This window comes from Mesoplodon mirus (assembly GCF_964341445.2).
Source record: "Mesoplodon mirus genome assembly, chromosome: 2".
NCBI lineage: Eukaryota > Metazoa > Chordata > Mammalia > Artiodactyla > Ziphiidae > Mesoplodon > Mesoplodon mirus.
This window is the reverse complement of record NC_138977.1, coordinates 220,242,946-220,315,034: the sequence shown is the minus strand read 5'-3', so window position 1 is coordinate 220,315,034 and position 72,089 is coordinate 220,242,946. Positions and strand designations below refer to the sequence as shown.

At 40.2% G+C, this 72,089-nt stretch overlaps 1 protein-coding gene across 3 annotated transcripts; it reads right to left on the bottom strand.

Annotated features, from left to right (window-relative positions):
* Positions 1-14,735: 14,735 nt before the first annotated feature.
* WDR11 (WD repeat domain 11) lies at positions 14,736-70,837 on the bottom strand. Of its 3 annotated transcripts, none has more exons than XM_082635959.1 (29): positions 70,519-70,837; positions 69,413-69,524; positions 63,008-63,161; positions 61,868-62,041; positions 59,556-59,742; positions 56,901-57,066; positions 56,361-56,475; positions 55,309-55,504; positions 54,881-54,984; positions 51,228-51,404; positions 47,903-47,987; positions 42,067-42,173; positions 39,629-39,704; positions 35,071-35,179; positions 32,359-32,480; positions 31,515-31,662; positions 27,423-27,529; positions 26,882-26,996; positions 26,330-26,501; positions 23,901-24,009; positions 22,913-22,975; positions 21,726-21,791; positions 20,535-20,712; positions 19,826-19,921; positions 19,117-19,282; positions 18,502-18,599; positions 17,926-18,071; positions 17,077-17,156; positions 14,736-15,680 (listed from the first exon to the last, which is right to left on the bottom strand). In XM_082635959.1, exons 1-29 carry the CDS (start codon positions 70,602-70,604, stop codon positions 15,523-15,525), a joined length of 3,672 nt encoding a protein of 1,223 aa, XP_082492085.1. In that variant the 5' UTR covers positions 70,605-70,837; the 3' UTR covers positions 14,736-15,522. The 3 variants fall into 3 exon arrangements, with proteins under 3 accessions (XP_082492085.1, XP_082492086.1, XP_082492087.1); XM_082635960.1 differs by having other exon boundaries at positions 54,881-54,981; XM_082635961.1 differs by lacking the exons at positions 63,008-63,161; positions 69,413-69,524 and having other exon boundaries at positions 70,519-70,608.
* Between the last annotated feature and the right edge of the window lie 1,252 nt (positions 70,838-72,089).

The window sequence follows — 72,089 nt, the reverse complement described above, 5'->3', positions numbered from 1 at the left end:
TGAGACAGAACTGTCTGGGACTCTACCCTCAGAGCCCAAGTGCATCCAGGAGGGGCCCTCGGTAGCTCAGGGAGACCATGGTGCTGCAAAGAGTTGGGTATCTTTTAGCTTTCTCTGCCTATTAACATAGTGAAGCTAATAAATGAAGTGTGACGCTGATGCTTTCTTATTTTTATGATCACGGAAGTCACAAACTATTGGCACAAGAGCTGATTCTGGCCCAGAGATGTATTTTCTTTGGCATGAACTGGCTTTTAAAAAATTTGAGCCAACATTTAAATATCTGGATATTTCATGTAGTTATTTCGACTTGCAGCTCCTTTTGAAAGATCAAAAGATCTGACACTTGGTGCCCCAATGGCACTGTTTCTGTGCCAACAGGCAGCTGGTGCTGAGTAGTGGCTACTGCTTTCTTTCCTGAGCCTGTAGCCATGGGACCCCCTTGCGCAGGGTGGGCTTCAGCACTGCACCCCAACGGTCTTACTGGCACTTGTGACTGACTTTCTGATTTGTTCTGGAGCCTGTGGATCCCAGTCATCTGTAAAAGAAAAAGTTCGGGTCCACCTAATCTACCAAAATCAAGCAGCACAAATCGAGTTGCTCGCAGCTCTTTGTGCAGCACCAGAAATACGGGTACAATTCATTCTGTCCCAGGAAGCAGCCAAACAATACTAACCAACTAGTCAAAAATACAGCAACACTGTATGTTTTCATTTTTAAAATGTCATAACCACAAACACATCTAGAGAAAAAAAGCTGTTGACCTGGACGTTATTGGTCATTTCCAAGTTCCCTGTTGTACACTGTGTTTGTTCCTTTGCTCACTGGTGCAAGGTAAGCGTTATCAAAAGCAATGGAAGATTTGACAGTGACTTGCTTTCTCTGGCTGAACTGGGGGGAGAGTGCCTTCTGTGGCATTTACAGTGCACAGTGCAGCCCTTAGACCATGCAGGTGAGAAACCAGGGCTGCTGAGTCTTACCTTTTTCTTTCTTTCTTTTTTTTTTTTTTTTTTGCGGTACGCGGGCCTCTCACTGCTGTGGCCTCTCCCGTTGCGGAGCACAGGCTCCGGACTCGCAGGCTCAGCGGCCATGGCACGCAGGCTCAGCGGCCATGTCTCACAGGCCCAGCCGCTCCACGGCATGTGGGATCTTCCCGGACCGGGGCACGAACCCGTGTCCCCTGCATCGGCAGGCAGACTCTCAACCACTGCACCACCAGGGAAGCCCTTACCTTTTTCTTCAAGAAGTGGCCAAAATGTTTTTCCCTGGGTTTATACATGGTGACAGAGAGGCTGAGAACCAAAGTGAAGCTTTCAGTAGACAAAGAGAATTGAGGGACCCTGAAAGCCTTGGTATACTCTAAAAATAAGAGTAAACCAGATAGACCAGCCCTCACAAGGGTCAAAACCCAGTTTGAATCATGTCATTTCCCAACTGGATTAAGGTAACCTGAGATTGCTAGTGCACCTAGCTTAGCTGCCTGCAAAAACCTAACTAAGTCCTCTCTTGAGGAAGACAGCCTCATCCAGAGCTTCAAATTATATCTAAATTTTTTAATATAGAATATCTGATAATAAAAAGTATCAGGCATATTCAAAGGTGTGTCAGTAAGTCTGAAAACTGGCTTCTCCATAGAAATAGCAGAGGCTGGGAGACAATGGAATATCTTCAAAGTGCTTAAATAATTGCCAACCTAGACTATCCACTGAAAATAACCTTAAAACATGGAGATCAGAGATGACCGTTTAAGCTGGTCATGGGTACATAGGGGTTAATTACATTATTTTCTCTACTTTTATATGTTTAAAATTTCATAAAAGAAATGAAAACAAAATAGAGTTAAGATGAGCAAAAGCTGAGAGAAGTCATTACCAGTAGACATGTACTAAGGAAAATACTGAACAGTGTTCTTCAGGCAGACGGAAACTGACCCCAGATGGCAGCTTGGTGATGCAGGAAAGACAGAGGAGCAATGGAAATGGATAATAATGTGGGCAAGTCTAAGTGGGGATTGACTGCATAAAATAATAATTATTGTGTCTGGAGGGCAGTTGAGATACACGTGGAATTAAAATACATAATAACAATAGTACATAAGACAGAAGAGGGATAAACGAAATGAGAAAGTTCTAAGGTCCTTTTCACTATGTCGAAACTGGTAAAAGTCCCCATTTATGTTAGACTTTAATAATAAATCAAAGATGAATGTTGTAATCCCCTAGATAATTATGAAATAAATAGAAAAGAATATATAGGCAACAAGATAATAGTGGGGAAATGGAATATTTAAAAATCCTAATCTAAAAGAAGACCAGGCAAGAGGGGGAAAGACATAAAATAGATCGGAAAATTTGAAAGTAAATAATAAAGATAGCAGATTTAAACAGAAGCACATTCAGTAACACCATTATATGTAAATGGTCTAAGACTCCAAATGAAAGGCAGAGTGAATAAAAAACAAAACCCAACTATATGGTACTTAGAAGGGATAGGCTTTCTATATAAAGACACAGAAGGCTAAACATAACACAATACAAGCACATGGGAAAAGAACAATGCAATTGTGCTAATATCAAACACTAGACAGTGAGACAAGAAGCAAAGAGCACACGAACCAGTGGTATATGGACCTGATGGCGTTGTCATCGCAGTAACCTCACCTTCTAGTAAAGACATGGCCTGTGAAGGTCCTGGGCCCTGATTCACCATGAAGACGCAGGTTCATGGAAACTTGGAGGTGCCTGGCACTGTAGAAAAGCCAGAGATGCTGGCAGGGTAGGGGTGGGGTGGGGTGGGAGGGAGGCTGGTCCTGCTTTCCCAGGGCCAGCCCAGCGTGGGAGGCTGGCCAATGAAGGGTGCTTTACTATGTAGAGTGATAGGATGTGTGGGCCTCAGAGATGGGGCCCCTGCTCTGGGTTGTGTGGGAATGGGAGGCCTCGGAGGGGAGAGAATGCTCAGCCTTGAGGACGTGTAGATGCTCTCCAGGCAGATGAGACAGGAAAGGCGTCCCGGACAGCAAGGGCAAAGCTGTAACGATGTCGCGTGATCAGAAACCACAAGTGTTTCGGGTTGATTGCATTGTGGGGTGCAAAGAGCAGATGCAGAGCGAGAAGGGTGGCCTGGGCCTGGGTGATGGAGGGCCTTTCACGCCATTTAAAAGTGAACTTGAGCCTAGGGGGATCAGTGACAGTTACACTGATTTATGGGGAAAACTGGAGGGGCAAAGTGGTTTTTTAAAACCACTTTCTCTTTTTGAAAGAGAAAGCTCCGGTAGCAGAGAAGGAAGGGAGGGACATCTTCATTGTTGTAGCTCAACAAACTACAATCGGCTGAAAGCAAGCAGAATACAGGGAGAACCTGTGATCAAACAGGTTTGGGAACCTTGAATACCATGTCCTTTGCTTGGAGGGACACAACTTGTATCTGACATATGAACAGCCCTGAGAAGGTCTGCAGTACAGAAATTTGTTTAACTATATTTATTTTGGCAGTTCCCAAACTTTTTTGACTAAGATGTTTAAAAAATATTTACTAATATTTTGCAGGACATTACAGTTCTGAGGAACACATATTGGGATAAACTGACTAAAGGTATTCTTGGCTCCAGAAGCCTGGAAAGTTAAAACCACAGAGAATCCCCGACTCTGGAATCTTCCCCAAGCCAGAATCATGGGTCCGGATGGCTTTGACTCCCAAGTGGGACTTCCCTGGGCTGTGGGTTCTGGAATTGCTGTTGTCCATGGTTCTCCCTGATCAGCAGAGGGCAGTGGAAAGAAATGCCAGCAAAGCATCATGAGGGCTGCTGACAAGAGGCAGTTGGGACCAGAAAGCAGGGAGCCTGGTTATGTCGGTCTGGTTGACAATGAAATTTCTAGGTCCAGAAGTGCAACTGCAAACCATTCCTTTCTTTTTGGAAGAGTGGGTTCTTCCCTGACAAAGCAGATTCAGTAAAACAAATGCAGGCTGAAGGCCTCCTCCAGCTCAGCTGGAAGAGAATGGGGGAACGGAGTCAGAATTCTTACGGCTCTGGGTGAAGAAGGAGGATGTCAGCCCTACGACTTGAGGTCCCTGAGGAATTCCGTGTCCTCCTTTTTGCTCAGCGCAGGTGTCTTAGTTTGCCAGGACTGTCGTAACAAAGGACCACAAACCTGGTGGCTTGAAACAACAGAAATTTGTTCTCTTGAGGTTCTGGAAGCCAGATGTCTGAAATCAGTGTTGGTAAGGCCATGCTTTTTCTTCAGGTTCCAGGGAAGAATCCTCCCTTCTGTTCCCCAGCTTCTGTGCTTCCAGAGAGCCTCAGCGCCCATGGCTGGCAGCTACGTCACTCCGATCCCCGCCTCTGTCTTCACACGACCCTCTTCCCTGTGTGTCCTTTCCTCTTCCTAGAAAGACACCGTCATTGTTTGATGACTTCATCTCAAGGTCTTGACTAATTGTATCTGCAGAGACCCTATTTTCAAATAAGGTCACATTCGGAGGTTCCAGGTGGACATGAATTTCGGGGGGGACAACATTCAAGCCCCTACAGGGAGGCCAGCCATTCCCAGCAGCCTCCAGCAGGTGTTCCAGCACCCTCACCCTTGGCAGAGGCTGACATGTATGTCCGTGGGGCTCTCTCCGGGTGGATTTGGGTTTGATCATGGCCTGAAGGTCTGGGAGCTCAGAGGCTGGGCTGCAGCCCTGAAACTCACCAGGCATCACTGTTACTCTGTGAAAAGCCAGAGCCCCTCACCCCTCAGAAAGCAACCCCATGCGTATTCCTAGCCCAGCAGGCTGAGGCATGAATGGCTGGAATCTTGGGGGAATCCAGTTTGGCCCAAAAACTTGAGTGGGCAGGGTCTAGTAGCGATGGAACTTGAATGTTTTCCTTTGTCTTTTTGCTCTTTTAATCTGCCCCTGTGTCCTTGAAGTTGTGAGCTAGTCCTGTTTCTAGAAGTGGTTGGAGACTCCATAATTCACCTTGGGGATGGACTCTCTTTGTTGTTGGACAAAGTGGGTCCAGAGGTCCTGGAGAGCATTGCCAGGATACTGTTCCTTCACCAGGCCCTGAGGATTGGAAGCAGATAAGGGGAGAGGCTCCCCACCATTGGCAGCTACAAATTTACATGGGGTCCCAGGAGAGGAGAAGGCAATGAGATCACAACCCTCTCACTGGGGTTCAGAGCTAGAAGAGCCTAAATGTGGGCAGCAAATGAGAACAAGGCACCTGAGAGGCCGTGAATCAGAAGGGGGTTGTTTGGATTGGGGACCTGGGCTTTGGGCATAAGAACTGACTGTGGGCAGGGCAGCATCCGTTGTCCAGCTCTTTCCTGGCCTGGTGCTCCTGGTGCCCTGGCTATGCCTTGGGGAGCTGGCTGCCTGGGTGTGAGTCTGAGTCAGGAGTCCAGGTGCCTGGTGCCCAGGCTGGATTCACAGACCTGAAGGTGCTGGGCAGAGAATCCCAGGAAGAGACAGGGCAGGTAGGGGCCCCAAGTCATCACAATTTAGAAAAAAGTCACGTCAAAGATTCATCCCAGGTGCCAAACGGTGTTGTATGAGCTTTACGTCACTTATTTTATCCCCTCAACAACCCTGAATCATTAAGTATAATGTGTGAATCCCATTTGGCAGGTGACTAAACTGAGGCTCAGAGAGGCATAGCTTGAAGCCTGTTGCATACAGCTCGTGAGCGATGGAGCTGGGATTCTGACCAGGCGGTTTGGTTCAGAGTCCAGGTTCTCGCCCACTACACTGCACGGCTGCTGCCATGTGAGGGGCCTCTGGAGTCATCTTGCTGTCACCTAAAGCCCATTCTGGTGGTGGGACCTAAGAGTAATACAAGGGACAGCCTGGAAAGTAGTGAGTGCCCTGTCACGGGAGGTGTGGGAGCAGAGGCAGGATGCGGCTTGGAAGGGACTGTGGCAAGTCTGGCTTCCCACCCTGGGGACCTGAGAAACAAAATGGAAAGAAAGCTGTGGCGGCATGAATTATTCAGAAACTCGAAAGGGCTAAGAAATCGCAATAAAGGTGTTGTGTTCTCGGGGTCATTTTTCTTCGGTTTGTTTTTCGGTTTAAGTATTTTTGTTTTTTTCCTCCCCATGAAACTTCTAGACCTGGAGGAAATTGTTTGATGATCTAAATCCCAGCTTCATGTATATAAAAGAGTTAGTTTCTCTCTGGGAAAAGACGTTAAATCCTTTTGCTTCCACTGAGGTCAGATCAGAGCACAGCAGATCTGTTCAGGGAGAGCCCCGAGGCTTGTTCTGGGAAGGAGCCATCTCCGTGGTTCAGGGGCTAGCTTACTGCCAGGCTCAGACCCCTGGGTCACCCATGGTCCCTTGGTGCCGAGTGTCCCAGAAATCCTGTTAAGAGTGTGGAGTCATGGCTTTGTCCTCTTAGAGTGACATCCTACACCCAGCAGGTCCCTGTACCTGTCAGGTGACTGTGCTGACTCCAGCCCTCCATGGGAGGCTCACAGACAGCAGGGGGATAAGGGAAGGAGGGAGGGGAGAGGGAGAGCGAAGAGGGAAGGCGGGCGCTCCTCTTCAAGCGTGTTTAGCTATGGTTGGTTGAAACACAGTTACACAGGATTCTTTATTACAGGACTTTTCAGAGCCTTTAAAGTGTCCATGTGCATTGTGAATCTCCACAAGGTGACTTTAGAATGTCTTGTTTTCCCAAATTATTTGATCCCCCGCCCTTTTTAATAGACTTTATTTTTTGGAGCTCCCCACCTCAGCCGCTCTCTTTCCTGAGGAATAACCCGTGGGACGAGCAAGCTTCCTTGGCATTTTCTTTTGGAAGAAATAACCTTAAACCATCATCTCTGTATTAGAACCTTTTCTTTCCACAAATAGTTATGGAGTCCCTACGGTAAGGACACCAGGTAGAGGCTCTGGGGAGATCTCAGCAAAGGACTCATCTCTCCCGCGGTTTACCGAGTTCAATTTGGGACCCAGAGCTGGGCTTTTCATGGGTCTTTGCTCAAGGATGGGGCACAGCACCCCTTCCCCCCTTCCCCAGGGGCCAACTGTGCAGCTCTGGGCCAGACCCAGTGAAGGGAGGCCCTTTGAAGCCCCCCTCCCTCCTCCCTTGCCTGCTTCTCGGACTCCAAGGCCGCTCCAACACGTCCTGGTAGGAAGCTGTTGCAGGGGTCAGGGCTGAGGGGTGCTGCAAGCCTGACCGGGTGATGAGACATCTCTCTGGCTGTGGACGTGGCCCAGCAATAACTGCCCCAGTGCAGCGGGGGAGGGGCTGCAGGGCTGCGGGGAAGGCGAGAAGGCGCTGCGGGCGGCACCGGATCTGAAGGCTGGGACCGTGGCTCTCATCACAGACAAGTGCGTGTTATGGGGGAACCCTCACTCCCTGCCCCTCGCTGGGGGCAGTGGAACGAGCATCTTGGTTCCTCTCCCAGCTCCTTCCTGCTGACTCGTGAGGCTGGTGAGAACCTGTCATTCCCAGGGCACACTGGCCGAGTAACTACTGCTCACTAAAAAACAAGAGACCGGGCGCGCGGTCCTCGTCCTGCCTTCCCTGGCTTCCATTAACGGAGGGAACGAGGAGGCTTTCCCAGGGACACCCGGAGGCTCATTAATCAGAACGTTAAGGATGTTCTGATCCCCACTTGACTCTTTGCGGGGAGAACGCAGAGGGGTGGAGGTGAGTCTTCTCAGAACCCCCAGCCACACGTGCAGCTTCCCTCTGGGGCAGAGAGGCCCCCAGACGCCTGCCGACAACTGTCTCCTCGCAGACAGCGCCAGGCCCGAAATGAGAGCCAATATTCGACGATGTTCCTCGTGCCAAGCTCTGTCCCAGAGACTTTTCAGCTCAACGAGGGAAGCACTGTCATTGAGCCCATTGTACAGATGAGGAAACTGAGGCATGGGGATGCTAGATTAGCTGGTCAGGGATCAAACAACTAGCAAACGCAGAGCCAAGAGGGAGTCAGAGCCGGGGGCGGCGGGGGCCGAGTGAATCGCTGTCCCAGGGAGGAGCAGCTCCAGGGGCTCAAAGGGCTGCTGAGAGGGACCGGGGGCAGAGCCAGCACACCAAGGTGGCAGGTGACAGCACTCAGGGGTCACCCCGTCTACCCTGCCCCCCAGCTTCCTCCACCCCCTACAGTAGAGAGCGGATACTGGCTTTTCCTATTGGCTCAGGTTGCCTCAGGTTGCCTCTTAGTATCTACAGATTTCAGAAAAGAAAAAACAATGAACATCATTTTCCTCTCAAAAGTGCTTCTTTCTGTATTCATCAACTACAGCAGAGGATGTTGTTAGACTGACACTCCAGTTAGTAAGGTTTCAGAGAATTGCATTTAAATACGACATCACGTGCACTTGCTAAAGGAAATGAGATAAGATGAGAAAAAGATGCATGAGGAGGCTTGTCCTGTTGCACGTGCCAGGGAAAAATGGAAACTCGTGGAACATGATTACCCAACACTTGTCGGTAACCTTTCTACAACGCTGTGGAGAATGTAGGGGCTGCCCGAGGGCGCAGTCAGGTGGCAAGGCCTAAGGTGGTGCCTTAGGGGTGAGGACAGGCCTGGTGCCAGGCTGGTCTCAGAAGGCTGCCAGAGCCCTCCAGAGGCCCTGCCTGTAAGAGTGGATCAGGGTGGCCCTTCTGATGGTGAGGTGACCTTTGAGCAGAGGTCTCAGGGAGGGAAAAGTGAGGCCCGTGAACAGCCTGGGAAGAGAGCTCCGGGCAAAGGGCACGGCAAGTGCAAAGGTGTTGAAGCGGACGGACTGGCATGTTCAAGGTCAGAGACGTGGACAGAGGCAAGTGGGCAGGGCCAGGTCACGCAGGGCCTTCCTTATAGACAGGCGTGCTAAGGGGTTGGCTTCTACTCCAAGTGTGATGGGAGCCGCTGTGATGAGAATCTTGTATCTAAAGCATCACTCTGGCTGCTCTGTGAATGGACAGCAGGACTAACAGTGGAAGCGGGGAGACGGCTAAGATGCCACTCCCACCTCCAGACCTGGACCGCCCTTTCAGGCGCAGTGGGCTGGGCCCACCCCAGCGGCCCGACAGACCCGCAGCCTCACTGCCCAGCAGGTCAGAAGCTCCTGCCTTTTCCTTCTCACCCACCATCCGCGATGCGGCTCTGAGAACGCAGCTCCCCCGCTCCCTGGAGCAGCTGATGGGAGCCACTGGCCGGTTCTCTGGTGAGCAGAGTGCGCAGGGCCGGGCCCCAGCTGGGCCCTCCATGGGCATCCGAGCAGCTGGTCCACACGCTCCTCCCACCCAGCCCCAGGGGACTATCCAACACTGCTGAAAAATGGAACCATTTGCTGGTGTTGGTTCTAGGTCAGTTTCCACGACCACACCTTTCTCTGCGCGGTTCAGCCACCTGGACCGGCTGGGCTCATTCCTGCCCATCCTTCAGGGCCACGCTGACACTTCCTCCCCACGAGGCCCCCGTGAGTCACCTGCTCCCTGTCCTTTCTGAACCCACTGCGCCTGCTGTGCGCCTTTCCCGGTCTGTCTTCCACGGTTCGCCGTGTGTCCTTTCATGGCCACTCCCGGTGGATTCTGTTCAGTCCTTCCGCTGTCGGGGGTGCACGTCCCCTCGCGCCCAGGGTTGCTCTTCACTTCTCTACTCCATCCCAGCCTCACCCAGTTGTAGGGAAGTGCCTCCCACAGAAGGTGGTGGCTCAGTCCACGCTCGGAGCTTGGTGGTTCCCACGGTTAAGGACAGGGCAGGGAGTGGGTGGGGAGGCAGCGGAGGGCTGGGGTGGAGGAAGGTGATGTGAGTCCCAGGCAGGAGGAGACTTGCTGCATAAGGGGGGGACGGTCAGGGAGGAACTGCTGGACGTGGACGGAGCAGGTTTCTGCAGATGCCTCACAGAGAGGTGGTCCAGCCTGGCTCCAGATCAAGTTCTTTCTGCTCAGAACAAGTTCTTCCACAATGCCAGAGCGGGTGACGGACGTTAGGGATGCCGAGAGCCACTTTCCGTCTTCCTTTTCTCTCCCTTCCTCCAGGCCTTGTTCTAATCCTGCTGGTCTGTGTCTCACAAGCAAGATTCCCCATCCTGAACAAAAGCTGACAATCTCATCCATCTTCCCATGAGCAGCGACGCAGACAGAACACACATGTTCCTGAATAACTTCTAAGGACTCGGGCATCCTCTAGACTGATGAGCCCTCCCATCTGTCATCTGTCATCTTTCTCTCAACCACCCTGGGAGGCAGGCAATATTATCCCCCTCTTACAAAGGAGGCTCAGGTGACAGCTTGCCCAAGGTCAGGCAGCTAGATGGCAGGGACATGCCATCCCGAGGCCACGCTTTCCTCTTCGTTCCACACCTTGGGCACTGGTGTTCAGAACCACTGCTGAGCAGGTTGGGAAAGGCAAAAAGCAAAACCCAAGGCTTGGCTGACAGTTACTCTGTTAGCCAGTGTGGCTCCAGCAGACCCTCTGCAATGTGCAATGGCACTGCCAAGAGCACAGACTTAAATCAGACTCTTAAGATCCCTTGAACTAACTAATGCTAGACTCTTGTTAAAACACTAGCCTCTAGGACAGCTTTCCAGCTGCTTCATGGGACACGGTCTATTTTTCTTGTCCTACTCTTGACAGATATTAGCAACTTAAGACATGCAAGGGCCTATTGTTCAATTACATTCCCGATGCGCACTCGAGACCACTGGGAAGTGAACTTAAACCACAGAACTAAATTTTGTTGTTGGACAGATGGTTCTTAAGAAAACAATCCGGGGCTTCCCTGGCGGCACAGTGGTTGGGAGTCCGCCTGCCGATGCAGGGTACACGGGTTCGTGCCCCAGTCCGGGATGATCCCACATGCTGCGGAGCGGCTGGGCCCGTGAGCCATGGCCGCTGAGCCTGCGCATCCGGAGCCTGTGCTCCGCAACGGGAGAGGCCACAACAGTGAGAGGCCCGCGTACCGCAAAAAAAAAAAAAACAAGAAAAAAAGAAAACGATCCGAATCATTTCCCCCCAAATCAGCCTTTAAGAAATCTCGTTTTGCAAAAAAAAAAAAAAAAATAAATCTCGTTTCTCAGGCTTTCCACCTTCCCTCACTCCCTCCCACAATATATCTGTGCCAACTTACGGTTTGCCAGTTTCCTCCTCAGTTGAGCTTTTCCATTTGATTAGGCTGCAGGCTTATCCATCCTCCCTTTTTGATAACTGTTTCACTTCCTGGCTCATCCATATGGGATTACAGGAAGCCCAAGTCATCAGATGCTGAGACTTCCCCCACCCAGGGTTTCTGTCCAGAAACATCTGTACCCTGTGAACTCACGTCGGCAACAGCAACGCCTACCACGGGCTTAGGGTGTAACGATTTTTCATCTTCCACTTTGCCTGAAGCATGAAAGCTCTAGATGGTAGAATGTCAAAATATTGGAATAAAATGGGTCTTATTACAGCAGAACGTGTTAGGAGGTGTCTGGAGTAAGACTGAGATTTGCTTAAAATTGCTGATAATGAAACAGCTCTTGGATATAAATTTTCTATCATCTGCTGATGTTATCTATCATCGATTGATGACGTATATATACCATCTATTTATCTCAGAACTGTCAGAAATAAGACTAAGGTCAGCCTGGGTGATACATGTTGTACGTAGTTTCCTAGACCTACTGCCATGGGAATTGGGGCCCATAAAGAAGCCGGATGCGATGACGGTTATGACAACATCTTTCTGAAAAGAGCTAAGTTCTAGTGTACCTAGTCAGAGAAGGATCACTGATATGTACCCAGAAAGACAACTGGACATCTGAAATTTCATCTCAAGTTGGCATGATGGACCTAGAGTAGGAGTGGGTAAACTTTTTCCTGTAAAGGGCCAGACAGTAAATATTTTAGGTTTTTTAGGACATAGAGTATCTGTTGCAAATACTCAAATCTCTTGAATTGAAAGCAGCCTCAGACACTGAACAAATGGTCATGGTTGTTCCAGTAAAACTTTGTTTACAGAACAGGCAGGTCTGCAGGCCGCACTCTGCAGCCCTTCATCTGGAGGAAGTCACGGAACAGGGGCCCCTTCCCGTGCAGCCTACCCACCTGCCCCCGCTCCCTGCCAGCCCGCACCGCTGCCCCACACCAGCCCACCGACTTCAGTTTCAAGAAGACAGTCAACGCGAGAGAAAACTGACCCAAGCAACGTTTTTAAGGCGGTGGCTGAGGAATGTCTTTTTATCTAATCTTCAAGTCTTAACTAATGTGTTCAATCTTTCTGAAGCCGTACATCACAGGGTTTTTAACCGCCTTCTTGCCTAACTGCACTTGGCTTTGCTAAAAATAAATATGGAAGATGGAAAAGCTAAATATCAACCCAAATCACCTACGGAACCTAGAATGTCTTTCCTTCTCTTGTACTTAGGACAGTTACTTTCACCTTGACTAAGTCATATTTCTCAATGTCACTGAAAAAAATAAGGAGGGTCGGTGGTGTTTAGTTGGCCTTTTTAGGTTTGACAGCCAAATGCTGAGGCAAAATGCCTGCAGGGCCTCATCTGAGAGCCGCAGTCACTGAAAATCTGAGTGGGAGAGAAGTGGGGTCTTCATGGCAGTATTCTGCGTGGGCCCGGCATGGCTGATGGAGCAAACACATGCACAGAGCCTTTAAGGACAAGAAAGGCAAGTGGGGCAATCTGCCCATCCAATTGGATTCCAGCAGTTCTCAGGAGAACTGCATTCCTAAAGCCCAGCGCCTTCGCTTTTCTTCTTTTAACACACCAGCACCTTCAAGTATAACCAATTAGAAACCCCTTTACATTTTAATTGAGAGACTTCTTTCATCCACAAGTTGTTCTGAGTCAGTCAAATCAGTTACAAGATGGGAACAGCAGCTTCTCTTCTTCTCAGTTAGAACCCTACTGGCTCAGAGAATATTCTCACTTGTCTGTCATTTCTGCCTTGCAGAATTCTTTTATTCTAGCATGACTACAAGTTCGTACCTGAACACTTTACTTCAATCATGAAGTGCTGCCGAGGAGAATGAAACACTATGGGTGATCACGAGCTGAGGATTCACTGAAACCTAATACTGTCTTCATGCAAGATGAAATCTCCGGGCAACAAATAGTGGAGAGAGGAACTGTTTTCATATCGAGGTGAGGTCTAGTCTGTAGAGAATTTCTGATTAGTTGCATCTGGGAGGGACATGAAGCTTGTACTGATGCTGCTCTGCTATCTATTTTAGAAGAACAAAAGGTTCTGCTCCCACCTCCAAAGCGATGGAAATACCTAAAGCAGGAGCGCGGACAGGCCGAGAGCATGCCACCAACCGCAGAACAATTACTAACCGAACCGGAAAAAGGTAACAGTGAGCGACCGGAACTGGCTCTGCGAGAGCGGCCAGAGGAGTGGTCTCACACGGGGCCTCCCTTGCGCAGAAGCCCCTGCCCACCAGACCAGGTTTCTCCCCTCCACCCAGGCTCCCTTCATTGCCAAGGGGAGGGCCAAGGGCCTGACAAGCACACCTGTGGGGACTTGCACAGGGAGACACCTGCTGACCTGAAGTCACGGTCACTCTCCTTCCCAATTCCCGCTGCTTGCATCACCCTGGGAAGCCTCCTTTGCTAATGCACTGATAACACAATGTGCTCAAAGACCTTCCGTGGAAAGGCAAGCTGAGGTTCAGAAAGACTGACTGTGAATGTGATTCACCTGCCCTTGAATTCGAATGCTCACCAGAGGGGCGTGGAGCACAGTTTCAGCTTTGGGCCCACAAGGTCATGGGGAAAGGGAAGTCCGGGTTCCGTTCAGAATGGGACTTTCAGTTGCATCTTGACACAGACGGGCTTCCATCCTAACCAGCCGGTCTGTGACATGTTCCAGGCTCTCGGGCCTCTCTGCTCAGCAGCTGCTGCCGAGCTGCGCCTGGTCCTCTCCTCTATTCCCACGATCAGGCAACAGCTCACTGCCTATTTGCTGGCCTCCAATCCAAAGCACATTTAATTTTCAAGATGCCCTATGCTGGAATTTCTTTTTTTTCCTCTCTGCTTACTAAGGCCAGCATTCTTTTCTCCTTTAGCTGGTTGACGGTTGAATTAATAAAGTCTATCCTGACAATCATTTAACTAATAAAGAATATAAAGAGAGCTGGGTTTGCCCATGGCCTTCAAAAATTCTATGTAACCTACCTAGGCAAAGAAAGGGCAAGAAGGTTAGCCAATCACAGGACCAATGAATGGGTCCTGGGTTTCTTCTAGGACATTTAGCCAAAGCAATGGCCTGGGAACAAGCATTCCGGGACAGGCTCTTCCTCTCCATGCATCTCAGTTCCTTGTCCGATGGGGCAGACTGGTTGATATCTAAGGGTAGAGACTACGATTTTTTTTGTTTGTTTGTTTGTGGTACGCGGGCCTCTCACTGTTGTGGCCTCTCCCGTTGCGGAGCACAGGATCCGGACGTACAGGCTCAGCGGCCATGGCTCACGGGCCCAGCCGCTCCGTGGCATGTGGGATCATCCCGGACCGGGGCACGAACCCGTGTCCCCTGCATCGGCAGGCGGACTCCAAACCACTGCGCCACCAGGGAAGCCCCGAGACTACGATTTTATCTAAAAACACCTCCTCGTGGGTGTTACGATACGTGCCACCGTGGACGTCCAGGAGGAGAAGACAGGAAGGCCATTTCCTCACCTCTGAGAGCCACAAGCCGAGCCCTGCCCACCCAGGAACTCAGAGGCAGCTCTATGCTGGGGCCCGAGTCCCCGCAGCCCAGGTTCTCCGGGTTCCGCAAAGCGGCTTGGTGCGCAGCAGCTCAGAGTACACAAAGGCCTGGCTGGGATGAAGTCGCTTTTTATTTATCATTTCTGTAAATTACACACATTTAAATTTTTAGCAATAATTTATAACAGTCACATCTTATATAGTACAGTCATTGGAAGAAAACAAAGAATATTAAAGAACAGCGCCTTCAGAGAGGAGGTTACTGTAACGCATCACCGGAGTTAAAATCCAAAATATACAAGACTCCACATACTGGAACAAAACATAAAGCTTACAATTTCTCTATGAGCCTATGAACCTGAAATTACAAAATTTAGCAACTGCCTAAATCAGGAAATCAACAGTTCTGTTTTCAAGGTAAGAAAACAAGGAATGCTATGGTAAGTCACCTTTACTGTTTAAATGTTTCTGCTCTGTTTGTACCTGGAATGACTGTATATAAACACAGGCAAAGCACAGATTTCAGAATAGGTCTCACAAACTCCTTTTACTATAGATTTAAACCTAGTCAATGAGAAAAGCAATTCAGTTGCTTGGATCTTAAGTTTAAAAAAAATTAAAAGTGTTTCCAGGGACTCTTAAAACTGTCTCCAAAAGTATAAAACGTTATACTTTCAAAATCTGAAGCGTTCCCATCTTCCTCTGAGATAAATACAGGTCCTAGAACCTGCTCCTGACAGCATAAACGTTCACATACTGCTGTGCACGTGTAGAGAAACAGCCCACAAGGACCCCGGCAGGGACGGCATCCTCATGAGCCTGGGCTGTGACCGTCCTCAGCCAGACCAACGCCCCGGCCGACTGCTCGCGAGGCCGCGTGCCCTGGTACATGCTGACCTGTCACTCTTCAGTCAGTTCTTGCTTGGGGAACTCCAGCTCATTCAATAAATCTTTGCCAGCTGCTCCAGCTTTTGAAGCAAAAAAAAACGCTCCCTGTTTAAAACCGAGGTTCTTCAAACTGCGGGCATAATCCGCATATACAGCAGAGATGAGTTTCTGTAAACCACAGTTAAGGAAAAGAAGGGCAAAAAGGGCTCCACCAGCCTCCCACAGGCCGGAAACAATGACCAGCTCTGCTGGAGTGTCCACAGGAGGGCAGCACGGGAGAAGCACAGGTACCTCTTCCCTGGGGGAGGGCAACTCCCGGCGGGGGGAGGCGATGTTTCAGTGTGTAATGTCCCTGCACTTGCACCAGCTGAGCCCAGAGCTTGTCCTTCTACAAGACCCAACTAACATCCTCCCAGGTTCTCCAAGGTCTAAATGCACTTAACGACTGGAGAAAGAAGGATGAGAAAAGTGAAACTCACGTGCATACGCTTATGCCGTTTGAAAGTCGGAGAGGCTGGTGGTTTAAGGGGCAGGTGAGCTTCACCGAGAGGCTCTATTTACAAAGCCTGCCCCAAGGCAAGAGCTCCAGATGGCTGGGTGCTGGGATTTTAGACAGCCCTGTTCCACTGCGTTCTGATATCCAACATGGCTCCTTCAAACTAGAGCCAACTTCCCCAGTGCCTAGATATCTGACACTGAGTTCAGTTTAATTTTCTATAAAAAATATACAGAAAATCAAAACCATGACATGTAGAAATGAGGCCACAATGTAACAATTCAAGAAAAAGTGCAATGATATAACAACAAGGCCTCTGCAAAAACAAGGACCTGGGAGTTGGATTCTCAAGCTCATTCTTTTCAAAGAAACACATGTGACTCACGTGACGTGTAGAACTGAAATGCTCCTGGTCATACATGGACCACAGTGACCTGCCTGCATGACACGGCTCTCTGAAGTGCTGCTGTGTCTTGTTCCACGTTAGACTGTCCCTATGGATAACAGCAAGTCTTTTTTTTTTTTTTTTGCGGTACGCGGGCCTCTCACTGCCGTGGCCTCTCCCGTTGAGGAGCACAGGCTCCGGATGCGCAGGCTCAGCGGCCATGGCTCACGGGACCAGCCGCTCCGCGGCATGTGGGATCCTCCCGGACCGGGGCACGAACCCGTGTCCCCTGCGTCGGCAGGCGGACTCTCAACCACTGCGCCACCAGGGAAGCCCCACAGCAAGTCTTTTTATTCTAGTCCAGTATGCATTTATTCCAGTGGCAGCCTCCTCCACCTGTCCTAGTCTTCCTCTATCTTCTTTTTAAGTTCAAACAAAACATTGCAAAATTCGGGCTCCCTCCCCTTTACAGCCCTTCCTGACCTCACAGCTGATGCCGGCGGTGCAACAGCCTTCCGTCCGACTCCGTCCCTCTCGTTTCTCCCTCTTTCCTGGCTCTGGAAGGTCAGAATACAGATCTTTCTCGATGGAATAGTTCTTCCCCGGCAGCACAACCGAGAGAGATTCTAAAACCCGCTCACGGCATCTGCCTCCCCCTCAGCACACATGTCCCGGCAAAGGATATCTGTGTCCTCGCTGACTTCAATCACACCGTACTTGAGACAAGCTTCCACAAACAAGGCCGCTCTGTCAAAGTACCTCATGCTGCTCAACAGAACACGAGTTAGGTGCTGTAATTTATGGTATCTGAGAGGAGAGCCGTCCCAGGGCATGTTTCTATGTGAAGACTTGTACACACTCTCCCCGGAAGCCCGAGTGCTGCGTGAGTCGCACCAGCACCGTTCTCAGCCCCGGCTTAGAGGAAAGGAAGGGAGAATTCTCACGCCCCAACCCCTGGCTCTTTTTTATTAATACTTAAAAAAAATTGTGAAATCGTTGAATTCCACAGAAATCTACAGAGATAGGACAAGGATCCACGTACCCATTGCCCAGATTTAACAAGTAAGCTTTTGCAGTATCTGCCTCAACCTACCTCCCTTAGTTTTTAAATAAATAAAATGTCCTATAACAAGTGATGAGTATTAATTACCCTTCAAGGTTCTCAGAGGGACACCTCCAACTCGCCACACTTTCTTCACCCTTCCTACTGCCTTCTAGCCTTCATCTCAGTTGCTCTACTCAAAGATGAATTGTCCCCAATTCTCTGAAGACTTTTTTAATACTCTTTTTAAACAGGTACCTGTTAGGTGTGCCTAGCATATTGGTAGGAAAATAACACAGTTCCTAGACCAAATGAAGAATTAATAAACATAGACTGTTCCATCCCTTCAGGTTTCTTTTTAAATAAACCTATAATGTATGCTTCTCCCTTCACTCCCGACACCGAGGACTACCATCCACCCGGCAGAGCCTCACGACAGCGTAAGGTGGTTAATCCCGGGTGGTCCTGACCAGCCGCGGACACTGGGTGTACCTGTGAAGCGTCTCAGCCACGCTGGAAAAGCAGCCCAGGGAGAGGAGGACCAGGAGGGCCTTTGACTTCTGGTTCACTTGAGGGGAGCAAAGGTGGTCAACCCACCGCTTTAAAACATCAGCGCACTCTTCTGAATTTAAACGGACCTGGGAAAGATGCCCACGTTAAAAATAAAGACATCCTGCACTATAGAAGGAAAAAGTAATTTAATCGAAACGGGATCTGTACCTATGAAACAAAGCTCAGCTCTGCTTTATTACACACCCCCGATGCTGCAGCATCATGACCAGCAGTGACGGGGACCCACACCTTCGGGACCGACAGGCCTGGCAACACCTCTGGGCTCACACCCCAGTAGGGAGAGGAGGCAGCTGCTTTCACTTAATTGCTACGAATGCAACCTCCAATTTGCAATAAGAAATGTCATTTATACTCAAAGAATAAGAGGATGAAAGTTGCAAGAAAATATTTGCAAAGCCGCTTTGCAGCCACAAAAAGGCTTCTAAATCTTGAGTCAGAAGTTCAAGACTGAACTTTCTATCCCAAATGTTCAAGGCACCTACTAGAATCACCTACTTTGGCAAGCCACGCTGCCCGGTTCCACTCGCCGTAGGTCTGCAGGTAGCGGCAGGCATCTGCAGCTTTGTCTATCAGGCAGAGCAACTGAACACCCTCTGGAAGACAAAACAGCAGACCCACAAGTGACACTGGAGCTGTCTCTCTGACGAGTCACTAAAGGGTAAAATCCCCATTTGACTTCATCTGGTCTTGGACATTTTATACCTACCTATTGGAGACATTACTGACTTAAATTTTAAAATAAAATATTAAAATAGGGCTTTACCATGTTACCACTCAAATGAACAGGGCTGGAAGTACACACACAGTCCAGAAAACAAACAAGTAAAGCCTACCTCACTCACTGGTTTTCAGCATTTAGGGTGTCCAGGTTTACCCAATTTATGCCTATTGTCTTGGCAATTATTAATAGCGCCCCATTTACTCTTTAAAAAGCACTCTGGTCTAGAATGATTAAATTATATGGTCATCTTATAAACTGCTAGCAATGATCTTTCTACTTTTCTCCAGTGTATATAAAAAAGAAAGAAATATCCCTAATAACCAATTACTTTCCAGGAGTGGGTCTGATTTTCCAGAGTATTGACGAATATACCCCAAAACATGCCTTACCTGCCAATTTCCCATTGGCAATCATATTAGTTGCCACGAGCTTAATGGTGCTCTGGGAGGGGCCTGACGAGGTGACAGTTGTGACCAAGCAGGCTTTCAGTGAATCACAGTAATAATGCTGGTTATCTGCACTTGTTTCCAATAGCAACTGCACAGCTCTGTCTGTCTAGTAAGAGAAACAGTTCTTCTAATTACGAGGCCATTTTCCTCCAACATAACCTTTTAAAATTCATAATTTGGAACACTGAAGTTTTCAGCTTAAAGAGGACTTTTCTCAAAAATGTTCGTGAACACTTTGTTTACGTATATACAAGTTGAACAAAAGTACAACACTGCTTCTTTAGGACAAATGTAAAACCACATTCTGGTTTATACAGGTGCTTACGTAAGCTTTGCGCCAATCAATTCAAAGACACAAAACCAAAACAAAACAAAACTAGTTAGGCCTCATGTGACATTATGGAAGCCAAAATTACAAGCTGGTTAACCATATATATATCTTTGCTTTCTCAGAATGTTTGTTGGTCTTATTTCGAAAGAAAGCATAAATTTATACTTATACTTTTATACTTTTAGGGAAACACTATAGTGTGTGTGTGTGTGTGTGTGTGTGTGTGTGCGTGTGTGTGTGTGGTATAAGTAATGCTGTAAATTACTAATCAACTAGGAACTCAGCGAAACATGAAAAGAGTTATAAAAACTGACATACTTGACCCAAGAGAAGTAGCTGGTCTGTACATTTCCTGGTATGATCATAAGTTGACCGTTTCACTTCCTGGAGATTCACCCTTTCCAGCTGAAATTTCTAGAGTAGAAAAAAAAAAGAGAGAGAAAATTGAGGCTGGATTTTAAAACTTTTGAATTATTTAAATTATACTTAAAGTCATTTTAGTCAACATTACTTTGACTTCTGAGGTTATTAATCAGCTTCACAGAAATCTAACATTTAATAAGAATCTAAGAAGAAAAAATGTTGAAATGTATTATAATCTGTGTGCAAGTTTGCCTGCTTACAGAAACTGGCACTTCAGTAGAGCTGGAAGAAAAATCCCTATGTGTAATTTAGTACTCTACTGGAGGTTAAAAAAATTATGAAACTACCTTTATATATACAGAACAGCAAATTCAAACCAAGTAAATTAATTATTTGTTATTTATAGAAAATTAAAATGAACCAGGTTAAAAATTTTAAGACCAAAAAAAATTAGAAGACTGTTAATAATAAAATTTTAATGTCTATTTAAAAACTCTGTAAGCATTTATGAGCTTTTCAAGTACTGAGTCAATCCTTTTTTATGTGAATGTGCCAAGGGACTCATTTCTATTACGTGGACCTTTACTTAGTGCAAAAGTTTCCCAAGGTTAAGATACTTACAAAGACAGAGCTTTAAAGGTCTTTAATATATGAAACATAATACCTGAAAATAGGCATTTTCACAGAGCACATCATAACATATGTCTAGTGGGTTGTTCACTTTGTCCTGAGGAGCAGTTTCTTTAGCAGCTGGTGTGCTTGCTGACTTTTCCTGGGACAAGCTGTGCAGGTAGTGGGCAGCGACAGTCCAGAAGTGCAGCTCCGATTCATCGCCGTAAAGCCTGGCAAGGGTGAAACCAAAGTTTCCACTGAACTCACACAGCAGAGTGGGGCCTGGATGGGGGCTTCCCACAGTAGCTTCAAGTGCTGGGAGCATGGTGCTGGCATGTGAAAGACCACGTGCTGGGCTGGGTGGAAGAGGTGAAGCTGCAAGTCCTCCAGCCCTGTTACTGGGTGTCGAACAGCACAGGGCTCTGGCTGCATGAGGCCCCTTCAGACCCAAATCCCCCTTTGTTCTGTGTTAAGAGGAACACCATGGTTCTGAAGCCTGGGCCATTATTTACCTGGTTTGCCATTAGCATACCTTTCAATCTGGACCAACTAAGGAAGAAGTTCCTCTGGAATAACTGACTAGATAAGGTGTGGAAATAATATGCTATTTATTCTCTGGGGAGTGGAGGGAAATGTCTTTTTTTTTTTTTTTTTTTTGCGGTATGTGGGCCTCTCACTGTTGTGGCCTCTCCCATTGCGGAGCACAGGCTCCGGACGTGCAGGCTCAGCGGCCATGGCTCACGGGCCCAGCCGCTCCGCGGCATGTGGATTCTTCCCGGACCGGGGCACGAACCCGTGTCCCCTGCATCGGCAGGCGGACTCTCAACCACTGCGCCACCAGGGAAGCCTCAGAAATGTCTTTTTTTATAAGAGACAACTCTACTGTACAGTAAGAATGTATAGGTTATTACTTCTAAATATAATTTACTGGTATATTTAATACCAATATTGGTATACCAATATATATAGGTATATTTATGCACTTTGTAGCTGATATTTTAAAAAGCTGTCTGTAGGAGGGAGTCTTTTCAATAGAGAAGGCCTAGACCTCATGTTTAAAATGTAGGGTTTTTTTTTTCCTATTTGTAGTACTACTTTCAAAATTAATTGTAAGCCAACTATAAAGGATGAACTGATATATTTTCTAAAATCCAAGAGTTTGGTCTTAACTAACAACCTTAATAAAAGAAATGAGTTAACCTGAAATTCCCCATCTTACACAAAACATTTCAAACAGAGTTACCTTGAAACAAGCAGGCATCTCTGCAAGAGAGTAAATTCCGGATCGAGCAAGAGATTCTTTATGTCACTGCGGACAGGAATCCAGACAAAGGCAAGACAACATTTTTGAATCCAACAATAAAGGAGATAAATCAGTATACTCTTAAAATGAAAAATCCTACCCAAAGGGTATGTTTAGAACTTACAAAAGAAGTCACTTTGCTGTGACCCTGAAACTGCAAAAGCTTACAGGGCTTAGAGTGTATCTAGGTTTGGAGAAGCAGTACCCATCAACCACCACAGCTTAAGGCTCTAATTGTGATTTACCTTCTTGCTTCTTGAAGCAGTTCAACTCATGTTTTTAAAACTATGAACAGCTGTCTAACTATAGGAACAAGAATGTCATTGTTGATAAAATGATTTTGCTGATAATCATCAGGAACAGTACATACTTTAGAGACGCATTCAGAATTTATTCTTGAACGTATTCAAAAGTTAAAATATTTAAGGAAGAAAGGCTAGTGTTTTTATAAATTGCTATTTCTAAAATAGCCAAATATAGAATATTTATAAATCAGGAAGAAGGGAAGATAGTCTTTAAATCTATTCTTTTCCATTTAAACATAAAGGCTAACCTTGGAAGAGAGAAAACAATAATTATTTCGAATTTGACATCAATAAAATATTCTATTACGTTAATTTATTAAGTATTAAAATACATGTGGCAGAGTCTAGATTGCAAAAACATGTTATGTTTTACCAAGAACTCCTTGTGGACCCATATTTTTCTACTTCCTTTCCAATATGATTCCCAGTACATATTTTTAAATGCTCTTGGCTCTAGGGAGCATATTAATTTCTTAGCCAGAACAGTGCACACACAGCTCCTGACACAGAGAGCTCACTTTAGGAGAGGGAAGCGGACACACAAGAATCGCCCTGTGTACACCCTCTAACATGAGGCTTCGTAGGGGACTTGTGCTGGAGGCAGGCTGAGCTACAAGACGTCCACCGCACAGCAATCTGAACCTTACTTCCACAAGACAAAGATTCTAAAGGGAAACACACCTCTGTGAACAGAATGGTCTCTCCGTGGGCCACTAAACATTTTCTAAAACAAAGCTTATTTTAATTTTAAAAAAGCCTAAATCATTATGTTTTTCTTTTTCATATTCTTATCTTCTAATAAAACATAGTTAGAGTGCTTACTTAGACAATGAGTTCAACTGCTCTTGAAGGAGATTCTTTATTTCTTCATTTTCTGGATAATCACTGTACCAAGAAAAGATTTTAAATGAGTTCATTTTCTCTTCACTTACAACAATTTATTTCTTCACCAGAAAAAAAGTTGTATTAATATAGAAATAACTTCTTTGTAGTCCTTGGTTAAAAACCTGGTTGTAGACCAAAATAGCAACAGTCTACTCAGGAACCTACCAATCATCTTTAATGTCTGCTTTTATGTTATTTAGTCAAAACCAAGAAATGAGTACAGAAAGTCTCCTTGGCTTTCAAGAAACCAGAAAATTTATCAGTGAGCTCTAAAAACTACCAGATTTAGATTCATGTTAATAAGGAACTTAGCAATGACTAAAGGAATCTGCTCGTTCTGCTCTGCAAAATGACCATTCATTTATTTAAGTAGATACTTCTTGGAGAAAAGACACCCCATCATATTATTATCTTTTTAATTCCCCTAACCCGTGCCTACCTGTGCATTCCACATGGCATAAGTCCTGTAACGCCTGTGGTAGTTTAACTAATAACCACTAATAATGTGAATTTTTGTTTGCAATGAGGCAGACTCTAAAACATAAAATACCTCTGAAGTAGGCCCCCTCATGCTGCTTCTAAAAAGAATTAATCTTGTCCCCAAATTCCTCTTGGCTTCAACTGGCCCTCTTCACACTCGGTGTGCCATGCCCCACGTTCAGACAGTAAGACTACCACAAAGCCACCTGAAAGCAGCATGTGTACTCACAGCTGTCCACAGGCTCACGCTTCCCCGAAGTCTCCAGAAGGGTGAAGACAAGAGGCAGATCAGTGACTCTTTTAGAGTGTCTGCCATTACTGCCTCAGCTCGGTTTTAAGGTTCCAATCCCTATAAGCCCTGGAGACAGGCCACCGCTGATTTTCATGGGTGTCCTTCAATCTTAAATCAATTAGGAAAGGAAAACAAAAATGCAAAAAAACTTACATATGAGAAATGTCTAAAGAATACCGTCCATTCCAAGGCTGATGTAATAAGAAAGCTTTCAAGGCGAGGGCGGCCCTTGGAACAAGGAGATATGGGCACCACACAGGTTCTAGACAAAAAACAGTTTTTGCTTTTAAAAAGTAAAATTTTATACTACTATAAAGCTTCAGCTATAGACAGTTTACAGAGAAGTCAGCAGAGAATGGTGTGTAAGTCTGGTGGCAACTCAGAGAGTAATTCAATGTAATCACTACTTGCGACACAGGGGCTAAGAGTTGGGGAGAAAGCGAGACTGAAGAGTCTCTGACACCATAGTGATACTATTTAAAGTGCTTGGAAACAGCATCATACTAAATGTTATTAAAGTCTCATACTCTTGAATTCCTTTTAGATGCTGCTGAAAAGAATTTTAAGATTGTTTTATGCCATTTTATGCCCCTGATAATAGGCAGTGTGGGCAAGAAAGATTCTCCAACTCAAAAACAGGGATTCCAATTTTCTACATTTGTCTGATACCTCCCCCTTTGTGGGGGCGGGGGGAGGTATCAGACAAATGTAAATAAAGGCCAGGTGGAAGAAGAAGACGATCTAAGCTATTCTAAGAAAACGTATTTGAATCAATATATTATGATTTTTCTACTTGTCATCAAGGAGAATTGAAGAAAATACATTAAATATTATATCACTGCATATGACCTCATATGATTTTATTTTTATCTGACATCAGTAAGTCCAAAATACATTTCTAATTCCTCAGAATAGGAATATATTATATCAAGCAGATTGATATTTTTCCAAGCTCAAATCAGCACATATCTGGCAGCAAACACAGACATCTTTTTCCTAACTCCATATTTACACTCTCACCAGTTTTTATTCTTTAACATTTATTGAGTGCTATTCTGAGTTTAAAGTTCAATATGTGGAAATATGCACAATTTTATTGACCTTTCCCCATTATTATTTTAAAATTGTTCGCTCTCTGGCTGAGGTCACACCAACAGAGATTGGATAGGAATAATTTTTTTTTTTTTAAGTATTAGGAACACTTTAAAAGAAAAATGTAATCTAAAATCTGGCTGCAGGTCAGCCGTTCGGGTATGTGCTAATGATGGGCTCTAATTCTGTAGTCAGTTTAATTTAAAAATAAGTCCCCGGGCTATGGAGATTTTTAGATACAAATTTTAAGTTAAAGGTCAAAGAAAAGCTTCTCAAACATTTAGATTATATTTGCACACTTCTTTACCTAGAATTAGTAACTAAAAGAAAAATCATCCTTGAAATTCCCTCCATTTCCTTAATAACTTTATGTTTAAAATAGTGTCTATGCTTGTCCTTCCCCAGGAGAAAGTCCTGCTACGTCTGCAGAGCCAGCAGGTGTCTCAAGGACACATATGGGAATGCAATGCTCCATTTCTGCCTCAGCAGATGGCAGACACGGTTACGGAATAAGAAGTGGTGGTTTCCAAACACAGTGGCAGGGTGGGGCAGTGACAAACACAAAAGCACACCTAACGTAAGGTAGCCCAGCCAACATGAACAACAGCTTGGTAGTGCCTCAAGCACAAACATAACACGAAGGGGCAGGTTTTCAAAACACTATTGCCTCCGAATGTGCCGAAGACTGACTCTACAGAGGTATAGACAGTTCCCAGAGCTGACAGTTTCTAAGATGAAACTCAATAAATGACTAAACAATTCTCGAATGAAATTTTTTTTTACAGATCAGATAGCTTAGAGTGTACACCAAATATATGCTTGGAGAAAACTTAATGAAGGAAGTCTGATTTTCAAGTAGATTGATGGGTGCGTTCACAAACTTCTCATCCTCCTTTTACAGTCACAGCTATTTTTGCTAAAATATTTTTCATTCTGGAAAAAAAAATCTCGAAGCATAAACCATAAAAAACCATACAAAAAAGGGTAAGGTAGTGCAATCATCTAATTTTGTTTTGACTGGTCCTTTAACAAATCATAAAATGGGCATCAAAATTCATGATACTTAGGACACTTTCCAAAGTGATTTCTCCATGATGCATGGTTGAGAAAGATATAAGGCTCACTATTAAAAAGCCAGCAGCACCTTATCACTAGATTTATGTCCTCTGATGAGTTCTCCTAAAGTCTGCGGAAGCCATTTTTATAAATGTAAACATCTTTGCTCTTTTGACAGAGCGCTCAGAAAAGGGTCAAGGAAGGGGCGCTTGGTAAACCAGAGTCAGGGAATGACTGACGTCTGCAGTTACAAAGAGTCTAGCATCTCAGCAATAAAAACACTCAAGCTTTAAGTTAATATATAATATTTTCTTAAACTCAGATTCCTAGAAAGCAAGACTGAGATGAAACAGAAGCATCTCTCTCCCCTGAAGAGAGCAGCTGGTGCAAAATAAAGACAGGTTTCCAAGCATCCTTTCCCTAGAACTCCATACCGGTTAACTCCTGTTCATCCATCCTAAAACACGTGGACTTCATGGACATCTCCAGGATCCTGATACACCCATCATCTGAAGCCAGAATCACTTTATCTGATGTACACCAGTCCACGTCCAGTATCCGAAAGGTTACATTTCTTCCACTTCTTAAACTGCTCACCATCTGAACCTTCAAGAGTGAATTTGATTGTCAGTTTCACAAAGAAAAGGAAGATGCTTATCATTCCAGATTAAACAGTCAAGGAAAGACAGCGCCTGTGGCAAAGGTCCAGTTTACGTTCAAAACTGAACAGTCTTTGGCAGTCTACCTTCCACATGCAGACTGCATTTTAAAGGTCCCAAAGATAGTGATAACATTAAAAATCTATTGAGCTATCACCTTTAAAACAGAAATACTGTGAAAGAAAAATTTTAAAGGAAGAAAACTTTTAATAAGCTTGACAAACCCATTACATAGTTTTCATTTCTAAATCAGAAAGAAGAAAAAAATACATAGTTCCTGTGGCCAGCAGCTTCATTTGCAGTGTACCCACGTGGAGTTGGGCCTACCTCTTTAGTATCCCATACTTCAGCTCCATCATTGTACATTGCTATTAATTTTTGGTTTCCTTTACCAGGGGCAAAACGAATCTTCCTCACCCAACTTCGGTGTGTAGGTATTCCTCTGAGGACAAACAAACAAAAACCAAAACACCAATATGAAGTAGAGTAATATCTCATCATCAAGAGATATGTCCAATGTCTCTTTCTATTTCTGTTTTTGACAAGGTCTAGTGATGTGACAGGAGAATCTCTGCTTTCTGGGACAGGGGCCACGTATAACAGAAAGTGTCTGCTCTTTAACAATGGCTGGAATAGTGTCCCAGGACTTCTGCATGAGCCACCTGCAGATAAGCATCTTCTATGAATGTTCCGGAGTTTGGCTCAAGGCCCTTCCTCCCAAGTTCAGTGACAAGAGACCCAAGGGTCCAAGCTCCACATGACCATATTTGGTGACCCTGCTTATTACCAAGTCACAAGCCTCCAATGGAATCATACCAAGAGATTTTTTTCTTAAACCAAATAACACGATTGCATTTTTGACTCATACCTGGATACTCTGCCTTTCAAATCCCAAAAATTTAAATTTCCATCCACATCTCCAAGAACTAATGTATCACCTTTCCAAGCGATGCAGGTAATACTACCCATACTTCCCTAGAAAACAACAGCAACAAATGCACATCAATTTCACCACTTACAAGCAGTCATAAGAGAGAAATATTTTCATTTAATAACTGTGATAAAATAATAAAGATATTTTAATAAAACCTAATTAAAAATGGTTTTGCTTTAGTAAGAACATCATCAAACACTAACAGAGTTCAGACACTACGAGAGCTACCTAGCATTTCGATTTCAACTAAGAAGAACCAGGAGATTTCAATTAGATAGACATTGTTATCTGAACTAGATTTATAGAAAAGGGATGTCTTTTGAGGAAGAACTACTTCAGAGAAAAGAAAATTAAAAGAAGAAAAAAGAGAAGGAAAGGACACCCTTTCAAGAGAGCTCCTGTCTCCAAGTTACCCCTCGCTGCAAAAGGATAAATAAATCTATTCTGGGGGAAACTTAAAGCTGTTTCACAGCTAATTGTTCAGCAATTTCTCTATTGAAAGAGAGGATCCATCACTATGTAGTACACCTGAAACTAACATAATATTGTATGCCAACTATATTTCAATTAAAAAAAGAGAAAGAAAAAGGGGATCCAGAGCTTCACTGATACCTTCTGGAATAAGGAAGGTGAAGAGATACTGTGTATTAAAGGCATCTGCACAATTTGAATTCACAGAAGGCTCTGCAGAGAAGTTACACAGGGAAACACAAATATAAGAATGAAACACTACTGTAATAAATCCAAGTGGGGAGAAAGGAGCTTCAAGATCTAACACATGCACAGAGGTCATGTGATGGAGAGCCGAGGAGCCTGGGCTCTGGGGTCAGCTGCCTGGGCTTGAATCCAAGCTTTATCATTTAATTTGCTGTGTGATTTGGGGCATGTTTACTAATCTTTCTGTGTCTAGAACTTATCATCAATAAAGTAAGGTAAGCTCACAGAACCTGAGGAGTTCCTGTTAGTGCTAATAAATTTCTACAGGTAAAGGCTTTATGACAATGCCTGCCACAGAGTAAACAGTCAATACATGTTAGCTATTAAACAATATTATTGCTCAATTACTTTTCTACTTATTCTCTACTTATAGTAAAAGAAATCTTGTTTAATTTATAGAACAATGTAAAAATTCACGTGTTTAGTTCTCATGGCATCGATAGTAAGAAGTAGGAAAGTTCCAAGGGTTTGCCAAATTGGCTATTAATAGACTTGCACACACACCAAATACTGCATAAATCATAGTGTTAGTCAAGAAACAAAAGAAAAAATTGGATTGAGTATTTTAATGAATTCAATTAATAAAAGACTTAGAAAGCTATGTTAAACAGAATTCTGTATAGTATAAAGATCTTATTTCTATTCTCCTGACCATATTAACAGAATGTTTAAGAATTTGCCTTTAAATTTACTTTTTCAGTCTTAAATTTTTTTACATTTTATAATCTTATTTTCTAACTTCTAAAAATTAGAATATTAAAGTTTAAATTTGCCCAGAAATCAGTGTTACCAGCTTAGAATTACAAGTGATGTATTAATACAACTGCACAATTAAACAACCCAGACCTTTCTACCTAAGACCTTGTTGATGGGATATAAGCCATATGGAAAGTCTAAGGTGCTTTCAGAGAATGTGGCACAAACTCGCTTTGTGACTCCAAATAATCCCAAGAGAACCAGTGTAAGATTTAAAACTCTATGATAGAGTATTATTAGTTGACATTGGTATGTTGCCTACCTGTAAAATATGATGTTCAAAAGATCAGAAGTAAGGCTGGCAGCAAAGCAAAGATATTCATTCTCTCCTGCTATTCTGGTTTTCTGAATAAAGGCAGTCAGTCAACTATAAACTCTCCATGAGAACATAATTTAAAATATGTCAAGCTTTCTTCTTCTTTTCCAATTTTATATACTGTATAGTTCTGGGGCCAAAACTCAGGGGAAGTTTCAAATCAAAACAAATGTTTAACACTTTACATTTGGGAGGAGGGTAAGATAAATATTGGATAAAAATAAACAAACAAAACCTCTGCCTAAATTCTACATATTAGTCACTGAAAAATATTTTGATTACTGCAAATAAAAATAATGAACCAAAACCAATTTCTCATGTTTTATACAGTAGATGCTTAATTCTCTTTCCCTAAAAATAATCTGCTCTAAAATATGCACTAATTTCACTAATAAGGCTGGATCCTTATTAGGATGGTCATTCCTTGAGGAAGCTGCTTCTAGCTGTGGAATAAAATGATCTGGCAGGCAGAATAGAGACTTGCTATAGCCTGACTTCAGATCTCCATAAAACAGTGTAGAATCTTAAAAGCTGTGTGGTGCAACAATCCTGAAAGAAGCAGTTACAAAAAGAAAAATTCATGTGTCTAATGTTCAAAAATTTTAAACTTTTTTTTAGGGTGAGGGGGAACTAGAATCTCAAAAATTATTGGATTATTTCTATTCTAATCTCAAATGTGACGTGATTAGAAAACAAAGAGACTGAGCTATTTTCAAGTGCCGCTATCGGAGTTCAGATGGGTCCTTCTCTGGAGTCTAGAGGAGGAGGTCTGAATATTACTAAGAAAGCAAACTGATTTTCCAGAGGACAGCTCATTACACTGCAAGTCTTATGTCCACACCCTTTAACCGTAGCTTTTCTTGCTACACACTTAAAGTTACTGCTCCTACTTATAACTACCAAATATCAATTTTTCACATTTGCATTATTTTCACACTAGTGAAAACTTCTGGCAATATTAGAGAGTTTAAAATAGACATTACTAAGTCTCAGATATGACTTGTTCTATATAACAGTACAAATATAATTACAGTTTGAAAAGCACTTTCACATGCTAGTTTCAATCTTTATTAATGAAGGTTTTTTGAATGCCCTCAATTCTTCTAAAGTTGTTAATAAGGAAGATGTGGTAGCCAGCCCCTAAGAGGCCCACCCCCCTACCTGATTCTGCCTTTGGTATTCCCGTCCTTTGGTAGTCACCTCTCACAATGAACTGTGACCCAACGGCATACTGTGAAAATGTGACTTCTGAAAACGAGGTCCTAAAAGACACTGCAGCTTTCTTTTGCTCTCTCTTTGATCACTCGCTCTGGAGGAAGCGAGCTGCCACGTCTGAGGACACTCAGGCAGCCCTATGGAGAGGTTCGTGTGAGGAAGAACCAAGGCCTCTCATCACGGCCAGCATTAATAGCCATGCGAGCGAGCCATGTGGGAAGGGGATCCCCTGCCCCAGCCAACATCCTCACTGCAACCTCATGAGACTCTGAACCATCTGTAAAATATGGGGGTTGGCATTCGCCTACAACATTCCATTTTTAGATGGCAATTTTAAATCAATATATATATATGTAAAAAACCATCTCATCCTCCACTTAACGGTTATAGTATTATTCGGTAACAAAAACATTTTCTTCATCCATCCATTAAAAACAACATGTGAGATACATGTTGACACAAATTATTAACTACAAAACCTAGAGAACTCCACAAGCCCACAGGAGGATATATATGTTAGTAAATATTAATAAATATTTTTATACCTACAACCTGATTACTATTACCCAAAAATAATACTAGGTTTTACTAGTAGGTTTACTAGTTTACTAGTCAAATCCTTCAGGGTAATGCTTGAAATGGAAAGAAGAGGAACTAGAGTCAGACAGACAGACGTGGGTTTAAAATGCTGCTCTGCCACGTCACTAGGCTGGGCAACCTGGGGAAAGTTACTCACTCTCCCTCAGTCTTGTCATAGATACAATGTAAATAATTCCTCATGGATTATTATACTGATAAAAATGAGTAACACACGGCTAAGTATTTAATCGAAACAGTTATAATGCTGTTCTCTAGCAGTACGGAACAAGTTTAATCAGTGATAATGGCTCCTTAGTAAAGTTTATTTACATTACACTTTTCTGAGATAGTTTTCAAACTCAACTATGGCTTCACTGGATATAGAACCAATAAGGACTCTGATAAGAAATCTTGATGAAGATTTAATCACAGGTTGGACTCACGTCTGGTGGAATCCGAGCGCTATCTTTCACTGAGTTTCCTTCAACAGTGAGATGATAAACTTGGCCATCATTATCGGTAAACACAAAATGCTCCCGGGCAGAGATGTTCTGACTGAGTTCAGATTTACTCTCAGCCTCCTGCAACAAGCTTTGGGATAGAGGAAAATAAGATAAAGATATTTCTTTTCCCTAGAGTGACATAATTAATTAACTCACCCCAAATACAGATGCATTAACAGGGGGTCAAAACCATTTTTAAAAAAAACAAAGGCTGAAACTAATCTTTGCCTAGTAATAACAGGAAAACACAAATTACTCCGAATGCCACGAGTGAACGTTTACCCTGCACAGAAAAACGTGGTGATCTCGACCTCACACAAGAAAAATAGCCTTTTCGCTGTTTCTGCTGCAGGACAGAGGCCTTACCTCGACTCATCATTCTCTCTGAAGTTTTTTATTTGTAAATTTAGTGGGATGGGGGCGGGGTGGTACGTAAGTTAGAATCCCTAACACATTTCCTTTGGTGAACATAAATGACAATATGATCCATCTGGATATTCATGCTACGTTCACTTGAATTTCAGAAGCTGAAGTTTATGGAGCAGAAGGGCACTGAGAAAGATCATATTCACTAACAGGTGCTGATGTGTAGATGTCGCTGCACCGGTTACTGCTGCAAACTGCACCAAGCGTGCAGTACTAAAACTGACTCTATGGTAACAGGAGCATGTACTGAAACACCAGCGTATGTTCAAAAGCAGACTAGAGGTGCCTTGGGATGGCACTTGTCAACTTCCCAACCATGACTTGGCTATTACAAACGACAGGGGCGGAAACACGGTACCTGATCACAGATGACTCAACACTCAGCTCTGTATCTGAGACCACGGTCTGGCGGGCCATGGCCTCTCGGGTAGCCAGCTGTTTCTTTCTTAAGCTCTTCAAGTTGTGAGAAGGTGACCACTCCTGCGAAGCAAAGACAGACATGCCCACAAGTGATCAGTTTCTCTGTCAAAGAACCCTTCCAGAAGAGCTGGGCATACCCGCCATTGCCCAGCGTCACTTATTATTACTACACGTGGATTCACAATTTGTTCTTAGGTTTTACTTTTTTCAGAAAGGTTGAATGAATGCATCTTCATTACAGCTATGGTGGAATACTTTAATGATCTACCTCTATTTCCTTCTACCTCTAATCTTCAATTACAACTTAAGGAAAAAGAGCTTAATGGCCAACTCCAACAGGTTTTAGACTTTTGATGCTTTCATTTTTTACAGAATGAAAATAATACATTTAATGATGGTATCTCCCACTCCTTACCTCCCCACCTCCCCCTTAGGTACACAAGGTAAGATGATCACACTCCTCCAATCATGGACCATTATCATCTGTAGGTCCACCCCAAACCTCTCCTTTTATTTATTTACTCCTGCTTATTCTAATGCATTTAATCTAATATCCTCTCATATGTATAAATTCTTAACATGTAGTTATTTTACATGCACATATTTGTGATCTGCATTAACAGTAGTGTGTTATATATCTCCTCCTGTTTCTAACTCCTTTTACTCAGTGCAATGTATTCAAGTCCCACCTCTGTTGTTTCTGCATGTTATATAACACTCCATAGGTACCTCTGCCAATTTTTAGCCTAGTTTTTTTTTTTTAATTTTTTTTTATTTTTTGCTTTATAACAAATTTAATCAGTTATACATATACATATGTTCCCATATCCCCTCCCTTTTGCGTCTCCCTCCCACCCTCCCTATCCCACCCCTCCAGGCGGTCACAAAGCACCGAGCTGATCTCCCTGTGCTATGCGGCTGCTTCCCACTAGCTATCTACCTTACGTTTGGTAGTGTATATATGTCCATGCCGCTCTTTCACTTTGTCACAGCTTACCCTTCCCCCTCCCCATATCCTCAAGTCCATTCTCTAGTAGGTCTGTGTCTGTATTCCTGTCTTACCCCTATGTTCTTCATGACATTTTTTTCCCTTAAATTCCATATATATGTGTCAGCATAGAGTATTTGTCTTTCTCTTTCTGACTTACTTCACTCTGTATGACAGACTCTAGGTCCATCCACCTCATTACAAATAGCTCAATTTCATTTCTTTTTATGGCTGAGTAATATTCCATTGTATATATGTGCCACATCTTCTTTACCCATTCATCCGATGATGGACACTTAGGTTGTTTCCATCTCCGGGCTATTGTAAATAGGGCTGCTATGAACTAGCCTAGTTTTTAGTTTAGTTTAGTTTCTCAACAAAAGATACCCAGATTGTCTCTATACTCTCCTCACAGCAAATTACAATGCAATCAATATCCTCACACAAGTTCCTGTATGACCAGAAGCTGATCAGCTGGAATACAGAGGATGTCTGTGTTTGCCTAAGTGCTGCCAGTTTGCTCTGCAGAATGGCTTCACTGGTCTAGATACCTATCAGCAGTGCCAAGGAATTCCTATAGCCCATATTACACCCACATGGGATGCTACATGGCTTTACACTTTTTGTGTCTAAAAGGTATATCATGGTTATTTTACTTTGCACATCTCAAAACCGATGAGTTTGAACATTTCTTCACATGCTTGTTGGCCTTTTAGGTTTCCCTGCCATTCATTAACTGCTCACATGCTTGTTCGTCCTTCCACTGGGGCTCCTGTCGCTTCACTGCAGGAGTTCCCACAATACTAATCCCTTAGAGGGATTAGTTAGCCCGTTGTCCATCTTAGACACTGGAAAATTTCTTTTTTCAACTTGTCTGCTATATTTAACCTTGACAATGGTCTGATTCATTGAATAGAAAGCACCAATCTTGATATAATCAAATTCATTCAATTTTTTTGCCTTTTGGTTTGAGCTTCAGATATCCTCTTTTGCCCCCAGAATAGAAAAATATTCTTCTGTATTTGCATTAATTTTATAGCTTTACTTTTTTTTACATTTAGGTCATTAATCCTGTGGAGCCCACCTCTGAATATGGCATTATGCAGAGATCCAGTATTTTTCTCCATAAAGTAAGACAGTTTCCCCAATACTGTCTACTAAACAGTCTGTTCCTCCTCTTGGGTTTGTGAGCTACTTTACTGTACATTCAGTTCCCAAACATTCATGGGTCTGTTAATGAGCTCTTTATTATACTGATCCATTTCTCCTTCTTGGGCCAATATAACATTGCTTTTATTTCTATGGTTTAATAATACGTACTGTATGGGGTAGGATGGGTCCGACCCCCACCCATACTGCCTACATTACTCCTCCTTTTTCAAGGTTGACTATGACCTTTATTTTTCCATAAATATTTTAGAATATGTTTATCATGTTCCTCAAAATATCTAAATTAAATTTTAATTGGAATTTAATATAATATTAGCTTAACCCATCCAAGAAAATAAGAGTTGTCTCCATTTGTTTAGATCATCTTCTCTGAATACACATTTTTAACAAGAAAATACACAGGAGTAATGATTTCAATTCAAGCTAAAGAAAAATATTTACCACATACATACATACCTAAATAAACTGTTTACTTCTTAAACTGTAACTTACCAAAGCAGTTATCACAGGGAAGTTTTTGGACATTTTTCTAAGAATGGTACAGGTCCTAACATCCCATAACTCCAGGGGTTTATCTTTGAATACAACTGCCAAATACTGCCTGAAATAAACAAAATTACTAAATAAACCTCTTTTTTGCAAAAATTTTCACAAGCAGTGCAAATAAAAAGTTCAGTAAATCAGAAAACTCAGATGACACATTCTAAACAAAGAGAATTTAAACTAACCTTTAGCCCTCATGATTAACAGTCCTAAGAAGGTAAAGCTCTAAAATGACCTGTGAGAGCCACATAGCCATAAGGAGGCAAGGAGCCCAGCTCAGAATGATGAGTTCACATCCTGGGGCCACATATTACAATAACCCTCCTGAGGCTCAATTTTCTCATCAACACATGAAAATACCACTACTTACATCAATGGATTGATTGCTACGCAGGTTACGGTAAAAATTAAATGAAAAAGTAAGTAAGGTTTCTATCATGCCGACAGTGAGGAAATGTGACAGAGGAGGAAGATCCCTGTAGCACAGTGTTATCAGAGGACTCCCACTTGATAATTATGTGACCTCAGACAAACCATGTGACCTTTTGAGTTTTATTCTGCTTAGCTTTAACATGGCAACACCTGTCTTACATACCTCACTAAATACTGTAAGGATAAAAAAAAAAAAACGACCAGCACACATGAAAGACTTTTATAAACCGTGATGGATTATACAAATGCAATATGTTACATTTTTTATTATATCTAATATAAAAACAAGTAAAGGCATGTATGTAAATAACTAATATAAAAGAGAATCTGGTAAATGCTATAAAGATTCACTATGAAAGTTGAGATTAATTTTGACAATAGGAAAATGGCATTCTAGGCAGAGTTACAAGTGTGATAAATGGCAAAAGACAGGAAAGGACACAGGGTGTCTGGGGGAACATGCTGTGTGAAATGCAGAGTATGTGAGAGCAATCCTCATGAGAAAGAAGCTAAAATGTGAATTTTGGATTCACATTATAAAATCCCTAAGACACCCTAAAATGCAATGCTAGCATGTGTAGAGATTCATCCTGCAGAGAACAGCAGATCACTGAGTTTTGAAGCAGTGGCGATAATGTGATCAGTTGTTTAAGATGTATTAATTTAGCAGGCTTGTGTAGAGTCAAGACTGACTGGAAATAGAAGAGACTGGAGTCCAAACAGTTTGAGCAATTCTCAAACTTCTTAGTCCCAGGACTCCCTTACATTTAAAAAAATTATTGAGGCTCTCCTCCAAAGAACTTTTGTTCTTATGTGGGTTATACTAACTGATATTTTGCATATGAGAAATTAAACCTACTATAATTATGAACTATATTAATTCACTCAAAATGAAAAAAAGAGAAAATAACTACCAAGATGGTAGATGAAAACATATGCCATATTGGTAATTACATTAAATATGAATAATTTAAACAATGCAATTAGAAGCAAAGATTATCAGATCAAACAGTAAAACAAGTCCCTATTATATGCTCTCTGTAAGAAATCAACTTTAAAGAAAGAGATAAGTTACAAATAGGAGGAAGGAAAAAGATATACCATACAAACACTAGTCAAAAGAAAGCTAGAGTGGCTATACTAATCAGACAAATCAGACAAACTTCTGAACAAAGAATATTACCAAAGACAAACAGGATATTTCACAATGATAAAGAAGTCAATGAATCAAAAGGATATGATAAGCATGGCAGTCAATGAAACAGAAAACAGAAAACCACAGAGAAAAATCAAAGAAACCATAGAAGTTTCTTTGAAAAAATTAATAAAATTGACATAATTTACTATCAGAAATGAAAGAGACATTACTCAGATCACAGAGCCATTAAAAGAATAAGGGAATTATTATGAACAAGCTTTTATCAATAAATTCAACAACTTCGATGAAATGAATGGACAGGTTACTTGAAAGACACCAACTACCAAAGCGTACTCAAGGAAATATATATATGGAACCTGAAGAGTTTGGCATCTATGAAAGAAGATGAATTTATATTTAAAAACTTGACTGCAAAAAAAATTCTAGGCCCAGATGGGTTCCTCAGTGAATTCGCCCTATTTAAGGAAGAAATAATATCAATTCTACACAAACTCGCCTAGAAAAAAGAAGAGGAGGAAATATTTCACAACGCATTTTACAAGGTCATTACCCTGATTCCAAAACCAGTCAAGGATATTACACAAAAACTAGACCAAAATCCTTCATGAACTCAGATGCAAAAATCCCCAATAAAATATCAGTAAATCAAACCCAACAGTATATCAAAATATTAGCAAATCAAATCCACTAATACATCATGACCAAGTGGAGTTTATCCCAGGAATGTCAAGTTTAACATCTGAGAAATCAGGCAATATAATTCACCATATTAAGCCAGCTTAAAGAACAAAACAAAAACACACCAAATGATGACGTCCATAAATGCAGGAAAAGCATATGACAAAATTCAACACCTACTCAATGATACAAAGTTTCAGCAAACTAGGAACAAAAAACTTCCTCAACCTAATAAAGGGCATCTACATGTATCTACAGCAATATCTTTCTAGATATGTCTCCTCAGGCAAGGGAAAGAAAAGCAAAAATAAACAAATGGGATTACATGAAAGTAAAAAGCTTCCGCACAGCAAAGGAAACAATAAATAAAACAAAAAAGACAGCCTACCGAATAGGAGAAGATATTTGCAAATGATATATCCAATAAGGGGTTAATATCCAAAAATATATAAAGAACTCATACAACTCCCCAACAAAAAGACAAACAACCTGATTAAAAACTGGGCAGAGGAGGTGAACAGACTTTTTCCCAAAGACATACAGATTGCACATGAAAAGATGTTCAACATCACTAATTACTTGGAAATGCAAATCAAAACCATAATGAGATATCACTTCACACCTGTCAGAATGGCTATTATCAAAAAGATAAGAAATAAGTATTGGTGAGGACGTGGAGAAGAGGGAACCCTCAGTTGATGGAAATGTAAATTGGTGCAGCCACTATGGAAGACAGTATGAAGATTCCTAAAAAAATTAAGAATAGAACTACCATATGATCCAGTTATCCTACTTCTGGGTATTTATCCAAAGAATATAAAAACACTAATCTGAAAAGATACCTGCATCTCCCATGTTCATCGTCACATTAATTACAACAGCCAAGATACAGAATCAACTTAAGTGCCCATCAACAGAGGAATGGATAAAGAAGATGTGGTGTATATATATATAACAATGGAATATTATTCATCCATAAAAAGAATATCCTGCTATTTGCAACAATGTTAATGGACCAGAAGGGTATTATGCTAAGTGAAATAAGTCAGAGGAAGACAAATACCATGTGATTTTACTCATATGTGGAATATAAAAAAATAAACAATTAAAAAAACAAAATAAACAAACCAAACCAAATAAAAATAAACATGTAGATACAGAGAACAGAGTAGTGGTTACCAGAGGGAAAGAGGTAGGAAAGAGGGCAAAATGGGTAAAGGAGATCAAATGTATGGTGACAGATGGAAAATAAATTTTTGGTGGTGAGCACGCTGTAGGGTACACAGAAGTATAAATACAGTGTTGTACACATGAAGCTCATATAATGTTATAAATAAATATTACCTCAGTAAAAAATTAACTATTTCAGTATATAAATAATAATTGAAAAGAAAAAACACCATTTATAATAGCATCAAAGAAAAAGCAAAAAATAATTCACAAATGATGTGTAAGATCTATAAGCTGGAAACTACACAATATTATTGAAAGAAATTAAAGAAGAACTAAATAAGTGGAGAGATACACCACGTTCATGAATCACAAAACTCGGTAGACGTCAATTCCTCCCCATGTTGATCCATGGATGCAATGCAATGAAAATCAAAATTCTAGGAAGCTTTATGGTAAAACTGATAAGTTGAGTCTAAAGTTTATATGGAAATGCAAAGATCCTCGAAAAGCTAAAGCAATTTTAAAAACAATTTCAGAGTGCTTACTCCTTCTTTCTTTGTTCTTTTGATTAGTTTTCATTGTTTCTGTTGTCAATAATCCTGATTTACATTTATTTTCCCTTGGAACAAAAAACTCAGAAACTTACTGGAATTAGATCTAAATTACAAATAAGGAAAATGAATTCTTTTACTCAGTAAACCCACACTGAGGTGGAAGTTGAAATAAGAATTTCACCAGATAACAAATAACATTTCTCAGTGAGTGACAGGCATTTATATCAACATAGCTATAGTGGAACACAATGGGGTTACTGGTTTTACCAATCTAATGAAATGTTAAGATTCAGATAAGTTACCTTGTCTTTTTAGAAGTGGAGAATTAAAAGCAATAGCAACTTAATTTTGTGATTAAAATATTTTCTTTGATATGGCTGCACATCACAGTTTGCTATCACTAAGAAATTCTATATGCATGCATGCATACTCTCACTTTCTTAAAGATAAAAAAATCCTTGAGATTACCTTGTGATAAGACCAGAGAATTTATTTTTAGGATGACACTTACTTCAGATGAGATACTTTAATCATTTCGATGGGCGATTCATCATTACCTCGTTCACCACGAAAAGCAATGCTCCTACCTTTAATTGCAAATATTAAAGAAAAGGTAAAAAAGCACATAAAACATGTAAGAAACTAAAGGCTGTACCAATGTAATTTGATCAGTGCTACCCTCTATTCCTGTTCACTCTTCCATTTGCTTCTAAGCTGTTTCTAATAATCTAAATTCAAAAGTATTCTCAAGTATTCAAAACTATTACAAGTTAAAGACCAATAGTATATTACTTACATCCAAATATCTACTTTATAAAAAGATATTTTCTTTTTCTATAGAATTTCTTGAAGTCCTTCTGTGGTTTCTTTCAAATAATTTAATCTTAGAAATTTAGAAATACCAATTTCTAAAGTTTTAATGCATCTACGGTAAAGCAACTGCTTACTGTAAAAACTACTCAAAGTAATATAAATATTTTCATGTTTACAAATACTAATTAGTGGAGAAAACACTCTTTGAACAGGTATTTAAGATTTCTTGTCCCATGTGCAAAATACTCAACTACAATATTTTGACATGTTCCTATCAAAAGGTCTCTATAAACTGAAACTGGGGAATATTAAGAATTAGTTAATAGCCAAAGAAGCTAAATGGTTTTCTATAACTTAAAAAATGCAAGTTCTACTTTATGTTTGAATAAATATACATTTTTTTGGCTGCATTGGGTCTTCGTTACTGCGCGTGGGCTTTCTTTAGTTGTGACGAGCGGGGGCTACTCTTCATTGTGGTGTGTGGGCTCTCATTGTGGTGGCTTCTCTTGTTGAAGAGCATGGGCTCTAGGTGCACGGGCTCAGTAGTTGTGGCACACAGGCCCTAGAGCGTGCAGGCTTCAGTAGTTGCGGCGCGTGGTCTCAGTAGTTGTGGCTCGCAGGCTCAGTAGTTGTGGCTCGAGGGCTTAGTTGCTCCACGGCATGTGAGATCTTCCCGGACCAGGGATCGAACCCGTTTCCCCTGCATTAGCAGGTGGATTCTTAACCACTGTGCCACCAGGGAAGTCCCTGAACAAATACATTTTAATATCTTTTCCTAGATTTCTATTACATTAAACAAAAGAGAAAACATACTCAATTCAAAGACAAGTGGATGCCTATATGCCTCCCTGCTCTTCAATGCCATCAAACAGAATCTCACTATTATTATTCACCAAACACCCTACATCCTTTCTTGGCTCTGCTAGTCGGCTGCCCTCCTTAGAAGACAAGGCTGTAAAAGTCTATAATCTATGAATTTAAATGTCCCACCTAAAACATCAGTAACTATTACTTAGAAATTTGTTCCTCAAAAATAAATCTGTGAAAGACAGATTTTAAGTTATCTAACAGTCCTAGACCTGAGCTGATTGGAAAAAAATGAACAGGCATTTTTTTAGTGAATGAATGATACTACAGAACAGCATTTCATCCCTGGGCTCCCATGTAACTACAGTGACCAGTGCCAGTTTATTGAAAACTCAGGAATGTAGGGATAGGGGTCACCAGGCAGGTCATTTCCAATTAGACTAGAGCAACACTGGACTGAAGTGGGGCTAATTCTTTGAGGTTTAGTAACATACTCTGATAAGTAAGAACAACTATAAATTAGAAATATGTATTGAGAATACAAGGAAGCAACCATATATATGATTTATTATACACACAGGTAACTTATTGGTTAAAACTATCTACATATATTCATATTGCTAAGCCATTTAAAAAAAACTCCCCACAATTTTGTAAAAAAAAAAAAAAAAAACTATTTGAAATCATTCCATGTGCTATATATAAAATAATATAAAACCTTCACCTTACTCTATTTTCAAGTTCTTATTTTGAAACTCACTGGGCTATAGGTTTTTAACAATTGTGAACAAGTTACTTTACTGGAATATTTCCTATTGTAAAGTCTTTAAACTCCGAAATTAAGTTTTCCTATTTAGCCAGCCAGAGATTATCAAAAGTTTTAAATTTAAGCATTTAAAAAGAATCCTTATTTATAAGATTTTTAAGGGTTTCCTGCAAAGGCCAAACATTTTTAAAGAGATTCTAATAAAGTGTAACTACAAAGATTGATTTTAACACTGTACCTCTGGTTATCTACAACAATGTATCTGAAAGTACAGCTGATACCATATTTATGAATCTGTCCATTCAGGCTAATGGTCCTCCATTTACCATGCACTTGTGTTAACACAATTTGCATACAAACAATGATGAGTCTTTTCTAAGGCAATTATTATGGGACAACCAAAAAATGAATACATAAACATAGAATATATAAAAATGAATATATAAATGAGAAAAAACTCCAAGGTGAAAGAAAGTACTTTGGAACATGTTTTATAAATAGAAACATCTTTGATCAATATGATGGTACCATTTAAAATATCTTCATAGTCTAAATACACAAACCTGTTGGAAGATCAACCATCTGAAGTTCATTCCTCACTAATCCCATGTTGTTTGGTGTTGAGGTAGAAAAAGAAAGAAAACCAGTTAAACTCGTCCATTCAATACCCCTATAATGAGAAATTAAACAAAGATTAATCTAATATTCTTTTTTTGTTTGAAAAATTTATTTGAAAAATAAGTTTTTTCTATGACCTAAATTTTATTATACAAGTTAATTAAGGAATTATATTAATGACATTTATTTAAGGCTGTATTATCATACATTTCCAACATATATAAAATTATTTCTAATAAAACTTTATCTCCAAATCCAATAAAAAGACAGGTTAGTTATCAGAATTCATAGCACTAAAATAGCTATTAAAATCTGGCAAAGGAGAGGGTCACATCACAGTATTTGCCAAGAATTCCACTGTTTAAAAACAAGTGGTACAGAAATATTCTGAGCAGACTGCTTAAAGTTGAGTACACGTAGGAACTTTATCAAATTTTATCAAAATTCCTAGTTGGTTAGGAAGCAGAAATTCCTGAAGCAAACAATACAAACTGAGCTATTAGATTTGGAAGTGGATGAACGTTCCAAACAGTATGTCAATTAGAGAAAAGCATAAAAGAAAAATCAGACACGTATGACAAGACAGTAACCTATCAACCTAATGCCCTGGGAGTCCCCTTTATTTGGGACTGATAGTAGGTGAGTCTATGTTTTTTTCCCAGTAACATAACTGGCTTCACCATCAATGGAAAATGGGGGGACCCAGGACAAGCGAATTCATCAGAGTCACAAAAAGAAGTGAGAAACACTACTATTACCCTGCATTGCTTACAAGGTAACAGAGCTGGCTGGGAGGAAAGTCTAAACCTCTGTTCTATATGCAATTGCTCATCAGCATTTACAGGACAACCATTTTTAACAATGACATAATGCCTGTGGCTGCTTTCACGATACAATGGCAGGGCTGAGTAATTGTGACAGAAATTTTATGGCCTACAACGCTTAAAATATTTGCCATCTGTCCTTTACAGAAAATGTTTACTGACCTCTGATCTAGTTTTTCCACGTCTACTCCAATTTGAACGCTATTGCTAGATTTAGCATTAATACTGCTCTGAACACGTCTCTCACCTGCCCAAGAAAAAGGTTATCAATACAATGGCTCCTGCATCAAATCCAAACTCTTCTGTGTGACTTCCAAAGCCATTCGGCATCCAACTTACCTCTCAATCATCTGAACCTTGTGTTAAAAAGGTTCAGACGTTAAAAACCTTGCTATTTGAACTAGAGTAGCTTTTCCTCACTGACCCCTGTGTACCCACCTACTTGTCTCTTCTCAGAGGAGCAAAGATAATCCCAAGAGAACTGAAAATAATATTTGCAACAGCAGGGAATTACTGTCGTTATCAATTTATAACTCTTCAAATGTAAAGTTGTGTTGAAACACTCGGATTCGGCTGCTAAAAACGGAGAACTCGTGAGAACTTCCGTGCCTGGAACGACCCCTCTCCTTCCCTCTTCAAATACTATCTAGCATCAAGTCTCGGCTCCAGCACTTCCGAGCTCTGTGCTCCTCTACCTCCCAGCTTCCTCATCTGCTGTGCAGGAGTAATAACACTGAGGGCACAGAGAAGGCCTGGCACAGAGTAAGCACTGTATGTATTCATAATCACCATCAACGATCACTCTTATTTCAAGATCTAACTCAAGCCCTATTTTCTTCATTAGGCCTCCTCATTTACCATACTCAAACCGCAGCTATAGCGACTACAATGTAAGTTGGTTAATTATTCACTGGAAAAGTCCATTTGTCTCGTTGCTCTTTCTTTCCCCGAACACGTAGCACTCATTAATTGTTCTACTGAGAGTGAACAAAAGGAGACAAGAATCGTTTTGAACTTCTGTCCTCTAAATAAGTCTGGTAGCTTCGATCAGACCTGTTGACCCACAGAAACCTTAAGATATACTTTCCAAGTCTTGCTGCTGGCAATCTGAACTGCTTACGCTCCAGCATAGTAATGCCACTACCTCTGGACAGTAAAAATTTCAGTCCTCCCGCTTTTCATTTATTATTTTAAAACTACATCTGTTAGGTACCCCATGTATGCCGGTGCCTGTGCTGTGAAGTACCCAGTACGTGCTAGCGGCCTTGCTAGGCTAGGGAATACAGCTGTGAAGGAGATGGAGGTGACTGTTGTCCTTCAGGAGCCTGCAATCTAGCGGAAAAGAGACATTATACAAGCGCATCCAGTATTATCTATCTCAGAAGAGAACAGTGCTCAGTTCAACAGGAGCTTGTAAGAGTCACATGGAATCTGGTCTCAGGGGCCAGGCTGCGCTTCCTGGGGAAACATTAAAGCTGAGACTCAAAGGGCAAATAGGGTTTTGCCTGAACGCCTCAACAGCTTTCAGTGGAAACAACAGTGTGACTGATGGAGAAGCACTGCAGGAGGCTGTACTCTCTTAGAAGGGAGGTACCATGTCCTGTCTCTCTAAGCACATGACAGGCACTCAGCAAATTCCATTAGATTAAAAGAATGATGTCCCAAAAAAGCCTACCGTGCCTCCTTATGTTTCTAAGTGCCGTACATATTCAGAGAAGTGCTTTCCCCCCAGTTTACAGGATGTCCCAGTGTTCAGGATATAGCAGAACATGGGTGGCTGCTTATTTATAATCAAGCACCACGAGTGTGCTGCCTTTGAGCAGATTCCAGCAGCAGCCTGTACATCTGACTCCTACTGATCAACTAAAGAAAATAAAAATCAAGTTGGACTTCAAAGGGTATTAGATAGGAGGGGATTATTTCTCAAAAGAAAAGAATAAAAACTCTTGTCAAACACAGCTGAGCACAACACTGCTCCCAGGATTAGAAAACCACTGTCTAGGTTTAACCACACATTGAGCTCTATAAAAACGCTTAAGAACAGCAGCTCATTTTCTGACTGTCTAAGTTTGTTCTGTAGCATTCCTTGCTACTGAACAATCGTAACCTTAGAATCTACCAACAGGTATTCAGTGTTCTGACTCCTACAGATTCCCAAGTTGGGCCTGTTCACCTGCACTGGAGTGCTACCTTAGCTGCTTCTCAACACTGGGTGGCTGGAGGGAGCAAACACTTTCTGAAAGGTCTTGAAGTTCCACCGTTATATGAAACTAACTTTGCAAATGTACAGACAGACAAAATAGAGATCATTTTACTTTCCACAAATGACTCAATGTACTCAAAGCAATACTGAGTCAATCAGTGTTTTGATACCCAAATAAACTACTGTTTTAACAATTTCTGACACTGAAAATAGTATTGGGCTACATTATTGTAATTTTAGCTTATTGGACAAAGACACCAACTAATAATATAAGAACTCTAATAATCTAAGAAAACCTATATGTACCACTCTACATTATTTACTTCTAGGTATCTTCCACTGGATTATAAGCCTCCCAGGTTTTCTCTGTTTACAGGTATACAGAAGAGGCTCAATATACATTTCATATTTGTAAAGCATAACTGGTTAAAACACCATAGCTTTCAAAAAAAGCATAGATGCAACTATCTGTAGTTAGGCAGTACCAGGCCATATGTATGCTAAAGACTGAAGTACTTAAGATGAAGTGGTTTTTGAAAACACTTTTAGTACTAAGTAGAAAAATAACTTTCTAAAGTTGGCCTTTAATTTGCATGTGAGTATCTAGAATATATTGGGTTTATTGCTAATAAGTTCAGCAATTTTTATAACACATCTGTGAAAGTTTCATAATGGCTTTTAATTGTAATACTATAATTGCATTAATTGAAACACAAAGACAGCAGTGTTTTAGCATCCTCTTGGGCACCATCTCTGGATGTAAAATGTGAATTATCTTCAAAATGGCAATTAAGAGGGAAAATTTATATTTGAAAAAATGGAGCATATTTGTGTGATTGTTCACAACACTAGCCTGATTGAGTAGCATACCCTTAGAGTTATTTGGTACCCCAAGTAACACATTATAAGTAATTTTGGTGTCAATAACAAATATTATCATAACATGTGTAAGTCTTGTACTTAGTGACATCTAGGGCCTGAACAATCCAGGATAACAATCTTACTTACAGCAAATAGCTCACTGATTAACTAGCTATTTTGTCTTTATTAAACATTACATACTGTGGTGATCATTTCACAATATATACAAGTATTGAATTATTACATTGTACATCTGAAACTAATATGTTATATCTCAACTGTACCTCAATATAAATAAACAAACAAACAAATAAATCAAATAAATCAATAAGATTTCAGTGAAAAAAATGACAATGTGCTTGATTTTCCAGAAGCATGTACCAAATTCCTGGCATTAATCCCAGCTTAGTCAACATTTTTATCTTATTGCCAAAATGTTTCCAACTAATCTATGTGAATTTTTTGGCTGGAGATTTAGCACATGTATCCTAAGAGCTCAGTTCTGAAGCCTGAAACGCCTGAATTGAATTCCATGTACCTTTTCATGACTCCACAATACTCAGTTTCTTCTTCTGTAAATTGGGAATAATAATAGTGCCTACTGCATAGAGTTGTAGTGAGGATTCAATGAAACAATGCCTGTGAAGTATTAACACTTAACATAATCCTTAGAACAAATACTGATGAAATGGTGAGTTTTGACTGATTGGTGTTTGCCAAAAAAGGGAACACTGCACACAAAAGCCAGGGGTGAAGGGAAATGTCAAGAGAAGAAACGCATACAGGAAAGAAAGGAAGAGAGAAGGTATCAGTGGCAGCAGGGACTACTGGAAGGAGAGAGAAAAGATGAACAGCTTGGAAGGATCCAAGCAGTTACCTGTGTCTCTGCACCCCAAAAGCCTAACTTTTTTTTTTTTTTTTTTTTTGCGGTATGCGGGCCTCTCACTGTTGTGGCCTCTCCCATTGTGGAGCACAGGCTCCGGACGCGCAGGCTCAGCGGCCATGGCTCACGGGCCCAGCCGCTCCAGGGCATGTGGGATCTTCCCGGACCGGGGCACGAACCCGTGTCCCCTGCATCGGCAGGCGGACTCTCAACCACTGCGCCACCAGGGAAGCCCAAGCCTGACACTTTTGAAGACATTACTCTGCCATGTAGATGTATTTAGGGAGATACTGTAGGGGGGGCATAGCATAAGGTGGCGATAAACAGTCACTCAGGCTATACCAAAAAATCATGCACTTGAAAGAATAAGGCAACATAAACTCTTCAGAAATTTCCATCACAATCAGAAGTTGTGATACTTCAAGGGTTGACCCTTCCCCATTTAGAAAACGCATTTATTCCAAAGAATGTGCACACTAAGGGTTCACTAAGAATTTTAACATACACATGAAAACTATAGAAAGCAAGAGTCATCTTTCTGTCCTGTTAGCCTTCCCTCAGATACCTCTGCATACAGAGAACTCATAAAACAGATCACATCTCAAAATGAAAGAATAAATGAGATTAATTAACAATTAAAATGACCTTATTCAAATTTTTCACGAGCAGTCCTACTGAGGGATCTTTACAGAAAAGGAAAACAAACTATATAAACCGGAACAAGGGAACAGAGTGATATCCAGGGAGAAAATAGCCTTGGCCTTAGGAGAAATAAATAAGATGCAGAAATAAAGTGAGAAAAAAATTCTCCACTGCATAATGTTCTCTACAAAGTAAACAATTAGTACTCGGCCTTGATGAACAAAGCCATTAGTTGGACGTGAATATGCATTACTCAAAGTTTTCAGTCAAATAATCACCACTGCAGAGTATTCAGTGTAGAAAAGTCCACAAGAACTTTTTTCTGGCATTACATGTTTATGATCTCAATATCCCAATGACAGACTCACCTGACTTCACACGAGTGGATGCTTAACTCCTTGTGCAGCAGCCCACTGGTGAGATGGTACACCAGGACAGAACCGTTACTTGTACCTATTATAATGACATAATAGAGGAGAATTAATCTAGTGGAAGTTCCAAATCTAACAAAAGTCTTTTCTCAAGATTTCAATTATTTTACAACATCTATATTTTATAAAAGGAACCCAAGCTAGGTGTGAAGAAAGAGTAAATTTCTTTGTCTTCCCTCTCATCAAAAATGGGCTTAGGGACTTCCCTGGTGGCGCAGTGGTTGAGAATCCGCCTGCCAATGCAGGGCACACGGGTTCAAGCCCTGGTCCGGGAAGATCCCACATGCCACGGAGCAGCTAAGCCCGTGCGCCACAACTACTGAGCCTGCGCTCTAGAGCCTGCGCGCCACAACTACTGAGCCCGCGTGCCACAACTACTGAAGCCTGCGCACCCAGAGCCCAAGCTCTGCAACAAGAGAAGCCACTGCAATGAGAAGCCCGCGCACCACAACGAAGAGTAGCCCCCGCTCGCCGCAACTAGAGAAAGCTTGTGCGCAGCCATGAAGATCCAACATCAAAGACCCAATGAAGCCAAAAATAAATAAACAAATAAATAAATTTATAAAAAAAAAATGGGCTTAATCTCATGTGCTCTGTAATCTTACCTAAATCCAAGGACAGATTTTCAAAGACTTCACAACCTAATTCAATACACACAAAATCTGAAGATGCACCTTGTTAAGCTTTTTGAATGTTTATTATAACTGATCCTCAAAAAGGAAACCTAGCAGAACTCATTAACCAGATTTTTCTAGTTTTCTTTACAAAGATTTTGGTTTTGCTCTGTCTTTAACATTAAATACATCATAAAGTAAAGCAAAGTACAGTGGCCCTCTGTGGATTTTACAGTTAAAGAAGCCTGAGTTTAAGCCCTGGCTCTGCCCTATACTCTTGCACATTACTTGTCCACACTAAATTTGTGTTAGTATCCCTTTAACATGGGAATAATGGAAAATCTATTTGTTGGAGATTAACTGAGAAACATACGTAAAACACTTAGTACAACACTCGGCACAAAGTAAGTACATGATTATTACTATTTCTGTTATCATTGTAATTATGATTTGTAGTTATTATTATGCCTAAAGCTTTTCATGGTCTCAGGTAGTATGTTTAAATTTTAATTAGAAGGGACATGGCCACTTGAGAAAGTAATACTTTCTTGAGAAAGTAATGTTTCAGCCCTTAACATGCTTTTATAAGTCAAGCAAGAAAAGTGAACAATGTAAGTGGTTGCACAATCACTTTCTCACTGCACATGACTTAAAAGAATTAACGGATTCATACAAAGCAATAGAATGTAGAAATAATAATATAATAAGTGTAAAAATGTTAGGCAATTTCCAATTTTAGCTAACTTGCTGAATTAAAGCTTCAGAAATTTCTTGCAAAACTATTCTAGATGGGCTTCCCTGGTGGCGCAGTGGTTGAGAGTCTGCCTGCTAATGCAGGGGACACGGGTTCGAGCCCTGGTCTGGGAGGATCCCACATGCCACAGAGTAACTAGTCCCATGAGCCACAACTACTGAGCCTGCGCGTCTGGAGCCTGTGCTCCGCAACAGGAGAGGCCGCAATAGTGAGAGGCCCACACACCGCGATGAAGAGTGGCCCCCGCTTGCCACAACTAGAGAAAGCCCTCGCACAGAAATGAAGACCCAACACAGCAAAAATAAATTAATTAATAAACTCCTACCCCCAACATCTTTAAAAAAAAAAAAAAACTATTCTAGAGAAATACAGTATTACACTTGGTTACATTTATCACCTATTCTACAGTATCTTCTAGTACTGAGAAAATATCTAAAGAATTACTAAAACTTTTCAATTATCAGATGTTCATAATAATCATATGATTTCTACATTCTGTACATTTTGATGATGTTGAAACTATGATTTAATATTTAAGGGGCCCAAGAAGAAGTAATTCTGGTTGAACTCTGCTTCTCTTTCCTAATGACTCTGCAAGACTTTAGGCACTTATATTTTTTGCTTTTACTTTGTTATTATACTAAATTCAATAAATGACTTGCTATTCACTATATACCAGCACAATACAGCTTATTCTACAATGGAAATCTCAGAGCCTGACTCAGCTCTTGTTATCTAGCTATCCCAAGAAGTAATTTTCTCCAAGAAATTAATAAAATCCTAATTGAAAGAGAAGGTATATTGACATTGTACAGAGATGTACACATTATGTACACTGACAAACCCCAATTGAAACCTCAACGAGAAGTTTAATATGAATCAATAGTTTCTAAAATAAAAATTAAACATCTTTCTGCATTTATATAAATCTGCACACCTGTAAACACAGACCACTGAACCTTAAAATTCAAATCACTTTCAAAAGATAATAATGGAAAAAATGGGAAAATAAGAGTAGTGCCAAACAGTAATACTCAAACAAGCCATTAGGGCTCACAAGTCAGCCATTAAGTTGAGACACACTGGCCATAAGGTCAGGTTTTCATTTTAGGAAAAAAAAGAATCACAAATCACATGTTTGTAGACCTTCTGGGAAAAAGCCAGAAGTCAAACCAATACCATCTTAAGAAAAATGTTGACAATTTCAAACAAATATATTATTGTTCAAAATTTTTGAGAAATGAATTTTAACCTTATATATTTAGTAGCAAATAGAAATTTGGTCCTTTCTGTAAAAGAAATCAGGTTAATCCCATTACCATGAAATTACTGTGACAGCAAGTTGAAACCCAGACCAATTTTTTTATCTACAACATAAAAATATGCAATTTCAATCCAAAAGGCAAATCTTTAGTTTATAAAGACAACAGCCACTTTAAACACAATAAAACCAGGTTTAACATACAATTCTTAGCACATGAAGAACCTTGCTATTATTAAACTATTAAGTGTGACTATATTATTAGTTAACAAAAACTCACAACAAAATGACATGCACAGGAAGAGCTTGAGATGGTCCAAGAAAAGACAAGGAGTCTGGTTTCAGCATTACACAGGGACCTTCCTCCTGACATTTTAGAGATGTACCCATGGTGTCAGGGTCTCTGTCATCTGGTGTCAGGTGAATGAGTTATCATTGTGATTAAAAAAGATTAACAGAACAGAAAAAAAAAGTATTCCAAGATGAGTATTTATACAATTTCATTTAGCCTCTTCCTCCTCTTAAAGCATTTTAAAGGAGAATAAAGGATTTTCTAGTAACCAGGAAACTTAAATATCTTAAAAATGTAAAATAGACATTAAGAATTTAAAAAAGAACAGGTCCAATACTCACCAACAGCTAGCAATGGCTGATACATCTTGATATTTTTTGTGGTCAATGGTGGGCACATACGGATAGCAAACTGTGGTGAGGGCAGTCCTGAAAGCAGACCTGTTAGCAGGAATTTGAGCTGCACTTCCTGCAGAATGGAGCCTTTGGGATGTTCTTCCCCAGCAATTGCACTTTGCCCTGATTTGTAATAAAAAATACAAATATGTTAATTATAACATACGCTGTTCTTAAAAGTCTAAAGGAACTTTACAGTGGAAGTATACTCTTCAGGTCTAGAAGGTGTAATGTAGCACTCTAGTGCCTGTAGCTATACACCGAGTCTTACTTGGCTATGGGACTTAAACTGCATCATCTAATATCTCAAAGGATAGATTACTCCAGAGTATTGCTATCCAGAATCCAGGGACCTTTGTCTCCTAAGAAACACCATTTTAGCCAAAGTTCCTGGTATTAGGGCATCCAAGACAAATCAAGAGGACTAGGGTTAGAGAACAGTTTCTGTAGCATGAGATATTACAGAGCATTCCTGTCTTACTGCCTTTCTAAAGGGTTACTTTTCAAGCTGATGCTCTTTAAAGTGCACATAAAATGGACCTAGAATCTGCCATACAGAGTGAAGTAAGTCAGAAAGAGAAAGACAAATACCATATGCTAACACATATATATAGAATTTAAGAAAAAAAAATGTCATGAAGAACCTAGGGGTAAGACAGGAATAAAGACACAGACCTACTAGAGAACGGACTTGAGGACACGGGGAGGGGGACACTTTGACAAAGTGAGAGAGTGGCATGGACATATATACACTACCAAACGTAAAATAGCTAGCTAGTGGGAAGCAGTCGCATAGCACAGGGAGATCAGCTCGGTGCTCTGTGACCACCTAGAAGGGTGGGATAGGGAGTGTGGGAGGGAGGGAGACACAAGAGGGAAGAGATATGGGAACATATGTCTATGTATAACTGATTCACTTAGTTACAAAGCAGAAACTAACACACCATTGTAAAGCAATTATACTCCACTAAAGATGAATAAAAAAAAATTGGTAATCACAAATAGCAGGTTCAAAGAACTCATTTAGATTTCTAATAAGAAATCTTAATGTGTCAATGTAATTACAACATTTAAGCTTTATAATTACATATTCTTACATAAATAAAATAAAATTTAAATACATACTTATAATTACTAATATATAATATATAAACTGTCACTAGTGACAGTTAAGTCTTAAATGGCATTATTTTTAGATACAGCGTTCGTACTTAGGTTATCAAATTTCAAACTAAAAAGATGATTCAAATCAAAACCATTCATAAAATGTGAATACAAAGTGTGCAACAAAATCAAAACCATTCACTAATAAGGGTATAAAAATTTTCTTCCTTTAAAGCACTACTGAATACTGGGATAAAGCTGTCAAAAGTACGTATCAGGAATATGTGTGAGTATATATATATATGTACACACACACACACACACACACACATTGTGAAAGGGAAGAATGAAATAATTACTAGGAGTGGGTGACGGGATTCTAACTAAACCTTTTAAAGCTGTAAAGTTGTTTTAGTAATAATGTTATTGTAAAATCGGTAAGATACACAGAAAAAAAGGGCATCAATTGAATCCAAATAAATGATCCCTTAGGATAAGCCATACAATTGGTATCAATCTTTAGTAACAAAGATGGGGTCTAAAGGAATGGCAAGTTCCACAGGTAGGTACCATGTTTACCAACCCTTGGCAGCTTGGAGTTCACTTCAGGAAACTGTCATATTTCTCTTCAAGCATCTTCCATGTGAGGTGATTCACGAAGTAGGGCAGATTAGGCCTTACTAAGCAGCAGCCTTTACCCAATGAATATAAATCAGGCCTCTGTATTTAACTGAATTGCTTTCAATTACCACTAAGTACATAGTGAATTTCAAATTAAAAGTTTAATTAAAAGTTTTAATTAAAATGTTTTCAAGTAACAAATATTTATTTAATACTTTTAAATCAACAACACTGTCAAGAACTGCTATACAATCTGTATCATTTTGTCTCCTAAAAAAGGTAAGTTATACCACTTAGATACCTAAACAGCATAAAATTACAAATTCCTACAGGTTTTGTATTACTGATGAGTTCTGTGCGTGTGTGTTTATAATTCTTTTCACTTTAATATTTTATATTAAGTGCAGACAAGGTCAATTAACTTGGAAAATTGTGTAACTAATAAAATAAATTTTGCAAAACAATTATGTGTCTCAACTTCCTCATATGGATTTATGTCTAGAAGGTGAAAAGAATTTTAAGTATAAAAGTTAGTGTCACTGAGCACAAGGATTCCACAGCTGGCAGGAATTGTGAGAATACCAGGTCTGGAGAGGTCAGGTCTTGCTTAGATTACGGTGAAGCAGCCGGGACTAGATGCCACGGCCAAGGAGCAGACTCCAGACTGGGATGACGAGGTTCACACTTCCACTTATTGGCTGTGTAGTCTGGGGCAAGTTTTTTAATCCCCCTGGGTCTCAGTTCCCACATACATAAAATGGAAATAATAATAGTACCACTTTGTAGGGTTGTTGAGCTAATACTTAAGAGAATTTGGCACAGTATTTAACATAGTATTAAGCACTCAATGTCATCTCTGATTAAGAAGATTAATAAGTTAATGCTCTTTCTAGTATATCATGGATCTTTACAGCATTTAAACAAAAGAGCCTAGTAAATAATATCCATTTTCAATCACACTGTGGGAGAACAAATAATGATAAAGAAAATCCTTTATAAACCACTAGCCACAATTTTAAAAGAATTAGACGTCAGCACTGCTTGGCATATTTACAATTTCTAGTTGTATATATTTGAAACCACCAATCCTCATTCTTCCTTGAATATATAGTGGTCCTATAATAATTAAATAACTTTGAAGCAATATATTATCTGCAAATAAATATTTGTTGAAGTAAGAATTCCCAACGTGAAAATAAGAAAATGTAAGTCAAGAAGTTAAGATGATTTTTTTCTAATACTGCTCGGTTACTTTATTCCTTCAATAAATATTTATCACACTTCTAGAATGTGCAAGGCCCTGGGCTGAGTGCTGGGGATGCAAAGCTGAATCAAGCACTGTCCCACCCTTGTGAAGCTTATAATTTACTGTAGGGAAACAAACAAGTAAAATCACAACTACAATCAGCTGATGACTATTAGGGACCACATAAATCAGGCTTGGGAGATTAAAGAAAGCAACACCTGAGCTGAATTTTGAATAAGGAGTAGGAGAAACGGAGCGAGAGGAAGAGTGTGTTCAATTCTGAGCTGAGGGAGCAGTGAGCATGGAGGAGGAGATATGGTATTGCCCAGCAAGGGCTACATATGCAGCATCCAGATGCCTCACGCCATCTCTTTCATGTGGATCAGAGTCCCTCACGAATGAACATTTTCTAATTCCAGCACTACAATAACAGTATATACTACTTCAGGTACTATTATGCTTAAATATTTTATACCCCTCTGATTTATTTAGGAAAGAATAAGTCTACATTTTAGTTTTCTGAAGTATTAACTTTGACTTTATAATAACTGCAGCCACTGACTATTAATTTTGTCCTTCAAAAAGTATACCTAACATGGAAGTGAGAGAAAAAAAAAAAGCAGTTTACCAATCATGTTATCTAAGGAGAGGTCTGGGAGCTTATTCTGTAGCACTCCTACAGGAATTCCACAGAAAGACACGGGTGAATATAAAGGTGACACGCCAGAACTACTGCAAAGACATAATAATTAGATGGTTCTTACATATTTAAAACCTGGTTCTTACATATTTAAAACCTGCATCACATGTTAGTAACTCAAAATACTAATTTTAGATCATAGTATTCTATCAATTTTTACAGCATTCATTAATCTAACCCATAGGTGAAATATCTCTAGCAGGTTTACATAATCTCCTAATAATCTAAAGTCTTAATTATCAATTTAAAAATATTTTTTTCAGAAAACAGGTTCTGCTATTTTTATATGATTCTGGTAATCTAAAGAAAGGGGGAAACAAAGCAAAACAAAAAAGAGGTCCTATTGGTTCACTTACCTGTTCCGTGAACTTCGATTACACACGGCAGACTTCAGTTCCCATATCATAACCCTGCCGTCACTCACTATGAGGGCAGCTGCATTCTCATTGACAGGACAACACACCATACTGAAGGGACGGACAGTTTTTGTCACCCTGATTGCGTCACACTGGCTTCGTAAATCATAGGTAAGCTCCTGGACAGGATCTGGATCTTAACACAGTATAGTTTTCTTTTAAATATTAGACAGCAACCATATCAATGTCACTGGTGCTTGTTTTAATTTAAATAATACCTCAACCAAAAAGGATATCATCCCTTCACTAATGCAAAGTTTGTCAAAAATGGCTTCCCTGTTTACAATTACTAATTTCTTCAGGATATAAAGATAATTTACTTAATGACCGTCTACACCAAGTTTAATTTCCAAAATAACAATTACTATCAAAATAGTCTATTTAATATTTTTAAAATAAAGAAAATTCTTTGAAAAAGGATCAACAGTAATATATGATTAAATAATGAACAGTGCACTTGTAGCCCAACATAATTTACTGTGGTCTACAATAAGCCTGAAAATAATTATACTTTATAAAAGATGTGAAAGTCACTTTCACCTTTACATAGTACATCATTCCATAAAAACATTAGTTTTGTTCTCCAGGATAAGATTGAAACTGACAACTGAATGCCCTGGAGACTTATTAACCTGTTACTTTACCATGGAAATCCTAAAGCAAAGGGGTGTAATAATAAAGGTATATACAAGGTTGGACTTGTGCTAAAGAAATAATCACAAAAGATAACATCCACTTAGCTCATGGATATAATCAAGAAGGGATTACAAAATATTACTATCTTTGCAGCATACAAGAGGTGCACTGTTATAACACTCAGAGATTATCTTGGGCTTGGGTTTTTTTACGCCTCGTGTTATAACCATATTCTACTTTCTTAAGGCAAGAGATTATTATTAACTCCGTGCTTTGGTAAGTATTTGCCACATGAAGCTTTATAAAATAATTCTGAAGAAAAATATAATTAACATTATTGTGAGATATAAACTCACCTGGTTCCTCATTTGAAGTGGTGAAAATACTATTGTAAGATCTTCGAACACGTAAGGTTATACAACCATTTTCATGTAGGCAAAATAAACCATCACGTTGAAAGCAGGGTATTACCTTTAAATAGATGATGTATTTGTTTTTAAAAACAGTAGATTTTAAAAGTATATACGGTGAGATTCATAAACTCATATTGAGAGAATATGGGCGAAAAAACCCCAAAACACAAAAATACACATATAATCCCCTAGTTTTAAAACTAAATGAACATTTTAAAAAATCCATCAATAATCCTAAAAAATCTGTCTTTATCCATGTAACTTAAATAGTTCAGTACATATCTCCAGATCAGTCAGAAGAATTTCTAGGGTTAAATCAAACCAATCTAAAGTGCAGAAAAATGAGGAATGTAAAATAACATTGTTAATCTTTAAATAAATAGAAAAAGAGAAAGTGAGACTAAGGACTTTTGCAAAATTATGGTTTTTCTCTATATAATTCATAATCAACTTTTGGTAATATAATTTATAAGTTGTAGATACCTGAAGAAATGGAACTCCTGTTCGTTCTATTGCAATCACACCCACTGTCTGATTCACCTCAAGGTCAAGGATTAAAATCTCTCGAGGATAGAGTAGCAACATGTGATTCCTTTTCGAAGGCAGGTATGCCAACTGAAGGCAATCATTGAGAGTTATGAATTCAGCACTGAAAAAAGTAAACATCTACTTCAGGCACCAAGAAATGAGTCAAACTCACAAATGAACTTATTCGTGAAACAGAAACAGACTCAGAGAAGCAAAAAAACAAACTTATGGTTACCAAAGGGGGAAGGAGGTAGGGGAGGGATAAATTAAGCATTTGGGATTAGCAGACACAAACTACTATATATAAAACAGATAAACAACAAGGTCCTACTGTGTAGCACAGGGAACTAGATTCAATATCCTGTAATAAACTCTACTGGAAAAGAATCTGAAAAAGAACATGTAATATAATACGTATAACTGAATCACTTTGCTGTACACCAGAAACTAACACAGCATTGTAAATTAACCATAATTCAATTTAAAAAAAATGAGTCAGACTTTATTCATATCAGAAAAAGCTAAAAAAGGATTGAATTTTGTACTTTCCACATAATAACTGTCAGTGAGAATGTACAGCTGTTTCCTGAAATGACCAACACGGGCTAGTATCTAAAAATTAGATCTCTCCTTTGTGCCAAAATCCAAATGACGACAATGATACTGTACAGGTCGGATAGAGGCATGTTTCTGAATATGTAAAAATGTAAAGTAAAGTACTAAGTCTGCAGTATGAGATGGTCAGTGACAATACTATATGGCATTCATAAGACAGTAGTTTTATTTTTATTTTGTAATTAGAAGTACTAGACAGACTGCTGAAATGAAGCATCAGGACTAAAACATAAAGCACATAGGGCAGTTAGGGCTAGGCAACTGGATAAGGAGTCACTGCACTATCCGCACGGCTTGGGCAAGGAAGGCACTTCCTCTACTCCGCCTTCATTCACTTTTCAGCTGTCTTAAAGCTTTCTTGAAACAAAGCTTGGTATTTTATTCACTTACCACAGCATTTTCTTCTGTGTAAATAAAAGAGATGAAATGATATGAGAATTATAAAGACTGTTAAAGAGTCTCAAAACTCATTTAATAAGTTGTGTTTGTGGTACATATTTAATCACAACTTTATTTTATAATAAATTTATATTTAATATATTTCAGTAGGAATGGGCATACAATTATGTACCTTTTTTCTTACATAACAGTTTTATTAAAAGGTTTTGAAACTTAAAATAAAGTTAGATTAGAGGACTAGAGACAGGGAGGTGGATTGCATTAAAATCCTGACTCTGCATTTCCTAGCTGGGTGAGCTTAAGTAACATATTTAAAACAGTGTGAGACTCAGCTTCCTCATTTATAATGTGGGCACAGTACTACTGCCCAGGATTGTAGCAAGATTATATGTAATAATGTATGTGAAAGCACCCAGAGTAGTTCTATTTGAAGGGATAAATAATGCATTTCCCCAGTACTCAAGATGAACATGATTCACATGACAGAAAATATAACGTATATAAATCATAACTTATAAAACTATGCAGGCAAAAAATAATTATTTATGATACAGAATCAATGCAAAGTAAATTAAAAGGTCTCAAGATATTTAAGGAGCAATCTTAAATTATTTCAGCACAGGGTGAGAGATAAATTAGTGAATTTAATCAGCCTATGGTTTACTATATAAAAATGATATTTACATATAAATTCAGAATGTATTTGTAGAGCAATTTGTATTTTACATTTTTTAGGTAATTACCCACAAAGTCTAGACAGAATAATCTTAGCATATTAAAAATAAAAGCTTTTAAAAAATGAATGCCAAAAAAACTACCAAAGCAATAAAAATATAAGAACTACCATAGCACTAGGAAAAAGATAGAAATCTATTTTTAATGCATAAAATTAGTTCTTTAAAATAAAATTGTACTCAGTTGAAATTTCTGAAATAAACAATAATAGCTAGCCTTTACCAAAAGAATGCTTATTGAGTATCAGACACTATGTTCAGTCCTTAAGCTATTGCACCTATTAATCCTTACAACCTTAAGAAATCCTTTCAAACACTATCTTAGAGATTGGGAGAGTGAAATTTGAACAAGATTAAATTATACTTAGAGTCACAGAGCTACAGCTTCCCTTAGAATCTTGGCCCTTAACCAGTATGGGAAACATCTTTACATGCATGAGAAAAACACCTATATTTTATTGGCTAATGAGATTACACAGCATTTAAGTCAGGAAAATGTATTTAAAATGAAAATCCAGCTTTTGTCCCCCAATTTTTAATGTGTTCAGTGGCCATAATCTTAGAATCTTTCTCTCTTATTTTCAGAAGTCAAAACTTTTCATGTGTCAAAATCAATGGGGGTTGTTTACCACATTACTGGAAACAAAGGAGCCACGTTAATGCTAAATCTCTTCTTAGGGGAAGAAACAAAAAAACATTTTTCCTCTTATAAATTCAAAATTATGAACAAGAAAGGGTAACATGAAGAAGAAAATTAATCTTAGTACATCTCCAAAAATGATGTTTTCATGAATAGATGATAACTAGATAAACGTTGAATAAATAAATGAATGTTGCTGTTAGTTTTACACTTGTAACTTACCTAGGTTTCTCTTGAGTGATTAAGATTTTCACTTTATTAAGAGCCTTCTTGGCCCCTGTGGCTGCAGCCAGCTTGCTGTGAGCTGGGCTGGAGTGTGGGCTGGATATGTACACTTTTTTCCCAGGGCCTGAGGGTGGCTTGGATGGAGAGAAGTCTGAGATGAATACAATGCCCTCACTGGTGAGTACTGTATTGAGAGAAGCAAAACTCTGATTAAAGTTTAATCTAGTATAGCACAGAGTTTTATTCCAATACAATTTTGAAAGCAAGGTAATGATAATTTTAATAATATAGAACTGGCAGTGTTATGCAGTCATAACATAACGGGAATGTTGTCCAAGTTAAAGTGAAACTGGTGGTCCATTACAATTCATCAGAGGCCTCCAAGCTCAGCATTCCAAATTAATGTTTTATATTAAAAAGATACCAGAAGGTTACTGGCAGAAAGAACAAATGTTTGTTCTTCCAAATATATTCAGTGCATGGACTTTCATTAAAAACCTTTCCTCATTATATCCCATAACTTCAAAATCCAAAGACTTTCAGAATATAAAATTCACAGAAGAAATAAAAAATCCCATATGTAAGAGGCTCTGCACACCACACTTGGTAAGTTCAAATATTTGACTTGATGATACTCATTTGTCATCATTATCATGAGCTACTCAGTCTAAACATATTTCCTTTTTCTTCTTGCGTATCAAATTGAACCTTGGGATGTGTAAAGAGTGTTCTTTTTCTCTTTACATCTAGAGTAAAAGTAAAGTGCCGGGGCTTCCCTGGTGGCGCAGTGGTTGGGAGTCCGCCTGACGATGGAGGGGACACGGGTTCGTGCCCCGGTCCGGGAGGATCCCACGTGCCGCGGAGTGGCTGGGCCCGTGAGCCATGGCCGCTGGGCCTGCGCGTCCGGAGCCTGTGCTCCGCAACGGGAGAGGCCACAACAGTGAGAGGCCCATGTACCGCAAAAAAAAAAAAAAAAAAAAAAAAAAAAAGATGTTAGGTCAACTGATGCTTTGAAATATATAGTGCTTTCATCAACCAAATTACAGAGATGCAGTAAATTAGCCTGAAGCCTTGTCTCCTTTCAGATTACAGAAGTCACCCTTCAAGGTCCCAGTCATTCCCCTTCTTTTGTGATGCCCTCACTCCCTGACTCTGCCAGCCAGGCCAGCCCTCCTCTGTGCTCCCACAGCACTGCATTCACAGCAAACTAGTGAGTGAATGAGTGAGTGAGTGTACACATACGTTCATATACACACATTTATATATACGAAGCCTAAACACATTGTATTGCAATTATTTATACAGCTGTTTCCCATTTTAATTTCTACTTGTCTGTCCTACTCTCCCTCCATCCACTCACACATACACACACCCCTCAATAAATGTTGGTGGATACATGTTAGAATTTTGAGTCATTCAAGTCCAGGGAAAACATTCTTTACCATAGTTAATCCCCTTGCCTCTTTCAAGTCGTTGATCAAATATCAAAATGAAGCCTACTTTGACCACTTCATCTAATACAACAACTTGCCCACTCCCATTCTCCCACTCCCTTTACCTTGTTTTACTTTTTTATACCACTTATAACCTCTTAATATATTGTAATTTATTAATTCATTATGTTCATAGTTTACAATCTGACCCTCCCTCACTAGAATGAAAACTTTATGAAGGAAGGAATTCTTGCCTTGGTTCACTGATACATTCCAGGTTCCCAGAACACTCCTGGCATATAACAATAGCTCAAGAAATATCTGTTGGATAACTGAATAAAAAATATTTTCTACATAATTTAGTCATAAAAGTATCTGTCTAGAATCTGATTTTTAGATCAGTAGCTCTGTAAAATATCAAAAGCACATTGGGAAAAACAGCCTCCACGAGAAAAAAATCCCTTGGGCTTGGTCTTTTCCTGACATGCATCTGTTTATGGCACTCAAAATACACGGCATGAATTAAAACAATTTTTAAAAAAGGAAGAAATGAATCTGGCCACAGACTAAATGAAACCCTTGACTCAGGTTCTTTCGATGTTCCTAGAAAAAAATTTAATTAAGTCTGAATTAGAGTAACACAGCAACTCTTTCTCTGACTAATCTAATTCTGTTCACAAACTCCACACAGTGAAGGTCTGGCTTGCTGATTTAAATTTCTAACCGTCATAGTATCTGTAATAGGAGCTGAAAATATATGAACTAGATGTGTTTCTCATTTTAACATTATAGATGTATGAAGGGTGTGTGTGTGTAGCATTAACCATATATGTTACAAACACCTCAACTCATTTTCCACAAGAAACTAGTACTCACAAGTTAAATGTGAGGGATCAAAAGGGTCAAAGGAAAAAGAAAGCATGTTATCTGCATAGCTCTTCTTCCAGAGTTTGGTGCCAGTATCTGCATTCCAGAGCACAATATAATTTGGCGGATGGATAGCAAGCAATAAATCTCGGGAAGCATCTTGATTCCATAACCACTGAACATCTGTAAAGACCAGAAAAATAAAGGCAAAATTCAGAAATCACCCACTTCAAATTACTTGTCTAATGTGTCCTTGATATCTAGTTGTGTGTGTGTGTATGTGTGTGTGTGTTTACATAATCCTTAAAATCTTAACTACCCCCCTTCAATGTTGCATATATGTGTCAGGATTGATAGGAAAAGCTAATTTTATATAAAAATGAGCTGTCTGGACATTAGAATCTAGAGGTCAAAATTTCCAAGTAATCTGAAATATTACTTCAAAGAAAATACAAAGCAATTTACACTATTCATTATTTAAAACTTTATGTCAAAGACTGTCCCAGCCATGATCAATGTCAGACTCTCCGAATGTTTTTGTGGAATTACTTAATGGGACTTTACAGAATTTCATGTTTTTTCATAACAATAAAGAGGATAAGGATCTAGTTCAATAGTACAGTAAGTACTTGGTAAGTATTTTTTAAATAGTCATTTAAAAGATTCACTCAGTCAAGAGAGCCACTCAGTCAAAGCCTGAAGAGCCCAGGAATACTGTATTGATTATAGGTCAGTAACATAAGCAAGCAAACAAATGATCTATATGAAAATGAGAAAAAAAATTTATCTCTATTAAGAGAAAGTAAGCACTGAGGGCTAATTCAAAAGAGCAGTTCGGGCAAGCTTACTTATATTATAGCTTACATTTACAAGACTGTTTACAGCAGCTTAATTTTTCTCATCATGCTCAACTGAGGGCAAGATTGAAATTAATGCATTTTACCAAAGCACAAATCAACTGAGATTTGAGGAAATAAGCCCCGAAGCATATTGATAAGGAAAAGAAAGCTAGATTCGGATCAGCGGAACAGGCTAAACACAATCAAGAGTTAACTGAGAAGTGATGAAATTAAACGAATGGGAAAAACCAACCACACTAAGAGTAAGTGTATTAATACAGACGCTTGGCGGAGTACAGACTTTCCTCACCCTGAATAGGCTTGGCATGCTCTTGGATCTCACACTGAGCTACTCCTGCTGCTACATCCCAAACGATGATCTTTCCATTGACATCAGCAGAAGCTAAGCGCAAGGAGTATGGTGAGCCGATGTTATGGTGATAATTTTCCCTGGCCCATTTAACCTAGTATCAAGAAGAAATCAAATCAAGTAAGTACTTGCACTGGATGAAACTATACCTAATGTTTATAAAACACCAACTGGAACCCAAACTACATTCTACACTTATATTATAAAAATAGGAAACTAGGGAACCCTCCTACGCTGTTGGTGGGAATATAAAGTGGTACAGCCACTATGGAGAACAGTATGGAGGTTCCTTAAAAAACTAAAAATAGAACTACCATGTGACCCAGCAATCCCACTCCTAGGCATATACCCGGAGAAAACCATAATTCAAAAAGAGACATGCACCCCCATGCTCATTGCAGCGCTATTTACAATAGGCAGGACATGAAAGCAAACTAAATATCCCTCAATGGAGGAATGGATAAAAATGTGGTACATACATACAATGGAATATTACTCATCCATAAAAAAGAACAAAATAATGCCATTTATAGCAACACGAATGGACCCAGACATTGTCATACTGAGTGAAGTAAGTCAGGTACAGAAAGACAAATATCATGATATTGCTTATATGCAGAATCTTAAAAAAAAGGGTACAAACGAACTTATTTACAAAACAGAAGTAGAGTCATGAATATAGTAAACAAACTTATGATTACCAAGGGATAAGGGCAGGGGGAGGGATAAATTGGGAGATTGGGATTGACATTTACACACTACTATATATAAAATAGATAACTGATAAGAACCTGCTGTACAGCACAGAGTACTCTACTTAATACTCTGTAATGGGCTATATGGGAAAAGAATCTAAAAAAAAAAAAAGTGGGTATGTGTGTATGTATAACTGATTCACTTTGCTGTACAGCAGAAACTAACACAACATTGTAAATCAACTATACTCCAATAAAAATTTTTAAAAAAGGAAACTAGCTTCCATCTTGAAAGTCAGACATTTTTATTATTTATGATATTTTTTAAAAGTTGTAATTAAAATATTTTTGAAAACATCACAATGTTCCTGCCTTTAAAATATGAAAAAATGATGCACAACCTTAATACTATGGGGAATTCACGTAAAAAACTCCGGAATACCATATCTTAAAATGGTATGATCATTGGTATATCATTTGATCATAGTAATAACCATAAAACCTAATTCTGACATAACATGTAAAATCCTAAATTGCTAAGCAGAATCTTTTCCTGCATTCTATTCTTCTAATTAAAAGGAGACAACTTACAGCTACAAAAACCTTGCAAAGGAAAAAAACAAAAGCAAACAAAAACTCTGGCTATCCCTCTCATAAAACTGGAAAATAACATTAACAGTTTTTTCTCTAAAAAACAAATTTGTGCATCATAGTTTTAGTAATATCATTAAGAATAGTTTTTTTAAAAAAAATAAAAAACACAAGAATCCCGGCACAAAATCAAGAAATTAACTGAGCATCAAATACTGGCAGAGTAAGGAATGAAACAGAGTCCTTACTCTGAGCCAAGGCCTTCCCTGGACACAACCTCCCCTCCCCTCTAGCTCAGCATCCTACTTGCTTACTTCAGAACATTTCCCACACAACATTTTGTTAATTATTCTGTTTACTTTCTTTTGACCTATCACCAACCCTATCACCAATCCCACTCCATAGGGCAGGATCACCAAGGCCTCGCTCCCATGTCTATCCCACAGCCTTAACACAGTGCCTGCAGCTGACGTTCGAGTATGTGTTCAGTAAACGAACTTAACACCACAGACTCTTCAAATATATACCTAGGTAGACATATGTACACAGACACACAGATGTGTGTATTTATAAGTAAGCACTCATAGAAAATGCTAGGTTAGGGAAGCATGCTAACCAATTCCAACAGCCTTCATGAAAAAGATGGAAACAAGAAGTTTTCTGAACTCCAGTGTTAATAAGCCTTAGGTTTCTACTCCAACACATCTTTTCCTCAGGCAAGAATTTTTTTAATAAAATGTGTGCGTAGGCATATATATATGCAATGTATGTTTGAATGTGTATATATATTCACATGTGTGAATGTATGTATACTCTCCCTCCTCATTATTTGCAGATTCTGTATTTGTGAATTTGCTTACTCGCTAAAATGTATTTGTGATTTTATTTGCAAAATCAGTATTTTGCAGTGCTTTTGCAGTCATTCATGGACATGTGCAGGGTAGTGAAAAATCTGAGTCACTCAACATACAACTGCATCCCAGCTGTGGTTGAATGAGGCACTCTTGTTCCAGTTCTCATAATGTAAACAAATGTCTTTTCTGAGATCTATTAAGTACCATGAGTTTTGCACTTTTGTGCTTCCTGTTGATGATTTCACTGTTTAAAATGGTCCTCAAGTGCAGCGTCGAAGTGCTGTCTAGTGCTCCTAAGCACAAGAAGTTGTGACGTGCCTTACAGAAAAAAGACACGTGAAATAACCTTTGTCCAGGCATGAATTATACTGCTATCGGTCATGAGCTCAATGATAATAAATCAACAATATAATAAATGTCTTTTAACAGAAACACATAAAAAACAAGGTTATGTATCAATCAGTTGATGAAAATATTGTGACTAAAGGCTCACTCGGAACCACACCATGTATTTCCCCGAGGAGCCATCAATGTTTCAGTATATGCTAACTCAGTGTTTGCAACAACTTTACAGAATAAAACTACCACGGATAAGAATTATTGTTTTGTGTGTGTGTGTGTGTGTGTGTGTGTGTGTGTGTGTGTGTGTGTGGTACCTGAATTCCATCTTTGTAAACGTCAAGTAGTGTACATATTTAAAAAAAAAGCAGGGCTTCCCTGGTGGTGCAGTGGTTGAGAGTCCGCCTGCCGTTGCAGGGGACACGGGTTCGTGCCCCGGTACGGGAAGATCCCACATGCCGCGGAGCTGGGCCCGTGAGCCATGGCCGCTGAGCCTGCGCGTCCGGAGCCTGTGCTCCGCAATGGGAGAGGCCACAACAGTGAGAGGCCCGCATACCAAAAAAAAAAAAAATCAGACCTACTAGAGAATGGACTTGAGGACATGGGGAGGGGGAAGGGTAAGCTGGGACAAAGTGAGAGAGTGGTAGTGTATATATGGACATATATATACTACCAAATGTAAAATAGATAGCCAGCGGGAGGCAGCCACATAGCACAGGAGGATCAGTTCGGTGCTTTGTGACCAGCTGAAAGGGTGGGATAGGAAGGGTGGGAGGGAGGGAGACGCAAGAGGGAAGAGATATGGGGATATCTGTATATGTATAACTGATTCACTTTGTTATAAAGCAGAAACTAACACACCATTGTAAAGCAATTATACTCCAATAAAAATGTTAAAAAAAATCACCTAAACACAGCATAATCAAACTGCTGAAAATCCAGATAAGGAGATGAGATGAGAAAAGATACAAAGCATACAGAGAAACAAAGACAAAAATTTCTCATTAAAAATTACCCAAGCTGGGAGATAGTGGAGTGATATCTTTAAAGCACTACAAGAAAAAAAGAAAAAGAAAAACTGGTGAAATAGTTTCTCAGCCAAATAAAAGCTGAAAGGATCAAACAATATCAGATACATGCCTCAAGAACTTAAAGGAAATTCTTCAGGCAAAAGGAATATGATGCCAGACTGAAACACAGATCTACACTAAGAAATGAAAACTCCAGAAATGCCAAAAAGATAGAAATGGGGGGGAGAGAGAATATATTTTTTCTCAAAAAAACCCCCCCCAAAAAACAAAAAAAAAAAACCCTATACCTAACATCAGAATTGAATGAATGCTTTCCTCCTAGGCGCAGGATTAAGACAAGAGTATCCTCCCTCCACTTCTATTCATTGTAGTAGAGGTTCCAGTCAACACAATAGGACAAAGGAAAAGAAATAAAAGACACCAGACTATCAGTGAAAAACCCAAACTGTCGTTATCTGAAGGTAACATGATTGTCTATGTAAAAAAAAAAAAAAAAAATCACCCAAATTACTGGATCTAGCAAGTTTAGCAAGATCACAAGACACAGGTTAGTATTAAAAAAAAATCACCTGTATTTTTCTCTACTTCATATTACATACAAAAATTAACTCAAAATGGATCTGAAATTTAAATATAAGAGCTAAAACCATACATTCTTAGATGAAAACAAAGGTGTAAATCTTATTGACATTGGGAAGAGCAATGGTTCTTGGATACAGCAACAAAAGAAAAACATTATACCTACATCAAAATTTAAAACATTTGTGCTTCATAGGGCACTATCAAAAAAGTGAAAGATAACTCACAGAATGAGGGAAAATATTTGCCAACCATATATCTGATAAGGGACTTGGATCTAGAATACACAAAGAACTCTTACAACTCCAAAATTTTTAAAAATACAATTTTAAAATGGGTAAAGGAATGAACAGACAGTTCTCAAAAAAGATATACAAATGGCCAAAAAACACATGAAAAGATGCTAAACATCATTAGCCATCAGGGAAATGCAAACCAAAACCACAATGAGAACCACCTCATATCTGCTAGGATGGCTATAATCAAAAGGACATATAATGACAAGTGTTGCTCAGGATGAGGAGAAATTGGAGCCCTCGTACACTGCTACAGGAATGTAAAATAGTGCAGCCTCTGGAAAATGGTCTGGCAGTTCCTCAAAAAGTTAAACACAGAGTTACCATGAGTCGGCAATTCTAATCCTAGGCATATACCCAAGAGAAATGAAAACATAGGTTCACACAAACAGACTGTGCACAAACGTTCACAGCCGTATTATTCATAGTACCTAAAAAGTGGGAAATACCCAAATGTCCATCAATAAATAAATGGTGTCTATCATACAGTGGAATACTATTCAGCAATAAAAAGGAATAGAGTACTGACGTATGCTATGGCATGGATGAACCTTGAAAACATTCTTCTAGGTGAGAGAAGCCAGGCACATATTGTATCGTCTCATTTATTTGAAATGTCTAGAACAGACAAATCTACAGGACAGAAAGTAGATTCGTGGCTGCCTAGGGATGAAGGGGACGGGGAAAAGGCATGGGTAGCAACTGCTAATGGGTACAGGGCTTCTTTTGGGGGTTATGAAACTGACTGTGGTGACAGCTACACAACTCTGTGGATATACTGAAAGCCAGGGAATTGTATGCTTTAAATGGGTGAATTTAAATGTATGAATATCTCAGTAAACCTGTTAACAATGAAAAAGACCCCAAATCTCTATCTCCAATTGTAACATCTCCCCTAAAATTTCAGATCAGTATAATTCAATTGCCCCAGGTGTCTCGAACGTTGCACGTTAAACACTTACACTCACCGACTTCTCACACACTCACCTCATCAAAGCAACACTGCCATTCAACTACTCAAACAGAAACCTTGGAGTCATTCTATTCTGACTCTCCCTGAAGACTGTTTACTCTAAAGGCTATCAAGTTTACCTCTTAGCTCCTAAATGGAACTCCTTCACGCCTCTGCTTTATTTTAGGCCCTAAGAATTTCCTGCCCAAATTACTACAATTCTCTAAATGATCCCACTGCCTTGTCTTGCCTTTTTCCAACAGATCCTCCACTGCTGCCAGAATGAGTTTTTCTAAAATGCAAATACGATCATATCAATCTCCTACTTAAAAATCCAGATTCCTTCATAATCTTACAAACCTTTTGGGGCAGGTGAATTTCTCCAGCTGCCTTCTTTCATCACTCCTACATGTGTATCCCATCTTTTAGCCATCCTTACACATATTACTTCCCTTTGTGTATATCCTCCCTTTTTCCTGCAGTGCACCTCTCCCAATTTTCACTTGGCCAACTACTGTTTACAGCCCCTAAAATGAAAAGACTTCTGAGACCCTCCTCTGATCCCTAAAACGAGGTGACCTGTAGCTCCTTTGTCTTTCCACAGCATATTAGGCAGGTCTCACTTACCACACTGTATTTGTATGTTTTCTTTTCATTCTTCCTCACTAGACAATGAATTGCTTGAGGGCTTTCATCTCTATATCCTTAGCACATGTTAGGTGCTCAAAATTAATGAGTGAATGAGTGGTCCAGTACATGGCAGAATTAGTGTTTTCCACCAGCTTTGAAATGACCTAAGCACTAGCATTTTAGCTCATTCTAGCTCATCTGAGCCATACTAGCTCAGCCTGATGTGACATTATATATGGAAATACTAGGCTACCCCAAATAGATTATCATACTTAAAACCTATTCAACATGTGTACATATGACTTACTGAGATTCTAGCGATATTGAAAACTTTAGAATAGACAATATGTTATAGGGTCAAAGTGGGATCTGACTTACCTTGACAACATCAGCTTTATGTTTTTCTAAAACTTGAAGCGTTTGAGCAGCATTGGAATCAATCACTACCACCAGCGAATGACATCCATAAGCAATTAAACCTTGCCAGCCCCTAACAAAAAGTGTTAAAATTTAAGTAAAAAGCAAAGCAAAGCAACTTCTCTCTTGCCAAGAGGCAGCCTAAATAAGTGAGAAATCTAACTAACATGCACCATCATTAATAAAATTATTTAAGCCCAAAGGCTAGTATTTTACATTATAGCATTTAAATTAAATGTCTCGTTTAGCTTTAAAAAAGCTTGTTTAGTTTTTCTTTCAGATAAAAAAAAGAAGGTTCTGAGAGATATGCACGTAGAGCCGTGAAGACGCATAAAGCAACTCCTGTCGTCTATTTGTCTTTGAGGGCATATACCTTGTCTTATTCAACTTTTAATACTGAGCATCCACAAAGTGCGTGGGACCATGCTCCCCGGTATCTGTGATTAGCCCCGGTCCTTCCCACCAGATAAAAAGACAAACGGTGAACAGGAGGTTTCGGTACTCTTGCCAACATTCCCAGTAGCCATAGCTACCGCAGTTTGCTTTATATTTGTCTAGTTGTTAATTTGCAGTGTCTTTTTACAGTAAACCGATAAAGGTGAAATGAAGTGCCGGCGAGAGCACAGGAGCCTGGCACAGGGTCCGGCACACTGTTGAATGAATAAAGGTAAGAAACAGGAATGAAAAAGAAAGAAGACAGAATGGGGACGAGAACGTGGTCAGGGGAATTGACATTGGGGAGAGAAGGCTGGAGACTGGAGAGAGGTTAAGAGACGGGACTGGGAGGGTGAGGAAGGTGTGGAGAAAAGAGCAAAGAGAAACAGAGATGGTAGAACGAGGGCAAATATATCCACACAGGGAAAGTCCCCACGTGGGGCATTTACAGCTTTTATAGTAACAACACAAACCCAGCATTTAAATGAAAAACTCCAAGTGTGAAGGCGGCACCCAGTCTTTGCGAGGCCAAACTAAGCCGGGGGGGGGGGGCGGTGAAACCTCTTGTTTTGTCCCCTTCCCCTCACAAACTCCTGGCCGAGCCTGGCGGCCTCGGAGCCCCGCGCCCTCACCAGTCCACCGCCGCCTTGTTGTGGGCACTGAGGGCCCCGGTGAGGGTGCGCGCCGACACCTTAAAATTCACCGTGTAGGGCAACATCGCTGCGGCTAAGCCCGGCCCTCGGCGCCGACCCGCAACCAGGAAGGGGCGGCCACTGCGCTTCCGTTCCAAACAGAGTCCGGGTGGCTTCGTGGGCGCCGCAGTTTGGTTCCACCGCCCCCAGGTACGTCTTCCTTCAGGTTCCGCCACGCCTATGTTCCGGCTGCTTCAGGATGCCGCCGCTGTAGCGGTTCCGCACCTCTGCGTAGGTGGTTCCCGGAAGAGAGAGGTGCTGACTCTGGTTACGTCCGGTTTGTTCAGACTGGGACTGCGTAGACCTATGTGCCCTGGTGGAAATGGTGAAAAGCAGGAGCTAAAAGCCCCAATTAGCCTTTCTGCCTTGGATTAGTTCACTTAGGGCAACAACCAATGACAGGCACTGTTGTAGGCATGGAAGATGTGGTGATGAAGAAGACAAAGTCTCCTCCCTCATGGAGTTTATAGAATAAATGCATGTGTGAAGTTAATTGGATGAATGGAGAGAGTGAATGAGAAGAATGGCCGGAACATAAAAAATTTGCAAATACGGAGAATACTCCATATATGGCCTTGGAAATACTTAAAAAGCAACAACAAAATAGCGTTTCTCCTGAGGCCAAGTGCCCTTTGCCTGTGTCTGTTTGTTGGGGTAGCTTTCGTTTGCCAGTTTCTCCTGTGCTGCTCTCCTTCAAGTCAGACTCAATACCTCCCTCCTCTGTACTCCACACTTTTTTTATTATCCTTTAACACTCGACACAATGATTTCTTTACAATTTTTGCAGTCTTCTGTCTCTCCCCAAGTACATTGCTAGTTCCTTGATCAACAAAAGGAACAAAAATAATGGTAATTTTGTCATCATGGGTCGTTGTGTCCACCTTATCACTCTTATAAAACAGCTTTCTCAAAGATTACCGACAACGTCCTCTTAGTCGTTAAAGTTAATGAATACAGTTTGGCTTTTAGTTGTTCTCTGGCAATTGTTGCTGCTTCCCTTCCCTTGCCTTGCTGTCCTGCCTTCCCTGCCCCACATCCTTCCCTACTGATGATACTTTGGGGCTAGCAGAGATACCCATAACCACAGATCTAAATATGCCACTCCCTTATTAAAAATCATTGGTGCCTCCTGTGACAGAGATTGCTAATTGGCTCCCAGAATTTATTCCCCCCTTCTTTCTTAGGAACATAACCACAATTTGTTTCCAGGCACATTATCACTCCATTAAATTAATACATACCCCAGCTTCCCTTACAACTAGATCAAGTCATAAGGCTAAATTCTGGCCAGTGAGATGTAAATGGAAGTGTGTCGTGACCTCTGAGAAACCACTCTTCTGTGCTGTCCTTCTGTGCTATTTCAGTATTTATACCCTACATTATTGTTATCTGCAGATATGTTTGTCTAGCAAGGGAGACTAACACATTTTTAGGCAACTGTGTTATAGCAGAATAAATACACTCTAGTAGACTTAGAACTCCTCTCAGAAAGGAACCAGATCTCAATATTC

What these genes read in the sequence shown, in the direction of transcription:
- WDR11 (XM_082635959.1), bottom strand. Translation starts at nt 70,604, where the DNA reads ATGTTGCCCTACACGGTGAATTTTAAGGTGTCGGCGCGCACCCTCACC. An exon ending in AGATGCCTGCTTGTTTCAAG is followed by an intron (nt 20,713 to 21,725) that starts GTAACTCTGTTT and finishes CACCCTTGCCAG; the next exon opens with GCTTTACGGCGATGAATCGG. An exon ending in GGGCAGCGTGGCTTGCCAAA is followed by an intron (nt 18,072 to 18,501) that starts GTAGGTGATTCT and finishes CATCTTTCCCAG; the next exon opens with GTCCGTTTAAATTCAGAAGA.